Genomic DNA, 72,089 nt, shown 5'->3' on the forward strand with positions numbered 1-72,089 from the left:
TTTTTAGAACTGAAAAAAGCCTCCTCGGCTTACACTCGGGTGAGGGTCCTGGTGGGCTTATATTCAGGTCGGCTTATACTCAAGTATATATGGTCTATTTATTATTTTTCTCTATTATTATTGGTATTGTTACATTTATTATTTTACTCTATTATTATTGTTACTTTTACATTTATTTTACTCTATTTTTATTATTAATAATACATTTATTATTTTACTCTATTTATTATTACAATTATTATTTTACTGCATTTATTATTATTATTATTACATTTATTATTTCACTCTATTATTATTAAAAGGATACATAAGCACATTTACATTGAAGAAGATGAAAATAATGATTCAATCAAAGTTGAACAGTCATATCTTAAATTACAGTTTGATGTAAAGATTCAAAAAAATTTAAACTACTGATGCCTCAATGTAATTTTATCAGTATCTCGCCTTATACTGGAGTCAATGTTTTCCCAGTTTCTTTGTGGTAAAATTAGGTGCCTCGGCTTATATTTGGGTCAGCTTATATTCGAGTATATACGGTATATAATCCAGTTCAATATGGATTTTATACAGCCCTGTGGAAGTGGCCAAAAAGTAGTCAGATATTCCTGTACTATCTCTTTACTTATTCTGTGCTGCATCTCCCCATCCGAGTCAGCTGCTCATTACCCCCATTATTATTATTATTGACACAACAACGTTGTATGGCACAGCAAACAAGATAGATATGCTGGATTTCATTTCACAAAACCACAAGTCGAACACTTCCCAAGTGTCTAGGACTGTGTGATGTATTTTCAGATGATGCGCACAGATCCCAGTAGGGTGGCCTTTTGCAGTTGGCAGATTGTAATTTTGTCAATGTCTATTGTTTCCAAATGCCAGCTGAGATCTTTTGGCATGGCACCCAGTGTGCCCATCACCACCGGGACCACCTGCACTGGTTTCTGCCAGAGTCTTTGAAGTTCAAGCTTGAGGTCCTGGTAGCGGCTGAGTTTTTCCTGTTGTTTTTCATCAATGCGACTGTCACCTGGGATGGCAACATCAATGATCCAAACCTTTTTCTTTTCCACAACTGCGATGTCTGGTGTGTTGTGTTCCAGAACTTTGTCAGTCTGGATTCGGAAGTCCCACAGTATCTTTGCGTGCTCATTTCCCAATACTTTTGCAGGTTTGTGATCCCACCAGTTCTTTGCTGCTGGAAGGTAGTACTTGAGGCATAAGTTCCAACGAATCATTTGGGCCACATAGTTGTGCCTCTGTTTGTAGTCTGTCTGTGCAATTTTCTTACAGCAGCTGAGGATATGATCAATGGTTTCGTCGGTTTCCTTGCACAGTCTGCATTTTGGGTCATCAGCTGATTTTTCGATCTTGGCCTTAATTGCCTTTGTCCTGATGGCTTGCTCCTGGGCTGCAAGGATCAGGCCTTCTGTCTCCTTCTTCAGGGTCCCATTTGTGAGCCAGAGCCAGGTCTTCTCCTTATCAGCTTTTCCTTCAATTTTGTCAAGGAGCTTTCCATGCAATGTTTTGTTGTGCCAGCTGTCAGCTCTAGTTTGTAGTGTGACTTTCTTGTACTGGTTTTTTATCTGCTGTGCTTTGAGGAGACAAAAAACCAGTCCAAGAAATAATAATAATAATTTTTTATTATTATTATTATTATTATTATTATTATTATTATTATTATTATTAACTGCATTTCTATACCGCTTTTCTCACCCCTGGGGGGACTCAAAGCCCATGGTACCTGATATTCCTTGATAGTCTCCATCCAAGTCGTAACCGGGTCTGAGCCTGCTTAGCTTCCAAGATCAGATGGGATTTGTTGCCGTTAGAATATGATGTGTCATATAATGTTTTGCTAAATGGCAGAGCTCTGCACCGCAGGACAAAGATTCTCTATGAATCCCGCATGGCCTTGAAACTCCCCTGCCCTCCAATGCTGCATAATCTTTAATACAACGAATATAGCTCAACAAGGAGAAGTGGATCTGCATCCAAGGCCAACACAGAGATACCAGATACCAGAGTTTCAATAAAGCCCAATTATCTCTGGCCAATTAGCTTTGGTGCTTCCAGAACTCCAGCATTCAATGACCAGGCATCTGAAGGCCAGTCGTGCCCGTGTTCCATTTTCGTTCCACAATAATGCTCTGCAAATGGACTTCCTCCTGCAAGGTCTATTATAGGAGGCTCAGATGAGAGGTTCCCAATTTTGCTGGATGGAGGAATAACAGAATCAAAGTATATCTGAAGCAGAGATGGGTTTCAGTCAATCAATCCCTCTCCAACTTATGTATCTGGACAATAGAGGTGAGCCACTGCTTTATGATGCCAGTTTCCCCAGCATGGGCATTCAGCTTAAGCTGGGAGAAGGGAAGCTTGGATTGTTTTATTTGTATGTGTGCCTATCTATCTATTTAGCTAGCTAGCTATCTATCTCACAGGGGAAAGTTTATTGCGAGATTAGCAATAACGACAAAAATGCATACAGAAATGCAATCAAAGGTTTTGTCGCCCCTTGAAATGGGTTGCAAGGCTTTTTATCACTATTACGGAAAGTAGAAAACATATTCTTATTGGTTTTCAAAGATCAATCATTTATTTGGGTTAACAATTGATTACGTCATCAGCATCTTTACTAACAGCATTTTTTATTGGTTTTCTCTATTCTAAAAAGCAAAAGCGACATAACAATGGCCTTTTCATGTTTCCTGTCTCTGAGCTGCACCTGTAGGCCAGTCATACCTACTTGCTTGTTTCATTACTAGCGTAAGGGAAAGTTAGGGAGGGTTGGCTAGATTCATCCTTGAGAACACAGAGAATAATCACTTTCCTGTGGTAGCTTTTTTTCTAAGCATCTGCAGGTTTTGTTTTAACAGAAGCTCTAAATCAGGACATATATGACTTGCAATCATTAGAAAATTTGTATTTAAAATCACATGTCTCTCAGTCCCATTAATCTCTTGAACCTGTATAGCCTGTCTCTTTCTGTGTGTATCTCTCTTAGAGATGGGCTCTCAGGACTTGCCTTGTTCTGTTTTGTGTCCCAGCTTTTGTCGAGGCCCTGATTACTTTTTGTCTGACATCCCAAAATTGGGAGGGCAGACATTTGTTTTGTTTTTGTTTTGTTTTGTTTTGTTTGTTTGTTTGTTTTTTGGAGGGGTGGAGACGCCAGCCAAGGCCACAGCCAGTGCCGCTCAAATGCCCGGTAAGGAGCCAGGCAAAGGGAGGGCAGGCGGAGGTACAGGATGGCCCAGACACCTCCAATCTCCCTCCGCCCCCGCCACACCTGTGCACGTGCATAGACCCAAAGCTTGCACCCGTAAGCCTAGGAGCCTCCTTGGATTCCACAACATTGGAGTCAAAGTGCATTAATTCGACAGTGTGGATGCACCCTGGATGAGGCCATTGGTACAGCTAACCAAGAATCATAGAATCATAGAATAGGAGAGTTGGAGGAGACCTCATGGGCTATCTAGTCCAACCCCCCGCTAAGAAGCAGGAAATCACATTCAAAGCACCCCCGACAGATGGCCATCCAGCCTCTGCTTAAAAGCCCCCAAGGAAGGAGCGTCCACCACGGCCCCGGGGAGAGAGTTCCACTGTCGAACGGCCCTTCTCACAGTGAGGAAGTTCTTCCTGATGTTCAGGTGGAATCTCCTTTCCTGTAGTTTGAAGCCATTGTTCCGTGTCCTAGTCTGCAGGGCAGCAGAAAGGAAGCTTGCTCCCTCCTCCCTATGACTTCCCTTCACATATTTGTACATGGCTATCATGTCTCCTCTCAGCCTTCTCTTCTGCAGGCTAAACATGCCAAGCTCTTTAAGCCGCTCCTCATAGGGCTTGTTCTCCAGACCCTTAATCATTTTAGTTGCCCTCCTCTGGACGCTTTCCAGCTTGTCAACATCTCCCTTCAACTGTGGTGCCCAGAATTGGACGCAGTATTCCAGGTGTGGTCTGACCAAGGCAGAATAGAATAAGGGGGAGCAGGACTTCCCTGGATCTAGACGCTATTCCCCTCTTGATGCAGGCCAGAATCCCGTTGGCTTTCTTAGCAGCCGCATCACATTGTTGGCTCATGTTTAACTTGTTGTCCACGAGGACTCCAAGGTCTTTTTCGCACACACTGCTGTCAAGCCAGGCCTCGTCCCCCATTCTGTATCTTTGATTTCCATTTTTTCTGCCGAAGTGAAGTATCTTGCATTTGTCCCTGTTGAACTTCATTTTGTTAGTTTCGGCCCATCTCTCTAGTCTGTCAAGATCGTTTTGAATTCTGCTCCTGTCTTCTGGAGTGTTGGCTCTCCCTCCCAGTTTTGTGTCGTCTGCAAACTTGATGATCGTGCCTTCTAACCCTTCGTCTAAGTCGTTAATAAAGATGTTGAACAGAACCGGGCCCAGGACGGAGCCCTGCGGCACTCCACTTGTCACTTCTTTCCATGATGAAGACGACACATTGGTGAGAATCACCCTTTGGGTTCGTTCGCTTAGCCAATTACAGATCCACCTAACCGTAGTTTTGTCTAGCCCACATTTGACTAGTTTGTTTGCCAGAAGGTCGTGGGGGACTTTGTTGAAGGCCTTACTGAAATCTAGGTAGGCTACATAGAAAAAAGAGATCAGAAGAGTTCCTACTCCACTGCCAGCTTGGAGGACGGGGAACTTTGAATTCAGAATGCATCTTGCTTCACCCCTAAGCTACAACCATGTTCTTTGCATAGCATAGCATTTCTCAACTCCACTCACTCTGCTTAACAGCAAGTCACACAGGATTTTATCATTTACAACCCTTATCATTTACATCAAGGTGGACAAAATGTGACACCACCTCCCAAAAAAGCAGGATCTTCCACTCTTGAACACTTTCAGACATTGTGCACTATAAAACCAAACCAAACCAAAGCCCACTACAACTGAGCCTGTAAATACACTTTAGTTCCACTCCCACTGACTATATATTAAAGTTATGTATTCATGCTTGTTTGTTCCACAAAGGCTTTTACTTGGCTCGTTGGATCTGGATCGAACCCGGCACACAGACCCATCATTATCCAACTTAAAATTCTGGTTGGAGCTCAGCTCAAAAAATAAAAAGCATTTAGAGCCAGGGCCCAAAATTGGTCTCATATTGCAATGCTTGGATGCAACTACAAGAGGGCACTAGATAGACGGAAAGACTACCTAAGAGAGAAATATGAATTTAGATAAGGTTGGGACATCAGCAGAGAGACATTGTAAGATAGGCCTCCTCAGAGGCAATGGAAAGATCATTTAGAACAGACATGGGCAAACTTCAGCCCTCCTGGTGTTTTGGACTTCAACTCCCAGAATTCCTAACAGCTGTCAAGCTGTTAGGAATTGTGGGAGTTGAAGTCCAAAACACCTGGAGGGCCCAAGTTTGCCCATGCCTGATTTAGAAACTGGAGACGAGAGAAAGCAAGTGGTCAGTGCAACATAAAAATATCACTGAATGCAGTTTGACACCAGTTGGACTGCAATGGCTCCATGCTATGCAACCATCACCATTCGTTTTACTAGTTCTTTAGCCTTCATTGCCAATGACTATTGCTGACTCACCAAACTACAACTCCCAGGATGCCATAGTGCTAAGCCATGGCACTCCAATGTTGAAGATGGAATAGGTGCATGACTTATAGTTTTCTCCTGCCTCAATCACACCCTCCCTAAATAGGCTGCACACCGGACTGATTGTCTCAGGGGAAAGCTGGAAAAATAAACCCAAACACAGCAGAGTCCTTATCAGCTGTCAGCAGAGTTTTACTGCACTCACTGTTTAAGAAAACTCTTTGACTCAGTTATCATCCAAACTTACAGTGGAGGCTTGTAATCTTGACATGTTGCTTTATGCACAGCTATGTACACACACATCAGAATCCCCTGATCTCCTATCAGTCATACAGTCACTCAGATATGAGCAACTGATGTACGGTGAGAAGCGAGAGAATCATGGCAAAGAGAGAGTACACAAGATTCCTGATGTCTATTATTATTATTATTATTATTATTATTATTATTATTATTATTATTATTATTAATTTCCTTTCTATCCCGCTTTTCTCCCATGAGAGAAAGTTTAAAAACACCAATACATATACATTGACACACAAAATACATAATCAACTAAAACATCATTTTATACTCACCGTATAAACAGGGACAACAGTGAATGATGTAACTCTCATTATGACTGTCACATGTTCATGTCTCAGATTCTTTTGCATGTCCCTACAGTTATCCATCATCGTCCACTTAACCCTTCAGTAGGTGTGTGACCACATGTCCATTAGAACTGTATTTTCCATTAGTTTTGCACAGTAGGGTTACAGTCAATGCAAACTTGTCTAACAGTGCATTATCTATCTAACATAACCGTAGGGTCAAACTGCATTCTCTCCACAGTGTGCATGCACCCAGTGTGCAGAATTAACACAGTCTGACAACCACATTAATATTTAACAGCCATGCTTCAATGCCATATAAATCCAGGATCTTTAGTTTTGTGAGATACTCCCTCTTCTCTGTCGGAGAGCTTTGGTGCCATGACAAAATATGATTATCAGGGTAATATAGGGTAGAGCTATGGCAGTTAAAGTGGTGTCAAAGTGATATAATTCTGCAGTGTGGATGGCCTTAAAGAAAGGCGCTGTCCATTATTCCATCTGGCGTTGAATTCGTGCAAGGGTTTTTTCTCCTTTAAAACGATTCCGAGGTCTACTTAGCATTTTACGGAGGCCTTCCTTTTTCAACCAGGCAGCAACACCCTCTTCTTCTCTTTGCAAGAACAAGTGCTCTCTCCATCACCTGCTAATCATTTCCCTCGTCATCCAGGAATGGCATAAACACATCCTGCGGCTGCGGCTAAGAGGGGCTGAATGGCTCCGGAGTGACCTTTCCGCCCCACACTTTAATGTTCATTAGCAGTGTGGCCACGGACACCACGGGGAGGGAATCCCGTCTGCAAAGCCATTTCCCTCCTGGGCCTGAATGCCAAAACGTGGCAGAAAGGGGCCACTTGAAAAATGAGACCGAGATTGTGCCTGATTGCAGAAGGAAGAGCCAAGAGCTTTCAGGCCAAGAGAAAGGAAGGCATCACTCCTGCAACTGTCTGCAGTCGGATGGGCACTATGCAACACGATTATTGTTCCTGGGTTATTAAGGCCATTTCCTAATTGGTTCTGTCATTAGAATATGGAAAAAGTTCATTACACTGCAAAAGCTTTGTCTTTGTAGGACATCTCTCCACACATTTTGCTCTAGTTTTTCCATCGAGTCTCAACAAATTCAGCATCGTTTGTGTCAGCCACCAAAATAAAGTTTCTAGAGTAGAACAACTATTTTCAAAGTAAGGACCACACAATTAAACAGGAAATAACACTTTCAAACCAGGAACAGATCATTTTCCAAATTTTGTTACATAGTGTTATGGCTCAAGGCTAACTCGGTGGACTTTGAGGTGGCGAGGGAGAGCAGACTGCACTCCACGCTGCAGAATGAATGCAGATTGGCACCACTTCAATTCCCATAGCTCATTGCCATCGAGTTGTGCCACACTATTGGCTCATGTTCAGCTTCTGGTCTGCTAAGACATGAGCAAACGTTGTGAAGAGGCAGCTTAAAAAGCCAATGCAATTCTAGGCTGCATCCATAGGAGTCCAGCGTCAGCATCAGAGCTTTCCACACATTTCATGTTGGGCACATGCTTTTTAGACACACATCATTTCATGACTTTTTTTCTAGAAAACCAGGAGAAGTAAAACCCAAGAGATACGGACACATACATAAATTGTAATTATGAAATGTATGGGGATGAAACATATCTCACAAAAACCTTTCTCAGATATATGTGTGTGTGTGTGTGTTTCACATCAATTTAGAGGTTTCTCACAACAAGACCTACACACTGTTGCCAACACACTAATGTGATGCAGCACACAATTAGGATTCAGGGATGTCAAAATCTCACTATTTGGTTTTGCCCGAACCTCACCTGGAATAATATCCCTGTATCCAGTTCCGGGCAAAGCAATTCAAGAAGAAGATGGACAAGATGGAAGGGGTCCAAAGAAGGCCACCAAAATGGTCAAAGGTCTTGAAACCATGAGGAGCAGCTGAGGAGAGGATTAGGGAGATGGGAAGTTCAGCTTGGAGAGGAGAAGGTTGAGAAGACACGAGAGCCATGTTTCAATATTTGAAAGGATGTCCCATTGAGGAGGAAGAAAGCTTGCTTACTGCTGCTATAGATATTAAGACACATTGGAGCCATGGGTTCAAACATCAAAAAAGAGATTTCACCTGAACATTAGGAAGAACTTCCTGATGGTAAGAAGAGCTGTTTGACAGTAGAATATGCTGCCTGGGAGTCCAGTGGAGGGTCTGAAGCAGAGGTTGGATGTCCATCTGTCTGGAGCGTTTAGATTGTGTGTTCCTGCCTGGCAAAAAAGGGGGTGGACTGAGTGGCCCTTGGGGTGTCCTCCAACTAGGATTCTATAATCCAGTGGGATGGTACTAGGCCTGCTCAGCCTTTAATGATCATTCAAGAGACACTGAGATTGAAAACAAGATGCCAATGCCATTGTTCTTTGCAGATGCAGAGGACCCAAGACCAGCTCTAGGTAATTTTCAAGTGTAAGCGAACAGAATTTTGGTGTCCCCCCCCCCCCCCAAACCAATCATTGAAAAATAAAAGCATTGGATAAGTGAAAATGTTGGATAATAAAGAGGGATTAAGGAAAAGCCTATTAAACATCATATTACATTATGGTTTTACAAATTAAGCACCAAAACATCATGTTTTACAACAAATCAACAGAAAAAGCAGCTCAATACATGGCAATGTTATGTAGGAATTACTATATTTGCTAATTTAGCACCAAACGTTGAACTGGGATATAGGGCAGTGTGGACTCAGATAACCCAGATCAAGGCAGATATTGATATTCTGGGTTATATGGCTGTGTGGAAGAGTCCTGAGGGTCCTTCCACACAGCCATATAACCCAGAATATCAAGGCAGATAATCCACATTATCTGCTTTGAACTGGATTATATAGAAATGTGGACTCAGATAACCCAGATCAAGTCTCCTCCCCACCAAAGACACCTTCCCAAGGAGACCTCAACTGCACCCTCCAAACGATGGCACCTGAGGCAACTGCCTAAATTGCCTTGTGGTTGAACTGCCCCTGAGAGGACCCATCAAACTTGTGGAACTCACTGCTGCTAGATGCCATGGTAACTCACTGCTGGTAGATGCCTGGGAGAGCATGAAAAGCAGCTTTGCTAAAAGCATGGAAGGATAGAAAGCCATCAATGTCCACAAGACAAAACTGTTGCCTATATCTTTTCAGTCCATTGTGTTGCTTATGACTAATGTGGTTGTCCAACCTCTTTAGTCACAACTCAACAAGTGGTTGAATCGTTCTACTTGAACTAATATTAACTGAAATATTCACAGCAAAAGGATGGCTTGGGATTCTGGTCACACTAAGCTTGGCACATTTGATGTACTTAGGAAGAGCTGTCACCAACATGTCCAGGCCAGAGGGGGAAACCAAGAAGAAATGCCTTCAGAGAAATGACTGGAGGAAGAAAATGAATCTGTTTTTCTCTTCCTCCCGTCATACCAGGAGGTGCCGTCACAAAACGGCATTGATCAAGGAGAGAGGCAAGGCTGACACTCTCTGACTTCTTCGTGGAGAAAGGCCTTTCCCATTAATTTCTCTGCCAGGTGGAGATGGAGAATGGCCTGAAGAAGTCTCATGCATCTTTTATAGAAGCTCATTCAATATGGGACCAAAAGTAGGTCAAACTGTGCAGCAAGGTGAACCGGCAGAACTGCAAGACAGTTGAACGTCAGATCTTAGGCTGTAGCATTTCTTGAAAGCTGCTCTATAGCAAAGAAAAAAGGGAAAGGACCCCTCACCCCTTCCCACATTAAGCATTAAGCACTAGTTATCATGTATCACAACCCAAACTGGGTCAGTCTGGATCAAAGCTGGCTCTGGGTTTGAGCAGAATGCTCTTGGTTGGATGTCTTTTCCAGGCCATGAATTGTAATGGGCTTAGCTAACGGCAGCAAGAGTGGATTGCTGGTTCTTGTTGCAACTTTAAATGCCCCAAGGTGGGCATAACTCACAAGGTCATTGGAACATAGTCGCCTTCCTCTTTTCCTACTGCCTTCTATCTAGGGGGGTGCAGAGACTGTAAATTGGACTAGATGACTCTATCAAAGGGGATAACGCCAAATTTGTGTAGTAGTGTTCCCCTGCCACTTCGCAATTCGCTTTTCATGGACTCACTGTTTTGTAGGGAAACAGAGGTAAATTTAAACATTATTTTAATTGTTATGTGGTCTTTCTCCCCCTTGCAATCCTTCCCTACCAGCGCCAGCTGGGCCCTTGCTCCATGCCCGTCATGTTGCTCTGGCTGCTTCCCTGCAGCCAGGAAAGAAGGAACGCTACTCCAGCCGGATGAGTGAGCGAGGGAGAGAGACTGGGTGAAAGAGTGAAGGCTGCTAGTAGCAGCAAAAGCCTGGAAAAGGCAGCAAGGGCCCAGCAGGCACTGGTAGGGAAGGGTTCGCTAGCTCCCCAGGGCTTGCTGTCCTGTTTCGTCTTTCAAGAACAGCCTTAAAACACTGTGGTAAGTAAATGAAAACTGCTTTACTTCAGCAGAACATAAAGTACAGCACACGCAGTGGAATAACACAAAAGGAAGCAAAACTTCCAAATCAAATAACAGTCTTACTTCAGACAAAGAAACAGCAATACATCCAGATGCAGACTCGAAGCAGGCACAAGGGGAGCGAAGGCTTAGACATTAGAGTCAGTTTGTTACCAGCAAGAGCTGGCTGCACCTGCTTCTGCTTTATAGCCCTGAGTCCCCAGCTGCTATGGCAGTTCCCAGTCACTTAGCTGCATTTCTGGAAGCTAATTTAGCTGAACGACATCCCTGCTCTGTTTCCTTTAGCCTCCCCTGAAATGAGGGTACTTGCAAAGTCTCCTCAGATTCCAACTCACCCTCAGATTCATGAATGCTTTCCTGCTCTCCTTCCTTTTCTGAAGAAGAGGAATCCCTAACACTTGCAAGGGGGAGAAAGAGGAGAAATACCACATAACAATTAAAATAATGTATAAATATTAAAATTTTAATTAAAATTAAAATTTGCGGATTTCCACTTATCGTGGGAGGTCCTGGAACAGAACCCCCACGATAAGTGAAGGAACACTGTATTCTTTCAGAAATTTATTATTTGTTATTTTTAAAAATGCATCCCTATAGTAAGAGATAATAACACACCACACTTGGTATCAATATGCATCATTCTTGTTATTAATGGCTGTCGTATTATGTTAACTTACAGAGATCCTTCGATAAATATAGTCTATTTACCAGGAATGTGGGCTTCCCCTTTTCCTACTGCTTTGTATCTTACCAAGCATTATCTTCTGTTGGAAATAGCAACCTCCCAAGCCACTCACTATTTATTTGTTAATGTATATATTTGGTAACCTGTATTCTATGTGTATGTTGATTTGACTCTTTGGCTTGGGAGGAATTATAGACATGTGATTATACTGAGCATGTGCAGACTCAAGACTCCATTTTGTATTCAGTATCTATTTAGATCTCAGAGGAGGTGAATGCATACAGTTTGCTGTTTGGACTTCAGAGAGAAGTCAGTTTAGAGACTTCAGTATTTGCTTATGGACTTCAGTGAGCATGGCTATACTAGAGACTATGGACTATTGATCATGTAGATAAAGACTGATACCCTATGTTTCCAACACAGAGAGAAGAAGCTACATCCTATCTGTAACTGAACCTTATTAAGAAGTACGCCTGTATGGTGAATTAATACAAGTTATGTTATTTTTCAAAGGAGACTTATTTTTTATCTCTGAGTGCATATTTTAATTAAGAGGTTTAAAGGAGCGTATATCTTTCAGGGAATTACAACTTCAACTACAAAGAAACAACCATCCTCTGCTAACCAAATATATTTTTGTAATGGCGTGTCTTTACCATTGGCAGTCTAAAGACATAGTCCTTTAGTTTAACAGCTGAGTTCCCTGTGTGCCATTACATGAATGCTTGTGAATATCACTTGTTCAAAGAGCTGACTTCTAACAAGGTCATGCTTTTCTTGACTTGTGGTTTTTCAAAAGTGGTCTTCACATATTCATTGTCAAAAGGATATGTGCCCAGAGACTGGGTGGAGTTATGTTCCAATAGCCTATGTAATAAGTTATGTTTTGCAATAGGTTATGGAATGTCCAAATATCTTCTCTTCCAATGAGTGGTCACTCATGATATACCGAAAATACGACAGCTTCAGTTCAGCCATCTTGGCTCCTATGGAGAGTTCAGGCTTGATTTGCTTTGGGTCCCTTTTATGGACCTTTTTTCTTTTCACACTACCTGCAGAATTCTATAGTAATTTACCTTTTGAACCTTCCAATGCTGGTCAGAGATCTCATTACTATCCAATGACAATGATGCTTCGACCCGTGTGATTTTTCATTGCTACTTTTTTATAGTTGTTGATATTATGACCTTTCTGTTATTTTAGTGACAAGTTTGTTGTATGTTTTGGTATGGGAGGAGATCCATGGGGCTGACACCACGAGTGACAAACAGGCTTGTAAATTGTATACTGTGCATTTTCTAATTTCCCTGTGAAATGGGTTTGCCATTTCTGCCTGATTTGAAACACCCATGTTCAGTTCGTCATGGGTTTGTAGTTCCAGTGTGCACAGATGTGCATAATAAATGGATGCACATGTGCATTTGGCTCAGCTATTGGATTGTGCAATGTTTTCAGTCAACATGATCTTCCACTGGCTAGATAGAAAAATCAACATGTGACTCCACTTGCAGAGCTTTTGACAGGTATAGAATGCCTCTGCTTATCATTTGGTGGTGAACATAAGATGGAAGGTGCAATGGCCCATCTTATGTTCTGCTGATCCAATGGGCAACCGGTCAACCACTGCTTGGAAAGTATGCTGGACTAAAGGAGCCTTTGGTATGTGCTAGCTTAATGGCTCTTCTGTATTTGAACACCTCAAATGCTTAAAAAATATGATTCAATCATGACTCCAGACCAAAGTTTGAATCCCTATTCAGCCATGAAACCCACTGGTTAACCTTGGGCACATCATACTTTCTCCGCCTCAGAGAAAGGCCAAGGCGAACCCCCTCTGAAGAAATCTTGCTGTGAAAATCCTGTGATAGGGCCACCACTTCAAGGCACATAACAACAGCAGCATGCAAATCCCACATATCATTACAAATCATGAAATGTGGCATTTGGTGGGATAGGAGCTCCATCTCACCTTCTCTGGTTCCTTCACAAAGCACCTTCTTCTGGCTTGGGCCAATCTTGAATGAGAATCCTTTTTCTGGCGGCCAGGTCTGAACCAGATGGGGAGGAGGTTTGGCTCGGCCAGCCCTGCCTCCCTCATTCTTTAAAGACTTTTTATTAGAGATAATAGGTCATAGGGAACAGCTGATCTCATAACATTCCACTTTGTCACCACATAATGTCTTTTTAATTGACTGGAGACTGGATCAAGTACCCCTCAGTTGTTAATTAAAATAATGCCAAGTATTGATTCCGGCCTCGAAATGGCTTCAGCGGCAACTCAGGTTTTCTGCGGATGATGAAGAGGTCCATAATGTGCTCCCGGCGGAAGAAACACATCCAGAAAGCCTCCTTCCTGGCAAGAGGCACATGCTGGTGTTTTGCAAGTTCCCTTCCTTGTTGTTAATAGCCATTAAATCAACTTCAACTGATGGCAACTCAAAGATTGGTGAATCTGTGAATGGAAATCCTCCAAGTGTCCAGCTCAGGTCTTGCAGACTCAAGGCAACCTTGGCTTCGTTGAGTGTATCTCTCCATCTGGAGGTCTGAGTCTTCTTCTTTTCCTACTGCCTCCCACCTTTCCAAACATTATTATACTTTCTATTGAGCCCCACCTTCTCAGGATATGCCCATACTATGGCAGCCGCAGATTAATCATCTTGGCTTCTAGGAAGAGTTCAGGCCTGGTTTGCTCTTGGACCCACTCATTGGTATTTTTGGTAGGCCACAATGTCTGCAGGACTTTCCTTCATCAGAACCTTTTAAAGTGTCTCATTTTGCAGGAGGAGTCTTTGGAGTCACCAAGCAAGGAAGAGAGAGCATGGAACACAGTATTGTGGAAATCATGAGACACTGAAGATGATCTTGAAGGTCAGGTTTGAAATGAAAGAATGATGCATGAAACCAAATTGCATTTGTTGGGATTCATCCTGGACTACTCAAGTCTAAATGTAGTCAGATAGATGATAGAGTTAGATTGAGGGAATCCTTTTCCCATTTCCAAAACATGCCTAGATAGGATTCACCATTGATTCCTGCTTCCCGACCTATTTAGGTCAGCCCACCTTTTGATGTTCCTAGAAATGTAATCTCTCCTAGGGCTTTGACGTAACTTCCCCAATTTGGTCCTTTGGAATGTTTATGGCCCTAGAGAAGAAGCGACCAGATCCACGAGGCTGACTGTCATTTCAGCTTCCTGCTTTGTTCCAGAGAGGACGCACCTCTGTCCGCTATTAGTCAAGATGTAGTTATCTATAGAGCTTTGTTATTTTAATCCGTCTATGCGTATTAGATCAGGATAGACTAGCTAGATAGGTCCTAACCTTTTCTATCCTTCAATGGATTTCTTTTTACCTCAATAAATACTTTTAAACTTTAAAGCTAACTTTGCATCCCTTTTGCCTTCCTGATGACACAGAGGCCTTCCAAACTCACATCCGCGTTAAGTCTCACGCTGCTGAAATTCTTTACTCTGCTATTTTAATGGGAATTTACCTCATAAAGAGGGTGATTAGAGCTTAACGGCTCTTCCATTCCCAACAGCATTAACTCTCTCTGATGGGATTAAGACTAGCCCATTGGCTGTGTCTATGACTGCTCCCAAGTGTTGAAGGTGCTGAGATAGACAACGGTGGTCTTTCCATGATAGATCAGACCATGCTTGGATGAGGAAGAGACATTTCACAGATCTTGACTAAAGAAGGCAGATGGATCAGTATATCATCAATATATGGGGAGATGTGTATCCTTCTTTGCCTGAAATAAGTTGCTTATGCTGCCATTTATTTGGTGGACACCTTCTGGGGTCATGTGGGCCCATCGGCAGAGTCTTATCCTGGGAGCAGTGCCCTTGATAGATTGAAATATGAAAGTATGCCTCTAAAAGATCGAGAGATGCAAGAGAATCCTGAGAGCCAATCAGTTTTTTAGGACACACTTGAGTTCCCTTCTGTTTGTGATTGTATGTATTGGCCATGCTGTAATGTCTGCATTCACAAGCAGATTATGAACATGTGTGTCATTGCACACGCATACTGTCTGTGCATTGTGCATTTCTCATTGTTCAAACACTTAGTTGTGGAATCATCATGCTAGCTCCATGAGCGAGAGGTCGCACTCTGTCTCCTTGTTTTCTACTGTTCAGCTTTGACTTTGGGGATGAGCCAAAAGAGGTCTTCTTAGTGGGACATCTATCACTAGTATATAATTAATTCTCCTATTCTTTTGGCTGCTTTAATTACTTCTTCCTTACTGTCGACAACTTCTTCCCTCGCTTTCTCGAAGGCACATTCTGCCTGTTGCCATGGCAACCCCTGCTCACCCAACTGGGGACAGGCCTTGCCTGACAGATGCTCTTTTGTGATGGGAGGGACCACCCAACGCAACCTCTGTCCACAACTCATTTTGCAACCATAATGTTCCTGTCCACCTGATAATATATTGCCGGGAAGCAGAGATGTGCCGGAATAAATAATGTTGCAGCGGAAATTAGTTTCCGTCTCCCAATCCAGAGAAGGTGACATGAATCATAGAGTCCTAGAGTCGGAAGAGACCCCAAGGGCCATCCAGTCCAACCCCTTATGCCAGTCAGGAATACCCCATGTAAGTCCTCCCAACAGATGGCCAGCCAGACTCTGTTTAGAAACCTCTAGAGAAGGAGACTCCACTATACTTTCAGATAGCAGATTCTACCATCAAACAGCTCTAGTCTTCAGGACGTTCTTCCTAATTTTGAGGTGGAATCTCTTTTCCTGCGATTTGAATCCATGGCTCCATTGCTCTCCAGAGCAGCAGAAAACAAGCTTGTCTCTCTTCTCAATCTGACTTCCTTTTAGATATTCCAATATGGACACCATTTCCCCTTTTAACCTTATCTTCTCCCATTCTTAATCCCAAGTGGAGTAGACCAGTTGAATCAACAGCATTTCCTTATATGTTGGCTAACCAATCAGGAGTGAATTCAGTGGACATGGGGTCCATGTGTTTCTTCCCAAATGCTTTATCTGGCCCTCAGAAAAATAAGCCAATATGTGTGGCTCTCAAGGTAATGCTCTTTTCCTAAATGAAGGAATGCTGTGATGTCTAGCCAACAGTAGACTTTCTGGTTGAAATTTTCCTCTTTCTTGTCATCAAACTCTAGAAGAGCTTCCATTTCTGGATGCAACTTCTTCTGCAACAATGGAACCAGCAGAAGCAGCACCATGTCATGTGGAGCCCACAGAGATGTATGGATTCATTGCAACAACAGCTCTTCTGGACCAGAATTTTGCGGAATATTCTGCATGACTATCACTGAAGGTACCATAGGTTCCTATCATACGCCTTCTTGGTTACTTTCAGGAAACAGAAGGCCTTGTTACATTGAATAGTCAAAGCCAGGGTAGACCTGTTGACTATTGTCAAACAGTGAATCTACACATAGGACTGCTTGGATTCAATACATCCTCTCTTGTTGGGACCAATCAATAAATGGAATTTGAAATCTGCAACAGAATGGTCCCAATCCATCTCCTTTTCCTTGGACCACTGAGCTCAGGGGAAAAGGAATTGGCCCATATGGATTCCCTTCTCCTCTCTGTCTATATTGACCATTCAATTCAATTCAAAGTAAGCTTGAGGTGACCGGACAATAAATTGCCACAAAGGTACACAACAAAAGCAATTCATGCACATCAGTGCTTTGTGATTTGTGTCATCACCATCTGGACCTCAAAGTGGTTCCAGCATTTTCTTTGTAATCATCTGCACACTTTTTTCAATACCGGTTTGAAACTGACTTAAGCTATCAGTGTAGACGTGACTCAGATTATCTATCCATCCATCCATCCAGTCATCGGTCTATCTATCCATCCATCCATCTATCCATTCATCTACCTATCCATGAATTCATCTATCTATCTATCTATCTATCTATCTATCTATCTATCTATCTATCTATCTATCCATCCATTCATCCATCAATCACTATCTATCTATCTATCTATCTATCTATCCATCCATCAATTCATCTGTCTAACTATCTATCCACCAATCCATCCATCCACCAATCCATCCATTCATTGATCTATCTATCCATACATCCATCTATCCATTCAGAGGATGGCAGTGGTGACAAACCTCCTCTGAACATATCTTGCCAAGAAAATCCATTAGGATTCCCCGTAAATCAGAAAGGGACTTGAAGACACAACAAGAAGAAGAAGAAGAAACAAGAGATTGTCCTTTATATGCTTTCTGCTGATTGCAAAACCCATCATTCAATGGGGAGCAAATGGGACTGGCTCTGAAGAGTGATAAAGGGCAAGGGAATGGAGGCCACCCCATGGATGCCATACTGGCACCGGAGAGGATTGAGGCGGATTCCTTCTTCTTCTGCTTCACAGTCTTGAAACTAAAGGGAGTCGCACATCCCAATCGGCTTCATTTCTGCTGGTGTGTGCCAGGAATCCTGATGTGTTCCCATCTGTATGTTCAGCCCAGGAAATTAGCATATAAAACTGTTGAAAACGAAAGAGATAATCAACGTTGCGACCCCGCTGTTTGCAGCGCTAAAGGCTCAGGGCCAACGTCTTTTGTGTTGTTTGCTGTTCTTTGGCGCACATCAATAATACATATTCAAAAGGGAAAGAAAAGCTATTAATAAAAAAGCCCGGTAAGATCGGATCCTCCCCTCCAACACACATCCATGTGCGTGCAAGCACACGGGCGCATGCACATAGGCGCACACGGAGCGCATAATTTATTCCTCCTTGTTCCCTTTGGCACAAAAGACAACGAGGAGGAAGACAAAAACCCAACAAGAAAAGCGAAGGGAGGAGAGACGGAAAGGGTTCCAACATTTAGCTAATTACCCCGAGCGCACCACAAACAGAAACTCTGCAAATATTTGCATGACACTAATTTGATATATCTAATTAAATGCTATTTATTAAATTACGGCTGCTGTTTCAGACAGTACAATGAACCATTTCCGACAAGGCTGAGTAAAGGAGTGGGAAGAGGGTTGCAGAGAAGGAAGTGTCCTTTGTGCAACTGTTGTTTTAATTGGAGATGCTTCTTCACCGAACAGCTTTCGATGATGTCCTGGAAGAAGACACTCGGCGCATGAGCGACTCATTAACAAGACTGGGAGAGCGGCGAAGTCTGTGTCCCTGAGGATATGGAGTCATTGACTGCATTACCTTCATGTTGGTGCCAAGGATTCAGTCTTGTTTTCAGGCTCTCCAAAGGAATAAGAAAAGAGCCACAGTGAAAATCTGGATCGGGGATGGATAACTGCTGGGGGTTGTGTGCAACATTAGGTTCCGCATGGGATCCTGGGGACATAAAACCATTTTCATGTAATCTCAAGCTTCAGATTAGACTTTTCTGGTAAAATATTGTTCAGCACCCAGCTGTAGGTCCTGTAGGCCATTTTTCAGATTTGGAAGCATTGGGACGGAGGTGCTGTCATGGAATGCTGGTACTTGAAGTGCTTTATAGTTTCCAAATCATGACCTGCCTGAACTGCTGCAAGATGGATAATAAGTGTCCCAGAAGCAAGCAAAATACAGTAGAGTCCTTTCACAGCAAAATCATGTTTCAGCCCGTCTATCAGCAGAGTCCAACTGTCAGCATCTGACCATACTACACTCGCAGATTTAGGTTTTCATCCAACATATCTGTAGGCTTTAATCTTCACAGTTGCAATATTTACAAAATGTACAAACAGGATACACAGATCCATGGATTGGACATGTCGCGCACTTGCAAACAATCAGAGTCATCAGATAGTCACATACAACATAGGCAGATACTCACACTGAGTCACACAGGAGAGAGAAAGGTGGATTTTTTTCATTCTCCTTATATAGCCACCTGCTGATAGCTCATCAGTAAGGGACACTAGCTAATGCAATCCCTTTGCAATAACCTGGTTATGACTCAGCCATTACTACAACCTCTTAGGTACAGTAGAGTCTCACTTATCCAACATAAACGGGCCGGCAGAATGTTGGATAAGTGAAAATGTTGGATAATAAGAAGAGTTTAAGGAAAAACATATTAAACATCAAATTACAGTATGATTTTACAAATTAAGCACCAAAACATCATGCTTTACAACAAATCGACAGAAAAAGCAGTTCAATACATGGTAACATTGTGTGGCAATTTACTGTATTTACAAATTTAGCCCCAAAACAATGCAATGTATTGAAATAATTGGCTACAAAAACAGTGGCTACTAACAAATTGATTACAAATAAAGATAAAATTGCATAAAATGAACGTACAGTAACAACATTGTCGGAAGTTATATCCATAAAAAGTTCATTCCCTGCTGCCTAGAGAAACAGCTGTGGATCTGGGCGGGAGGCAAATTGTGTTGGATAATCCAGAATGCTGGATAAGCAAAGGTTGGATAAGTGAGACTCTACTGTATTGCATCATGATATTGAGTCATACACAGGTGCTATCAATATACCACATATTCATCAAACAGTATTTTTCTATTATTAGAAATGCTATGCTATTTCTATGTAACACAGTGGTTCTCAACCTGGGGTCCCCAGATGTTTTCGGCCTACAACTCCCAGAAATCCCAGCCAGTTTACCAGCTGTTAGGATTTCTGGGAGTTGGAAGCCAAAACATCTGGGGACCCCAGGTTGAAAACCACTGATCTAACAGGTTTCAACAGAGATTTGATCAGACCTCGTTTCAGCAATTTGAGGTTGCATCAATAGGAGTCTAATGACCAGATAGAGGGAGGTCGTAGCCCCACTCTCTTCTACTTTGATCAGATCCCCTTACCTATAATAATAGCTCTGTGTCCAGTTCTGTGTACCACAATTCAAGAAGGAAATGGATGTGATGGAAGATGCTCAGAGAAGGGTCACCGAAATGGCCAAAGATCTCGAATCCGTAAAGCCCTCTGAGGAGAGGGTTGGGGAGCCGGGCATGTTTAGTTTGGAGAAAAGAAGGCTCAGAGATGGGGACATGATAGCTCTGTTTAAAGGCCCAGGTATTGGATGGGTAACACGTGGCTCGTGAGCAGTCCATGTGAAAGGGATCTACGTGTCTCAATAGACCACAAGCTGAACATAGGTCAACAACAGTGTCATGCAGCAGCTATATAAGCCAATGGGATTCTAGGCTCCATCAATAGGAATGCATAATGTCCAGATTGCAGGAAGTCTTAGTCCCCTTCTATTCTTCTGCTTTGGTCAGACTTCACTTTGAATAATAACCCTGTGCCAAGTTCTGGGCAAAGCAATTCAAGAAGGAGATGGACAAGATGAAACGTGTCCAAAGAAGGGAGACCAAAACAATTAAAACTTGGTAAAGAAGATCACCAATGGGGTTGTTGTATGTCTTTCGGGCTGTGTGGCCATGTTCCAGAAGTATACTTCTGGAACATGCCCACACAGCCCGAAAGACATACAACAACCCTGTGATCCCAGCCATGAAAGCCTTCGACAACAAGATTACCTATATTTGCATTCACACAATGAATCTGATAATTATCTGGTTTGGGAAATAGCTAGAGGGATTTCACCAACATCCCTGTTCCCAGGGGACTAAGCAAACAGGAAGATGGCTGCCCTCAAAATATGTTTTATCCATACGATACAGTTTACACACTTCATATAAGAAATTGATACAGGACACAGTCTGAAAGATACAAGTTACACTGAAATCATCCAGTTGATACAATTTATTAAAGAGTTAGGCATGATAAAGTTTAATGGGTACAGCTGCTGCTAGGTCCGTTCCCAATATTTTAAAGTTTTGAACTCGCACCACTCTGGATTTCCAGAAAAAGTTTTTAATTAAAAGACATATATTTATTTGTGGTCTCTTAGTAGAATATAAATCTTTGTGGGGAGGGGGGTTACCATGGCTCGACAACAGTAGAGCAAATCAAGGCCAATTAAGCACATTAAACAGTCTTCTGTTAGCATTTTTTTTACAATGTGTTTGAACTGTTTTTCACCATGATTTAATTCTTCTTATAACTTTTGCAATACTTTTAAGTTCCTCACATTGAAAAGTACAAAGTCCCTTTGGATCCCACCCATGGCCAAGGGAAAGGCGGAGTAGAAATTAATGAACTGAATCAATCAATTAAAAATGATTGAGATTGCTGTGGCCGCCCAAGGTCTCCTGGGGTATCTCTGGGTGCATCTACACAGTAGAATGAATGTAGTTCAACACCACTTTAAATGACATAGCTCAATGCTATGAGATTGTGGGAGTTGTAGTTTTACAAGATCTTTAGCCTTCTGAGCCCCCCAAAAGCTGGTGTCTCGTCAAACTACAACTCCCGTGGTTCCAAAAATGTGAGCCAAGGCAATTAAAATGATATCAAACTGCATTCAATGGTGTAGACGCACCCCCAGCCTCTTCCTCCTGTCAGAATCCAACAGCCGGGTGAACCGATAATTCTATTTAAAGCAAATGCTAATGGCAAACCATTAGGTAAAAGCTCCAATAGGTAGCCTTTTATTCCACAAACTCCGACAGATTCAACAAAAGCACTCTTAAAGAAAAGCAGTGGTAATTGCTTCTTTTTTTCTCACCCCTAAATACATATTTTCTTGGTTAAGATACCAGAAAGCTGGTCCTACATGTACATTTCTCCCTCAAGGAATCCATTAGTCCCTTTATAGTGGTTTGCATAGCTAGGAATAATAGTTCACAATGGCAAGGAAATGATTGGAAAAAAGGATTTGAATGGAAGGGAAAAAGAGGGGGCAGGTTCCATTTGGAAGAAAGAACCGGTTCCCATTCTTTTCCGATGTGGGCTTTGTTCCGTCACACTTGTCGGCCCTTTCATGTTGCACTACGACGTGGTTCAAGCGCAAGAAGATCCCCGTGTTTCATAAAGTGAGCTCATGGTAATGAGGAGGCTTTCAAGGGGACTTTCAGGAGCTGCTTCTCGCAGAGCGGGAAGAAAGGTGGCCCATCCCTCCGTTCTTCAAAGACCTTCAAAGAGGCCAAATCTGTGCCCAAGCAGAGGTTTGTGAATGTGGGGGTGGAGGACACTCTTGGGCTGTCAAAATGACCAGTAAATGGGTCAGGGAGCAAAGCCAAAGAAGGAGTACAGTGTTGTGGTTCAGTTTGATGATGAAGGGGGATTTGGGTTTATGCAGGCTGACCTGCATAGAGGCCGCAGGCTAGCAGGGAAACAAAAAAACTAGTGATAAGGATGACCTTTCAAAGGATTTCAAACATCAACAGAGTTCAGAACATCAAGTCATAAGTTGTCTCTGGCAGCGAGTCAGAGGAGTCTTCCTTAGATAGACACACAAGGTTGCGGTTAAAGGTTCATCGTCTCAGACGTTCCCTTAAGATAGCGGGCAAACAAGTGGGAACTCAAGGTCAGAGAAATGCTTTTTTGGCTTGTAAGCATGGGTAAATAAGGGAAACATGGAAAGATTTCAGACGAAGCAACGATGATTTTGGAAGCACAGCTCCTGCCTTGTCTAAGCTCATGGAAAAGGATTCTTGCTTTTGTTCATGCCAGGAACCTGTGTGTTGGATTATACTTTGAAGTTCATGTTGTCTTGTTTTCAGGACTGATTTCCTATGTCAGAGACTTTGAAATATATTCTGCAAATTGCCTTTACCTTTGGAATATTGCTTTTTATTGACTGTCTTTGTATTTGGATTATTGCTTTCTTTACTTTTTATACAGACTTTGCTATCTTTTATCAATAAACTGTTTATACCTTGTCTGCTGTGGTGGAGTGTGTGTTAAGAGCAAGGTGAACCAGCGCTGAGGTGCAATATACAGTCCAAAACTGAGAATCAGCAATGGAAGAGAGCATAAGCACCATCCAGCCAACCCCATTCTGCATTGGAGAGATCCTAAAGACCACCTAGTCCAAGGCCCTACTGCCGGGCAGTAAACACAATCCTAGCCCTTCCGACCAATGGCCATCCGGACTCTGCTTAAAGTCCTCCAGAAATGGAAACTCCAATGGACTTCCAGGCAGCAGTGTATTCTTCAGTCCAACCGCTTCGGTCCAACCACTCTTACCAAGTTCTTCCTAATGGAATGCAGGAAAAAAGATGGAATCTTTTTTCCTGCAGTTCAAATCCGTTTCCCCATTGTGTCCTAGCACCCAGCGCAGCAGAAAACAAGCTTGCTCCCTCTTCAATGGGGCATCCTTTCCAATATTATGTCTATCATATCCTCCCTCAACCTTCTCTTCTCCAAGCTAAACATATCCATCTCTCTTGGGATTCATAGTCTTCAGACCTTTGGCCATCATGGCTGCCTTTCTCTGGACACCCTCCAGCTGGTCACTATTCTTCTTGAAGACATGGGTTATTCAAGGCAAAGCCTGACCAAACCAGATGAGTGTGGGATGTGACTTCCCTTGATCTGAGCACTAGTCTCCTATTGATGCAGTCTAGAAACACGTTGTCTTTTTTGCTGTCACACTGTTGACTCATGTTCAGCTTGTGATCTACAATGACTCTAAGATCCCTTTCTCATGCCCTGTCCTTGTGGACTGCCAAAATTATCAATAAATGGGATGGAGAGCAAAGCAAAATGAACATGACAGTCAATAAATGAGAATCATACAATATAAGAGGCCCTTTTTCAACATTGTAAATAATTTTTATCACACTTCTATTCATTTCATTACAGATAACCATTTCTACAATTCATGCAGTTACTTCTTCTCCTTTCCCCCATTGTGCTACCCGTTGTGTTCCCCATCTCCAGAGTCCTTTTCCTTATGATTCCACCAGAACCTCATTTCTTCTGGTGAGGACTGGGAACCAATATAAAAGGTCCTAAGAACTATCCTGGCCAACCCCATACTGCCAAGTAGGAAAACAACACCTTTCCTGGGCAGGTCAAGTCTGTCCACATCACGACCTGCATGTCATGAGTAGTGGATTGTCATCAGTTTCCTTGTTTTTCTGTCCAGATCATCTTGATCTGCTTGCACCCAGTTCACAATCCCTGCTGTGTATCTGATGACGGGGATGGCCCAGGGTTGATAGTCTTGATCGTATTTCTGCCACTTAATTTGCTCTCCAAAACTTTTCTGACCCTTTGGACATATTCTTTGGTGACCACATTTTTCATATGTCCAAGCTTGATATTGTCCAGCTATAGTGTGCCCAGATGTTTAAAGGCTTCATGCCATTATTATTATTATTATTATTATTATTATTATTATTATTATTATTTTATTTTATTATTATTATGACACAACAAACAAGATAGATATGCTGGATTTCGTATCTCAAAATCACAAGTCGAACACTTCCCAAGTGTCTAGGACTGTGTGATGTATTTTTGGATGATGCGTGAAGATCCCAGTAGGGTGGCCTTTTGCAGTTGGCAGATCGTGATTTTGTCGATGTCTATTGTTTCCAAATGCCGGCTGAGATCTTTTGGCACGGCACCCAGTGTGCCCATCACCACCGGGACCACCTGCACTGGTTTCTGCCAGAATCTTTGAAGTTCAATCTTGAGGTCCTGATAGCGGCTGAGTTTTTCCTGTTGTTTTTCGTCAATGCGACTGTCACCTGGGATGGCGACATCAATGATCCAAACCTTTTTCCTTTCCACAACTGTGATGTCTGGTGTGTTGTGTTCCAGAACTTTGTCAGTCTGGATTATTATTATTATTACTATTTGAAACACAACAAGATGAGTCCACAGCAGACACTCTGCTGGCTGTTGTACTGGATCACACAACGGACACTTCCCAAGTGTCTAGGACTGTGTGATGTATCGGCAAATAATGCATGCAGATCCCAGTCAGGTGGCCTTCTGCAGCTGGCAGGTGGGGATTTTGTCAGTGCCAATTGTATTTAAGTGCAGGCCAAGGTCTTTAGGCACTGTACCCAGTGTACCGATCACCACTGGGGCCACCTTGACTGGCTTGTGCCAGAGTCTTTGCAGTTCGATCTTTAAATCCTCATATTGTGTCAGCTTTTCCAGTTGTTTCTCCTCAATCCTGCCATCACCTGGGATTGCAACATCGACAATCCATACTGTGTTTTTTAACACAATCATGAGGTCAGGAGTCTTGTGCTCCAAAACCCTGTCTGTCTGAATTTGGAAGTCCCAGAGTAGCTTGACATTTTCATTCTCTGTCACTTTTTCCGGCTTATGATCCCACCATTTCTTTGTCACAGGCAGATGGTATTTGTGGCACAAGTTCCAATGAATCATCTGAGCAAGGGTGTTATGCCTCTGCTTGTAGTCTGTCTGTGCAATCTTCTTGCAGCAGCTGAGGATGGGATCTATTGTTTCATCTGCTTCCTTGCAGAGTCTACATTTGAGATCTGTCGTCAACTTTTCAGTTTTGGCTTTGATGGCATTGGTTCTAATGGCTTGTTCTTGGGCTGCCAGAATCAGGCCCTCTGTCTCCTTTTTCAAAGTCCCATTTGTGAGCCACAGCCATGTTTTTTCTTTGTCAATTTGGCTCTCGATTTTTCCCAGGAACTGCCCATGGAGAGCCTTCTTTCGCCAGTTTTCTCTTCTGCTCTGGATTGTGTCTTTACGGCATTGACTCTTGGTCTTCTGCACTTGAAGCAGTTTACTACTATTGACTTCCCTCAGTGTTGGTTCTTGAGGTATTTTTTTCTCTTTCCAAACAGAGAAAGTGCTGAAAAGGAGGTCTTGCTGGCTTGAATCCAGGCTCCCTTGGTGGCCACTCAGTACGAGGCTCAGCACAAGATTTGTACTATTGACTTTCTTTCTAAATAAGCCAGAAATCATCAAATCCTATTACGGAGGGGGAAATAATACATGGATCTCATTGTGCAATAAATCATAAGATTGGATTTACAATAGCCAAGTGGATCAATGGAGGGTTTTGTTTTTTTTTACAGTTTAGAACTGGGTTTTATGGGCAGCAAAGATCGCAGCCGGACTGACCTTTTCCAGGTTATAGACGTCATGGGACGGGAGGAGATGAGCAGCCATTATCTATATGAGTGTCATTTGGGGACCTCAAGGAGGGCTCTCTTCCTGTATGAGCCTTCTTTTACTTTGCAAAGATACACTCAGGCCACTAATTTGAAATTCAGAGATATTTCTGATTGTCGAGGCAAACATTTCCCAGAAATTAAGACAGGCTTCAGGGAAAGGACCAGAGGTTGGAGATAAATATAAACCAATTTATAGCGTTCGTCTGAAAGAACTAGAGAAGAAGAAGAAGAAGAAGAAGAAGAAGAAGAAGAAGAAGAAGAAGAAGAAGAAGAAGAAGAAGAAGAAGAAGAGGAAGAGGAGGAAGAAGAGGAGGAGGAGGAGGAAGAAGGAGGAGGAGGAGGAGGAGGAGGAGGAGGTGTGGACAGGAAGCATGAATAGGATTCTCAAGTGCAGTAAGAGGAAAGGCCTCTGGTTCCATAATGGCTTCATAGAATTCCCTAAAGGACAGGAGGCCTTCACCCAATTTCATTTGGCAACCTAAGCATACGAACACATGAAAGAAGGTAACATAATAATAGTTTGAACATTGGACTACAACTTTGGAGACCAGGGCTCAGTTCTTTGCTTGGCCATGAAAGCCCAATGGGCAACCTTGGGCAAGTCACACACTCTCAGCCACAGAAACCCCCATAATGGATTTTCCTTAGGGTCGCCAGAAGTCAGAAACAACTGGAAGGCAAGCAGCAGCAAGAGCTTGAAGGCCTCTCAAAGACCACTTAATCCAACCAATTCCAGCACATGAGGTCCATGGCTAAAGGACTTAAGAAGTTGGTCATCCTACCCAGTTCATCATGATCTGCTGCCTACCAAATGAACTTGTCAAGCAGCTCACCCCTTTGCCAGGAAGCTCTTTCCAATATTTAAGCAGCAACATCACACAATACATTCACCCAAAGGTTGTCATGTGTTGGCAGTGACTTGAAGGCATACAACAACATAAAAGCCATACTTCCGGTTTAAAAAATACAACCCAAATTATATTTTTTTAAATCAAGAGATGAAAACCCAGCCACAACCCAGCTGCTTTAAGGGTGCTATTAAGAAGAAGGAGATGGGCAAGATAGAAGGTGCCCAGATGTTGTCGCGCCAAAGCAACCCCCTCTACAAATGTTTTATGAACAAAAGAAGACTTCAAATAAGATTTTTTTTTCTTTTTAAAAAACATTCTCTGCAGTTTCAAAGTTTTATAATGTCGAACCCACAGGAGGTTCTGGTAGGACTCAGCAGCAGCTATACCCCAAACTCTATCAAATCTAAATCCTTTAATAAATGTATAAAATTGCTATTTTCGGTATAACTTGTATTGTTTGTGTACTGTATCCGTTTCTAAATGTATTAACTTGTATCAAATGTATCCTGAAGACAGCTATTTTCTCCCTGCCCTCTGTTTGCATAATCCCCTGGGAATGGAGATCGCGGTCAGGGTCCCTCCAGCCGTCTTCCGAGCCAGATAATATCAGGTACTTTGTGTGTGTGACACATATGATCCCTTTTGTCACCAAGATGAGCTTAAGATAGTTGTCCATTTAACTAAGGCTGGGGGCTTGCCATTCCCACAGAACAGAAGACTAAACAAATATATATATATATGGATATGCCTTAAACACATACAAAACATAATCTTAAAATAAATTGAATTAAAATGAATACATATTAAACATTTAAAAACATGACATTCGATATTAAAATCACATCATCCAGAAATCGTAGTCTAAGGCCGTTCCGTAGTCATTGCACATATTCCAAATCTATTACTGCACTGCGCTATTCTCCGAAATCCTAATCCCAAAGCCAGGTTTTTACTTTCCTTCTGAGGCTAGGAGGGAGGAGGGGGCCGATCTAATGTCACTAGGGAGGGAGTTCCACAGCCGAGGGGCCACCACTGAGAAGGCCCTGACTGTTGCACCCCAGCGAGGGTCCACCTTGCTCACAACACACACCACTGAGACAGACTTGACATAAACAGTTTATTGATAAAAAGATAGCAAAAAGTAAGGCAAAAAGCAATAAGGAAATGCAATAATCCAAACAGAATTCAATGTCCCAGAAAACAACAAGTAAATCCTTAAACGACAAAGCTTAAAACAGAAACATGATCTTCAAAGCAAAATCCAAAGTACATGATACAAACAGGAGCATGAAGGCAAGAACACTTTCCCAAAAGACGTATGCAAAACTTGAGGCTTGAAAACAGGAGAACAAAGCAAGAGATCTTGCTCTGAAAGCAAAATTGCTTGATCTGAAATGTGACTCCACATTTCCCCTTATTTACCCATTCTTACAAGACATGAAGGCATTCCTTTGACCTTGGGTTCCCAGCCTTTTGGCAGCAATCCTTAGTGAACATCTAGGGAGTTTGGTTCTCAGACTCAGCCTTGCTTCTCTGTCTAATTGGACTTCCTCATTATCACTTTCAGAACCACCTGGCTGTGTTGACATCCCCTGCCCTCCTCCCGTTCTGATAGCTGTGAAAGGTCACTCTGATCAGAAGCCTCTGTTATCTCATCCTGGGATGAGATGCTAGCTCATCTTGGCTGCCTGCCTGCGGCCTTTTCAGAATCTCTGGCTGCTCAGACTGTCTAATATTTTCAGTTTCAGACTGTTCAAACCCAAATCCCCCTTCATCATCAGACTGAATCACAACACTGACTCTCATCCCTGCCAGTCGTACTTGTGAAGCAGGTGGGACCAAAAGCAGGGCCTCCCTTGACAATCTTAATCTCTGAAGTGGTTCATAGGGGGAGATATCTTCAGACAGGTAAACTGGGCCAATCCAACACAGGCTGTAACCTTATATGCTGTTCGGCCTTGTGACTGACCAGGAGGACCTCTGTCTTGTCTGGATTCAGTTTCAATTTGTTCACCCTCATCGAGTCTGACACAGCTGCCAAGCACTGGTTCAGGACCTTAGTAAGAGGTGGGAAGGAGTTGGACATCATTGACATACAGATGACACTATACTCTGAAACTCCGGATGATCTCTCCCAATGGCTTCAAGTAGTTGTTCATCCATTCACCAATCCTTTTCTTGTGAAAGATCTCAGGTTTCTGGTGGGGTCTTCTACCTTCATGGGGGCTTCCTCTCTGATCCATTATTCTCATTTCAATCTTTTTATCTTACGCCATAAAAATCCTTTGTGTCAACAGAATCCTGTGGAAGGGTCTAATAGGATGTATCACCTTTTCTAAATGAGAGTTATGGGATAGTACCTGCTTCTCTTCCTTCTTGTTCCAGCCACTTCTGGAGATAGATGGCCCTTAATGACACCTTGTGGCGTCGCACATTTATTTATTTTAAGCCTGTCCGCCATGCAAAGCCCAGCGCCAGGACAAATGAGGTTCCAAAGGGGACCTCAGAGAGTTGAGAAGGAGATGGAGAAGAATGGAAATCTGCTCCGTTCCCTTTGGCTGCAGCCGCTGGACGTGCTTTTCCTGCAGCAATTAACGGCCTGACAAATGAGCTCCAGAAACTGACCGGCTTTTGAAAGACTTTTCCTTTTCATCTTCTGAAGCCGGCTCATTTCGCAAATGAAGGCCAATGGGCCATAGGACCGTGATGGAGATTAGTGAAGAGAAAGGGGGAGTAGATCGCAGGCAGAATGAATGGGAAGCCCAGCAACTGTTCTGCAAACTTTTAAAAAGAAATGGCCAAATGATGTTGCTAAGATATAACAGATCTCCTCATCCTCCTTCTCCTCCTCCTCCTTTTCTTCTTTTTCTTCTCTCTTTTCTCTCTCCTCCTCCATTTCTTCCTCCTCCTCTTCTTCCTCCTCCTCCTCCTTGAGTCAAAGCTGTTAAAGTGGTACCAAACTGCATTGATTCTATAGTTCCCAACCTTTCGGCCTCAAGGTGTTTTGGACTTCAGCTCCCACACTTCCTAACAGCTGGTAAACTGGCTGGTATTTCTGGGAGTTGGAGTCCAAAACACATGAAGGCCCAAAGGTTGGGAACCACTTGTGTAGGTGCACCCCAAGAAAGGATTTAAAACTGAAGTCCTAGTCCAGCATTCATGCTGTTATCAAAACCCCTGGACCCAATACCCACAGCCTAAAGAAATACCAAGGAGGGTTGCAGTGGTTGAGATTAGCTAGACTCGGAAGCTAGAAACTCAGTCTAGCTAACCTCCGCAGATGACCTCTGTTCTGGATCTAGCACATACACATACCAGGAGGGAAACACAAGGCAAATCCTGTCAGAGTAATTGCAGCGCAGCAGTAGTTGGATGGAATCAGTGGAACGCAGAACGAAGTGACATCAGAGACTTTGGTAAAACTATATACAAGTTTTACTGTAAGCAGTAATATTCAAGACAAACAGACTTGCAGACGAACACAGGACTTGACTCTCACTCTAGGCAGACAGAACTTCAACTCAACTCTGAACAGATGTAATCAGTAATGCACAAACACTTGTGTCTGGACACTCCCCAGTTCCAGCCACACATCAAGGACATCACAGCTTCTTAGTAATTAACTCTTTCCAGACTATAGTGCACTCTGGATGATGCAATCAGTATGCAATACAGGCAAGACACAAATTGCATTTAAACACTACCAATACACAAATCCCACATTAACAAATCCCATTCTCCCTTCAGGCAATGGGCATAATCACCTCACAATACATCCCTGCACTCAACAATGAACTAATCCCTAGGCAGACCGAAAGGGCACAGAATTGCCCTTGTATCTCCCTGAGAATCCATTCAGGTATGCCAACACCCATCGCCACCCATTATTTCACCAGACCCATTGTCTCACCTGGGCTGGTGGGAACACAGACATCGGTACCTATGAACCTTGACCCTGCCCACATTCTTTCCCCAAACATACCTACCAAAGGCAGACCCAAGAAACAGCCACATACTTCAAATTGAGCAATAGCAATGTATTAAAGTTCCCTCCAGACTCGGAATCCGATCAGCAGCAACAACAGATCAAAAAGTGAATTTTCCCCAAACCGGATTCGGTAGCCTCCCAAAAAACAGATCTGGAGATCCACCAAAATCCAGAATTGCACACCCTTTCCCTGAACCCTCGAAATTTCAGACGCTGAAATCACGTATCGCTGCCACACTGGTTCTCATAAAATTAATGGCTGTAATGCACAACACACCTCTGCCTGGCACACTAATGGGACTGCATGTAAAGCTCCACTTCCACAACTTTCCACTGAATATGGACTTCTGTGTTGGAGCAAATTCTCCAACCATTTCTCTAGGACAGGGGTCCCCAAACTAAGGCCCGGGGGCCAGATGCGGCCCATTGAAGCTATTTATCCGGCCCACACGGCACAAGGGCAGAAGTGGGTTGGGCTAAATGACCCAAGGGATCTCTTCTTCTCTTACAACCCTTATTATTATTATTATTATTATTATTATTATTATTATTATTATTATTATTATTATTATTATTAACATTGAGGCTGGGTGGCCAGCTGTCAGGGATGCTTTGCTTGTGCTTTCGGTGCACAGAGGCAGAAGGGGGTTGGACTCAATGGCCCAAAGGGTCTCTTCCAACCCTCTTTGTTGTTGTTGTTGTTGTTGTTGTTGTTAATTATTATTGCTTGGTGGCCAACTATAGTCTGGCCCTCCAACAGTCTGAAGGATTGTGAACTGGCCCCCTGTTTTAAAAGTTTGGGGACCCCTGCTCTAGGAGAACATCCACATAGTAAGTCTCTAAGAGGAGGCCATTCATGATATGTGAACCCAATTGACCTTTGCTTTCTAGCATTCCCAGGCCAATGAAGTTGTTTTTGAAGGAGTTTGGGGCTTCTTTTCCAGACTCTTTTGGGAGAACCTTTTTTGCTGCCTTTCATTCAAGCGTGCATCCAGCGCTTCTGGTCCGACCATGATATTGCATTCCACAGCCATTAAACATGTATTATCTTGGAAGGAAAAGCAGAGATTAATGACCCAGACCAGAATGATGAATTTACTATGAAAGGAGAGGTAGACTCACAAAGCAATCCTGCACAACAGAAGAGCAAGAAATGTTATTATGGAGAGATAAGGAACAGAACGGGAAGGTTATGGAAGGAGAAATGAACAACTTATTATAAATGATATTCTCTCCTGACTTGCTCTTAAAAAAAAAGTAGAAAGAAAGAGATGGTTTAGATGCCTGGCCGAGATGCCTAAAGTTAGGTTGGGCCTTTGTCAGGTCTTTTGGAATCATAGCCTTGAACTTTGTGTCCTTGTGGGTGAAGATGTGGAACTTGGATATATCCTTAAGGACGCATCAGAAATACAAAAAAAATGGAATATTTTCAGTCTCTGTTTGGCAAATACTTATTTTGCCAAACATAATTAGTGGATGCCTTCAAACTGACAAAATCCCCAAACTACAGATATCAATGGAATATTTGAATTCACTACCAAGGTTGTGCATGCATTATGATTACACATTGATGTGCATTGCATATGGATGTGTGTTGCATATTGTGCGTTGTGCATTTGGTTGTGATTCCATGTCTCGGAATCAGAGATTCATAGAATTAGAAGAGATTGTCAAATGTCATCCAGTCCAACCCCCTTCTTTTCAGCAGAGAAGACACCATCGAAGCCCTCCCGACAGATGGTCACTCGTCCTCTGTTTAAAGATCTCCTGAGAAGGAGACTCCAGGCAGAAGCACATTCCACTGCTAAACAGCTTTGACCATCAGGAAGTTTCTTCTAATGTTTAGGTGGAATCTCTTTTCCTGGAGTTTGAATGAGTTGCTCTATTGTGTCCTGGTTTGTAGAGCCACAGAAAACAGAGGGATTTATGGCTCCCAAACCTTTGTCATTGGGCCACTCTTCTAAAGCCCCGTCCAGACAGTACCCTTATCACAGGAGCTCCCATGTAATAATAATAATAATAATAATAATAATAATAATAATAATAATAATAATAATAACTTTATTTTTATACCTCACCCCATCTCCCTGGAGGGACTCAGAGCGTCTTACATGGGGCCATGCCCAACATAAAAATACAATAACAGCAATAAAACAATAAAACAATTTCTCATCAATAAAACTTTGTCCCATGTCAAAATATAGGGTGGCCAAATTCTGTCCCTTGAAAATGTGGGAGATAATCCCTACAAACGGCAAAAAACATGAGATTTTCAGATGCAGGAAAATCCAAATCAAGAGATGAAAACCCAGCCACAATCCAACTACTTAAAGGATGCTATAAAAAAAGAAGGAGACGGGCACGATAGAAGGTTCCCAGAAGTTGTCGAGCCACAGCAACCCCCTCCCCAAATGTTTTATGAACAAAAGAAGACTTCAAATAAGATTTTTTTTTCTTTAAAAAAAATTTTCTGCAGTTTCAAAGCTTTATAATGTAGAAGCCACATGAGGTTCTTGTAGGACCCAGGAGAGCTGTACCCCAAACTCTATCAAATCTAAATCCTTTAATAAATGTATAAAATTGATATTTTTTGCATAGCTTGTATTGTTTGTATACTGTATCCGTTTCTAAATGTATTAACTTGTGTCAAATGTATCCTGAAGACCAGGGGTCCTCAAACTTTTTAAGTGGAGGGCCGGTTCATGGTCCCTCAGATTGTTGAGGGGCCAAATTATAATTTGAAAAAAATATATTAACAAATTCCTATGCGCACTGCACATGTCTTATTTGTAGTGCAAAAAAAAAACCCCAACAACATTTGTTTATTTATTTATTTATTTGCTACATTGATACCCCACCCTCTCTCACGCCGAAGGGGACTTAGAGCAGCTTACAAGTTGTATGTACATACAATATATTATATTATTAGCATAGCACAATATTAGCATTATATATTATTACTATATTGTACTATACCACTATACCATAATAATATTATTAGTAATATTACATTTAATATATAATATATAATTAATATTATTATATTATACAATATTATTATATTGTATTATTATTAGCCGCCCTGAGTCCCCTATTGGGTGAGAAGGGTGGGGGTAGAAATACGGTAATAAATAAATAAATAAATAAGTTATTATCAATATTATATGTATACACAATATATTATATTATTAGCATAGCACAATATTAGCATTATATATTATTACTATATTGTACTATACCACTATACCATAATAATATTATTAGTAATATTACATTTAATATATAATATATAATTAATATTATTATATAATACAATATTATTTATACATCAGATAGATTTATAATGAGTAGTGTTCCTCTACACTGAATAAATTCTTTAAAGCCCGACCAGTCTGGTTTTTTTTTTGTTGCGTTTCTTAGTTTTTGTGTCAAACAGTCCATCTGTATTAAGTCAAACATTTTCAAGGTCCGATCATCTGGGGATGGTATTTTCTCCAGTTTCCACACTTTGGCTAAGACGGGTCTTGCCGCCGTGCACATAAGGAAAAATTTTTTGTCTTGATTTACATTTAGTTTTACATTTCTTAAGCTGAGCAGGTACATGTCTGGTGTTAAGACGAAATTGATTTTTAATATTTTTTTTGTGACATCTTGTGTATGTCTTTCCAGAACTTTTTAACTTTTTTACATGTCCACCATTGATGGAAGAAAGTGCCAATTTCCTTTTTGCATTTCCAACATTTATTGGACATTCTTTTGTTAAATTTTGCAATCTTGGCAGGTGTATGGTACCACCGAAATTGCATTTTGTACCAATTTTCACATATGTCAATTGCTGTGGAGAATTTTAGTTTTTTGGGGTTTTTTTTAGGTTTTTGTTCCAGATTTCTTCCCACTGATTTATTCTAATATTGTGTCCAAAATCCATAATTTTTTTATCTGGGTTTGTTTCTGGTTCCTGATGCCGGTTCCTGATTGGTCGCATGCTAAAAAGAAGTTGTCAGTTGAGTAGAAGGTGGAAACGTTCTCCTGACAAGAAGAACTTTGTCCTTCACCTGTATAATGAAGTTTGTGGCAGAAAAATGAAGTTCCTGGGGTTGAGCAAGTACTTTCAGAGTAAGGACTACACAATGAAACAAGAACAGACACTCTCAAACCAGGAACAGAATGGCATTATGACTCTGTTTTATAATCCTTCAAGGAATGAGCTTCTACCAGACTCTGAGGCAGAGAGTTCCACTGCTGAACAGCTCTCCTTACAGTCAGGAAGTTCATCCTCATGTTCAGGTGGAATCTCCTCTCCTGTCATTTGAACCCATAGCTCCACTGAGTCCTAGCAGGGACTCATGGGTAGTAGGAAACGAACCTGCTCTCTCTTCCTTATGACACCCGTTCACATACGTATACATGGCTCCTCTCATGTCTCCTCTCAGCCTTCTCTTCTGCAGGCTGAACAGACCCAGCTCTTTAAGGCGCTCCTCAGAGGGGTTATTCATGGTCTCCAGACCTTTGAACCTTTTATTCCTCCTCCTCTGTTCACCTTCCAGCTTAGAGTCAATATCTTTTTTGCACTGTGTGGCCTAGAATTAGACACAGGGTTATTATCTGAAGTGAGGTCTGACCAAAGCACAATACAAAGACAAAGGCACCAGGACTTCCCTCGATCTAGACACTAGACGCCTGAAATCACATTGGCTTTTTTAGCAGCTGCCTCACACTCTTGGCTCATGTTCAGCTTGGTCTCCACTGAGACTCCAAGATCTTTCTCACATGGACTGTTGTGAAGCCAGGAATCACCCATCCTGTCTCTTTGCATTTCATTTTTTTTTCTGCCCAAGTGTCATATCTTACATTTGTCCCTGTTGAAATTCATTTTGTTACTTTTAGCTGATCATCTCTCCAATCTGTTAAGGTAGTTTTGATTTATTTATTTATTTATTTATTTATTTATTTACAGCATTTATATTCCGCCCTTCTTTCTCACCCCGAAGGGGACTCAGGGTGGATCACATTACACATATAGACAAACATTCAATGCCTTTTAACATAGAACAAAGACAAGACAAACATAGGCTCTGAGCCGGGCCTCGAACTCATGACCTCCTGGTCAGAGTGATTCATTGCAGTGATTGATTGCAGCTGCTCTCCAGCCTGCGCCACAGCCTGAGCCCATTCTGATCCTGTCCTCTGGAATATTAGTTCTCCCTCCCAATTTGGTCCCATCTGCAAACATGGTAAGAAGCACGGCCTCTAAACCTTCATCCAATACATGAATAAAGACGTTGAACAGAACTGGGCTCAGGACTGAACCCGCTTCATGGCCCCCAAATAGTAACTTCTTTCCAGGATGAAGAGGACGATCCAATGGAGAAAAGCACCCTTTGGGTTCGGTCACTTCACCAATGACAGATCCACCTAAGAGTAGCCTTGCCTAGCTCACATTGGACGAGTTTGCTTGCCAGAAGGCAACTCGTGGGGGACTTCATCAAAGGCCTTCCTGGAAACAAGATGTGCCACATCCATAGCATTCCCTGCATCTACCAAGCTTGTAACCTGATTCCGACCAAAGCAGGTCTTTGCAGCTTCTGGCAAAGCTGAATGATTTCTTGCCAGAAGGAATAAAGGACAAGAAAAAGAGATGAAGGAATTGCTTGGAGAACATCCAAGTAGGCTCTTTACCAACTAAGAAGAGTCAAGGATGTCTGAAAGCACTCTCTGCCTAAGGTATTGTTTTCTGCACAAAATATGAAAATTGCAGATAGATGAGATAGATATCGAGACAGATTGGCTGAAAAAGACCAAAACGTAAGTGTGTGGGAGAAATAATTGAAAAATGCAAAGAAACATTTGTCACTTTGCTCACTGAGCTGAAAAGCTTTGGCATTTTTCATTCTCTCCGGTGGAGATGAAAGAAGGGGTGACTTTTATGTCTTTCTTATTAACTGCCATCAAGTTGGCTTTGACTTATGGTGACCTCCTCGTGAGCAAGAGGCCTCCAAGTGACCCTCTCCTTAATAGCCTGCTTAGATCTTCATAGTGATCGTACCCAACTTTCCATGGGCTTCACCTTTAAAAGAGTCAAGAGCCAAGGCCTTCACCTTGCAGGTAACATTCCCGAGAGGAGCTCCCAGTACAAGTCGACAAGGTGAGCTAGACTCTTTCCTTCCCTCCCTCCTGTACTTTCAAAGCCACAGGAAAAGAAGAAGTCTTTTACTCCCAATATTAACAACTTACAGTTTTCATAGAATCCTAGAGTTGGAAGAGACCTGGTGGGCCATCCAGTCCAACCCCATTCTGCCAAGAAACCCACATTCAGAGCACCCCAAGGCATGGGCACCCTAGTCTCCAAGACAGCAGAAAACAAGATTGCTCCCTCCTCCCTATGACTTCCCTTCACATATTTATACATTGACCATCGACTTAAAGAGCCATAAAACATAGAATAACACTACATAACACATTTTTGTTCCTGGGTTATAAATGTCATTTCCTAATTGCTTCTATCCTAAAACTTTTATTAAACTGCAAAGACTTTGCTTCTGCAGGACGAAGGGACATTCAGGCTGCACATCATTACAGAAACAGCAGAGATTGTCTTCATTCCAATCAGGAAGGCTTCTGATCTTTACAGTTGCATAAACCGCCATATATAAGCTAAGCTCCTCCAACTTGGTCTCCTAGCAACCCAAGAAAAATAATAAAAAACACTAAAAAATAATTAAAAACACTAAAAAATTAATACAATAAAATACTATAATAACAGAAAATAACTAAAAATAATACAAGAAAATAATAAAATATACTAAATAAAAAGATAACTTACAATAAAATTAATTAAAAAATACAAATAATGTCAAATAAAAATTACACAACAATTTTTAACCAATACCACCACCACTTTGCCACAGCAACGCATGGCCGGGCACAGCTAGTATATATATAGTTTTATGTACACAGTCTCTCCTCTTTCTGTTACTTGCAGTATAATCTTTACTGCATCTTCAGTCTTATTGCAGCATTTGATCCACAAGTTCGCAGAATCAACTCAAACACACCAAACTCTTTTCTATAGGGAAGCCAAAACCACAATCCTTGGGAAGCCCACATGTTGTGGTTGTTTGCTTAATTTATATTCCCCTTAACCAGTCACCTGCTGCATTACAATGGCCACAGTGGCGCAGTGGGTTAAACCCTTGTGTCATTGAACTGCTGACCTGAAGATTGAACTGCTGACCTGAAGGTTGGCAGTTTGAATCCACAAGACGGGGTGAGCTCCCATCTGTCAAGCATCCAAAGAAGGAGACTCCACCACAGTCCCGGGGCAGAGAGTTTGGGAGTGTGGTGGAGGCTCCTTCACTCCTTCATCGCCAGGGAGATAACAAACTGGTCCTCACGGGGCTGAGAGCTTGTTACGAGCATTTCCCTTTAATTGTATAACTTGCGACCGCTCTTTAAAGTAATCCAGTTATCATCTGAAGTTCATTAGGAAGGAAGACGCTGCTCCTTCTCTCTCTCTCTGCAAAGGCAGCCGGAGAGTTTTCCATACGATGGCCAACCCCCCCCCCCCCCATCCTCATTAGGGAGCCTTGAAGTATGCCTTGCAACACATCAAGGAAGCTTCCAAAATGAGTCAGAACGGATTAAGCCATTGGATGAAGACGATGTTGGCTTTTTCACCCAAAACGCATCCTGGGAGTTTATTAGTCCATAAACATCCGTTGCTTGCTGGCTAAATAATACCTGTTCTGCAGAATCTGGGCTCTGCTCTGTTGCTGGTTTTATATTGGATCGTATTGTTTTATTCATCCAAATATTTATATCCTGCCCTCGACCTAATGATGCCAAGGCAGGATGCGAGTAAATCACTGCCACCAATTTAAAACAATGCAAATCATAAAGGGTTGAATGAAAACTAATGCCTCTACCTTCATTACTTAGATTTCGATGGGAATATTTTGATAAATCAAATGCAGAAATAATCCTTAGAATGTGCTCTTTAACTACGTACCACTATTCACTTTTCCACACAATCACCAAACAATTGGATACATTTCTGCCAACGATGAACAAGTTTTCTGAAGTTGTCACGTAAGAAGTCGACACTCGGTTTCCGCAACCAGCGTCTCACAGGACCCATCATGCACAGATCTTCCGACAGCCAAGCAAAGCAATAATGTGAGCCACACGTTCTTGTGAAATGCCGATGATGCTTGAAATTTCTCTCTGAGTGATATGACGATCATCCTGAATCAATCTGTCAACCAGGGGCAGTTCAACCGTTAGGCGAAATAGGTGGTTGTGACAGCGCCATCGTCTGGGGGGCGCAGTTGAGGCGTATTCAGGCACCCAGACTCCAGCTGCAAAAAGAGGGAGGGAAATGCTGCTTCTCTCTTCCCCAAAGCACCGGCCCCCTTCCTTCTTGCAAGCAAGGAGCCTAGTGGTTTGGGGAGGAGAGAGATGCCGCTTCTTATTGCGCCAAATTGCTATGTGTGTGTGTAAAGAAATCCTTGCAAAGTTGCTTGCAAAAGATCTCTGCAAAAAGGGAGCTGACCTTTTGCAGAGGCAAGCCACGCCTCAAACAATGTATCGGTTTGCTGGCAGATGGCTGGGTTTGTCAGTTGGGAATCTGAGCTTGCAGGGAGAGCACAGAAAAGACAGGCTCTCTAGCTATGGTCAAGTAGCAGTTTAAATATGCTATGCTGGATATATTGAATGCTGATTGATTAGTTATTGATCCTATGCAACTACAAGGACATTGTACGATTGCTGAACTGTTTACTTAACTTCAACTCAACAAGTAAAGTTCCTTTGTTCTTTCAATTCCTCTACCTGGTCTGAGTCTTTTGCACATGGTGTTAACTGGACGCTGCTGGTTCCGCTATACACACTCGCTAACACTTCTTTCCTCCCCAAAGCAGCAGCCTCCTTCCTTCTTGCAAGGAGCCTGGTGCTTTGGAGAGGGAAACGCCGCTTCCCTCCTGGCCAAAGCCCCAAACCCCTTCCTTGAGGGAGGAAAGAGTTTGGGGCTTTGGGGGGAGAAAAATGCTGCTTCCCTCCTGGCCAAAGCCCCAAACTGCTTCCTTGCAGCGAGGAAGGAGACCAAGGAGAGAAGTGGCAAGTGACTGGTTTGGGGGCGGTGTGTGTGTGTGTGTGTGCCAGAAATACTACTTGCTTACACTTCGAAATTACCTGGCTCTGCTGTCAACCTTTTGCTTCTGAAACTCGGTTGTTGCTGTCACAGGACGTCCAACTCTTTGTTTGTCACACAAGTCAGATGTTCCCACCTCAACATCTTTAAACTTACTCGTCCAACGATGCACAGAACTCACATCAACACAGTCACCATAAACAGCTTGTATTCTCTGATGAATCTCCTTTGGGGTGATACCTTCTGCTGTCAAGAATTCAATGACTGCACATTGCTTAAATTGCATTGACCAACCATCTGCGCAGGGTTATTTATTTATTTATTTATTTATTTATTTACAGTATTTATATTCCGCCCTTCTTTCTCACCCCGAAGGGGACTCAGGGCGGATCACATTATACACACATAGGGCAAACATTCAATGCCCATAAACACATCAAACCGAGACTGAGAGACACACGCAGAGGCAAGTTAACCTTCTCCTGAGGGGATGTTCGATTCTGGCCACAGGGGGGAGCAGCTGCTTCATCATCCACACTGACGGCATTTCCTCATTCCAGGTCGTAAATTAGTTAATCTTGCCTCCCCACTTTTTATAAGTGGTACCTTATCTCCTACTTGATAGATGCAACTATCTTTCGGGTTGCTAGGTCAGCAACGAGCAGGGGCTATTTTTTATTTTTAATTGACGGGTGCTCACCCCGCCACGGGCTGGCCTCGAACTCATGACCTCATGGTCAGAGTGATTTAAGGCAGCTGCTCAACAGCTGCGCCACAGCCCGGCCCCCGGGTTCCATACTTCACACTTTAACAACACAACCGTTCAATGCTAAGGCTTCCTGCCAAATGGAACTGTAGAGGAGAGTCTACTGAACAAGCCAGTACTTGCCGCATACCAGGACTGCTTTCTGTTGAGGAGTTACGAAGGTGGAGGCATTACTTTTCATTCAACCCTTGTAATAAGACAGGTTAAAGTGGTTCAAATTGTTTTAAAAGGCATTGCATAATAGGTCCTTGGTATCTTGTTGGGGTTTGGTTCCAAGACATATCATGGGTAATGAGGTCCATGGATGCTCAAGTCCCATTATATCGAATGACAGGGAAAATGGCTGGGTCTCTTATATAAAATGACAAAAGCAAGGACTTCCTTGTAGAAGTTTTAAATATTTTCAAGCTGTGGGTGGTGAATCTGTGGATAAAGAGGGCCAGTAGTATTGCTAAAATAGCGTATTTCGCTGTTAGCGGGAGTCTTATAGCTACCTTGCGGCTGTATTAATGTTCCTCTTTAGAAGCAGTTGCTCGTGTGTTGCCAGGCGCATGGAGCTCTGCATGGCACACTGCACAAAATACATGTTGAGGCGTAATTTATTGCCAGCAAGACAGCATGCATTTTAACAGGGAGAAATGGGAGGTATGACACTTTGGCAATAAAAATGAATTGCATCGACATAGAATGGATTGCATTTGGCTTGAAAAAAGTCAACATGAAAGGCATCTAGGAGTCGCGGGGCGCTTCCAGACAGTGTCAAAATTTGGATTAAATAGGTGGGTTTAAAATCGCAAGACCTGCCAGTCCCAGGAAATGCTTCCCTGCCATCCTGACACCTTCCTTTGCAGAGGATTTGACAAGTCTCCAAGACGGACTGGGAACATCTGGCGGGTGGCTGTTTCTTTTGAATTGACTCTCCGAGATGCGCTGGGTTTTATATGTGCTCACGCAGGTATCTCAATGTGCATACAAGCAGATTTCTTACTCTCGCTCCTCACCCAAATGTAAATTCAAAGCTCTGTTTAATGTTATAAAGATCGGAACAAAGGAACAGCTGCAGAGAGTTCTCAATGTAATTGCTTTCCAACTCTGCTTCCGTTTAGCCACCTGTGTGTCCATGGCTCTATTGCCCACCCATCAATAAAATAACATGACTAAACAACTGTCGGGGTAAGTATGGGCAACTTTTATCAAATAGTTACTTATTTAAACTTTCTTTTGAAACTGTAACCAGGTAAAAGTGGGGTTTGAACTGGATGTTGTGTAAGCCAAAGCAGTGGCCATCTAATTCCCACTCCTCAACTGACTTGAGTGAGACAGGGTTGTTGTGTGTTTTCTGGGCTGTATGATCATGTCCTCTCCTGACATTTCACCCACATCTGTGGCAGGCATCCTCAGAGGTTGTGAGATATGTTGGAAAAAACTATTAAAATATATAGATAAATAAAACAGATTAAAAACAGATTAAAAACATACAAAGCCCCGAGTTATGATTTCCATACTTCTTGATTTCCTATGGCTATTATTCATTATTCAACTGCTGGGTTGAGGTCAATTTCCGAATTTCCCAACTCCCCAAACGCTTGTGTGCAAAGCCAGGTCTCCCCTTGGGGAAATAGGGTGGAATACAAATAAAGTTTTTATAATTTATTATTATTATTAATAACCTCTTCCTAAAGACCAGGAGGGAAGAGGCCAATCTGATGTCACTGGGGAGGGAGTTCCACAGCCGAGGGGCCACCACTGAGAAGGCCCTGTCTCTCGTCTTCGCCAATTGCACTTGCGAAGGGGGTGGGACTGAGAGCAGGGTCTCCCCAGATGATCTTAAAGATGTAAATCGTATCCCCCTATTCCGCATAGCAGCCTGTTTAATGGCTCCACCTAATGCCAATTATTACCCATTAGCCTCAACAGTGTAGGGCAGGTGAAATAACCCCTCTTAAAGGGGGGAAACATCCTACCCAGCCCCGAAGTAACCCTTTGGTACATTGCTGTAAGTTGGGAGAGTGGGCCAGCGTTTGCTGCTCCAATGCAAGTAGTTGAGAAGGGCGGGTGCCTGTATGTTGTGCTCCACTTTCAAACTTGGTCTCATTCATTGGGGTGGGCAAATAGCCCTCCCCATCCAGCGTGGCCGGAAGGGGAAACCCAATTTTGACAGCCCTGATCAGCTGTTTTGGGCTTTTAAATGTGCATGTGCCACTGGAGTAATCCACACCAGCGTATAGCAATGAAGCCGTGTGTTTTCCATGTCTGCAGGGATATACAGTCATGCAAATACAGTCAGGGGCTGGACTGTGGCACAGGCTGGTTAGCAGCCAGTTGCAATAAATCACTCTGACCAAGAGGCCAGCCCGTGTCAGGGTGAGCACCCGACAATTAAAAATAAAATATAGCCCCTGCTCGTTGTTGACCTAAGCAACCCGAAAGATAGTTGCATCTATCAAGTAGGAAATTTAGGTACCACTTATATGTGGGGAGGCTAATTTATGACACCATAAAAATCATCCAGCCGCTGTTGGAATGAGGAAGTTGCAGTCGTAGTGGATGATGAAGCAGCTGCTCCCCCTGTGGCCAAAATCAAGCATACCCTCAGGAAGCTGGAAGCTGTAGAAGGTTTAAATTTCCTCTGCGTCTGTCTCTGTCTCTGATCTATGTTATATGGCATTGAATGTTTGCCTTATATGTGTACAATGTGATCTGCTCTGAGTCCCCTTCGGGGTGAGAAGGGTGGAATATAAATACTGTAAATAAAAAAATAAAAAATATACACATTTTGAGAGCGGAATCAGGTTTCAAGCGTGCCTTTAAAACATACTTTTCAAGCTGTTCACCTGATTCTGTGCTCACTTTTGCAAAACGTCATTTAGCATTTTATCCTTTTATCCTCTTTTCTTCTGGGTTTTAGTGCATATGTAGAAGGGCCCTTGGGAGACCACAAGCCGAACATGAGCCTGGAAGGTGATGCTGTAGCTAAAAAAAAACCAATGCAATTCTAGGCCACATCAATAGGAGTCTAGAGTCCAGATTGAGTCAACTCATAGTCTCACTCTCCTCTGCTTTGGTCAGAACTCACCTGGAAAAACCTTGTTTCCATTTCTGGGCAAAGCAATTCAAGAAGGAGATGGACAACATGGAAAGTGTTCAGAGAAGGACCACCAAAATGTCCAAAGGTCTGGAAACCATGAATAATCCCTTTGAGGAGTGTCCTAAGGAGATGGGTGTGTTTCACCAGAAGAAGATAAGCTTGAGAGATGGAACATTATAGCCATGTTCACATATTTGGAAAGGATGTCCCGTTGAAGAGCAAGAAAGAGACCAAGGCCCCCTCTACACTGCCATATGAAATCCAGATTGTCTGCTTTGAACTGGTTTATATGGCAGTGTAGACTCATATAACCCAGACTCGTATAATCCATAGCAGGCCCAAGACACAAAGCAATTCATTCAAAGAGAAGGAAAAGAGATTCCACCCAAGCATGAGGGAGAAGGTGTCCATGGCCAGAGCAGTTCTGCAGTGGAATGTGCTGCTTTGGAGTCTGGAGATATTTCCTTCTTGGGAAGGTTGGATGGCCATCTCTTGAGCAGGTTTGAATTATGTCTTCCTTCATGACAAAGGAGGGTTGGACTGGATGACCCTCTTCTGTCTCTTCTATGATTCTAGGTGCAAATTGTCAGAGTATTTGCAACGCAGCAGTAGTTGGATGGAAGCAGTGGAACGCAGAACGAAGAGACACTCAGAGACGTTGGTAAAACTATTTACAAAGTTTTATTGTATGCAGCAATAATCAACACAAACAGACTTGCAGACAACAGACGAACACAGGACTGTTCTGTTCTCCAACAGAACTTGACTCGAACTCTAGGCAGACAGAATTCAACTGAACTGATGCAATCGTTATGCACAAACACTTGTGTCTGGATACTCCCTAGTTCCAGACACACATCAAGGTCATCATAGCTTCTTGGCAATTAACTCTTTCCACATTATGGTACAATCTGGAAGATGCAATCAGTTGTAATACAAGCATGGCACAAATTGCATTTAAACACTATCAATTCACAAATCCCACATTAACAATTAACAATGGTTGCATCAAATTCCTTGACACAAACTGCCAAGTGGAAGCCTGATTTCCTCCCAGATGCGCTCAGAGTTGTCCTGCAGGCACCGCTTGTTGCGCGCATGGCCCATTTGTCACTTGTGACAGCGGACAATGAAACCAGATGGACAAAGGTTTAACGGCCCGGGAATGTGCTTGGCGGAGCTGCCAAGTGCATAAAGGAGCATTAACAGTCGTTCTCCAACACGGAGCCGGTGTGTAAACTTTTGTCCACGTTTTATGGCCACCTCCATTTCCCACAATGGCTGTGGGGCCCGAGGTTAACAACCTGCCAGTGACTCTGATGGATTCTGTCAAGAGATGCAGGCGGGAAGGAACTCGCTAGAAGTAGGGCACTTAGCGACGGCGCATTCTGTCTTTTTCTAACAATGGGCCCATCTACGCGGAAGAATTGCTGTATTGACTTGAATCTAATGCTCGCCTCTTTTGGCTAGATTATTGTGGTATAGTCATCTTAGTTTTGAGCGAAAACCAGAGGGGAAGCCACTTCAGGAACTTCTCTTTGAGGGGCATCACCTCTAATTTAATGGCCTTGGCTCAATGCTATGCAATGCTGGGATTTGCAGTTTGGTGAGGAACCAGCATTCCTTGGCAGAGATGGCTCAAGCCCCCCATGATTCCAAGGCAATTAAAGTGGATTCATTCTACAGCAGAGATGCACCTCGAGGTTTTATTTTTCTATTGCTGGAAGCTTTGGTGTTCTAACACAATTGTTTACAATGAAAGAATTCTTAGTACTGTGCACTGTAATGCGCACCTTTTTGCAAAGAGTGCATTACATTCGGCAGCAAATACTTTCTTTCCATTTCAGGATTTTGAAAATTAAGGTGCACATTCGATTCAATGCTGCATTAGACTCAAGTAGTAAAGGTAAAGGTAAAGGTAAAAGTTTTCCCTTGACCTTAAGTCTAGTCGTGTCCAACTCTGGAGGTGGTCTCATCTCCATTCCTAAGCTGAAGAGCTGGCATTGTCCATAGACACCTCCAAGGTCATGTGGCCTGCAGAGCAGTACCTATTGATCTACTCTCATTTGCATGTTTTCAAACTGCTAGGTTGGCAGAAGCTGGGGCTAACAGCAGGAGCTTCCCCCTCTCCCCGGATTCAAACTGCCGACCTTTCGGTCAGCAAGTTCGGCAGCTCAGCAGTTTAACCCACTGCACCACCGGGGGCTCCACAATTAAAAGTATGACCACATAATTCAAAATATACAAATATGCTAACATTAAAACATAATTAAATGTAACATTATTAAAATTTGCAGTTAAAATCCATTAAATGGAAAGTATAATGGAATGATGACAATGTGTGCAGCATTAAGCTTCATTCAGCGCAAAATTTGTGCATTATTGTTACATGGAGAAAATTACTATTTCTTTAAAAAATACATTAGTTTCTCAGCTAACTGCCCTCCATGGGGATTAGTAGATGCTGGATAAATGTAATTTCTGGTTGCTTGAGGGTTGCCATTACAATAGTCCTAACTAACACAACACCCCATACTATGCCATACTAAAAAACTGAAATATTCATATTGAAATACAGTAATCAAAAGCAAATAAAGGCAAACCTAACTTAATATAACAGCAGTTCTACTGCATTATTAGACATTATTAGTCTGAAGGCGGAGTGTAATTTGAGTTAAATGGCAGTAAATAAACGTTTCAACTTAATGAACTTCACTAATATAATTTTTTGACTTTTGGTTAACTGAGAGTCTACTGTATTATGACATAGAAAATGCTGTAAACTAATCAATAGGATTCCTATATGTAAATGGTGGTAAGATTTAAATGAGTAAAAGTTCCAAATGACTTCAATCTGTATCCAAGGTCATGGGACCAATTCAATCAGCTGTTGTTCTTTTGCCAGGGTTCATCCACACCGTAGAATGAATGCAGTTTGAGACCACTTGGGAAGGAATCCTGGGAATTGTAGTTTTGCAGAGGCCTTAGCTTCCTCTGTCTCATCAAAACCATCAAATGGGGGTTAATGTGGTGCTGCACTGCATTGATTCCACAGTGTGGATGATGCTCCCCCTGGAGGACACAGCTGGTTGGTTGCAATTCCTTTATGTGCCACTAGAAGGAGCTACAGTTTCACACAATTCAGCCCAAAGAGGTGCCCAAGTTAACCTTTCCCAGCAAAAGCATTTGAGAATCCCAGGGCATCTCAAAGAGAAAGACCTTTCTTGTGGATGAGAAGCCAATCTGGATTCTCCCTTGGACGATACGTCTTTAGAGGCACAAACACCAAATGATGCAACGTATGGACATGTGCCAGAAGTGTCAAAATGACACCAGGGAAGGGCTCTAAATGGGGCACTCGAATGTGACAGCAAAGGGTATGTGTGATAGGAGTTTTGATCTCCTAACTAGCCTGGGTACCCAGCAATGCCCATGTTATTTAAAAGAGGACTTGTTTGTTTTTGGATCTTAGATAATATCAGTTTGGTCCTATGTTACGCTATGTCTTAGAAAAACACTCAGTCTTTGCTTTTGTTCTTTATGAATGCTCCCATCAGAAAATGCATAAGGATATGGGTGAACTACAATTCCAAATTTTTTTGGGTCAATCCTCCCAAAACAACTACAGTATTGACAGTTGGCCATGTTGGGTCTGTGTGCAATTTTGGTCCAGATCCGTCATCTGCTGGGTTCAGTGTTCTCTGGATAAGGGTGAACTACAAATCCCAGATTCCCAGGGCAATCACCCGCAAAGCCCGCCAGTATTGACAGTTGACCATGATGGGTCTGTGTGCCATGTTAGTTGCAGGTCCATCGTTGGTGGAGTTCAGGGTACTCTTAGACTGCAGATGAACTATACATCCCAATCCCTACAACTCACAGAAATCATGGTGAATTATCCCCAAACCTCTCTAATATGTTCAGTTGCTGATCAATTCCTTTGGTGTGTTTCATAAAGAAGCATAGGAAAGGGTTAAGGGAGAGGCAGTGGGCGGGGTCATGCAAATGGCCGGGCTGTGGTGCAGCTGGCTAGTAACCAGCTGCTATAAATCACTACTGACCGAGAGGTCATGGGTTCGAAGCCTGGGTCGGGTTAAGCCTCCGACCATTAATAGCCCCGGCTTGCTGTTGCCTATGCAGCCCTGAAAGACAGTTGCATCTGTCAATTAGGGAAATTTAGGGACGCTTTATGCGGGAGGCTAATTTACAACACCATAAAACTGCCAGCAAAACATGAGGAAAAGAATGAGGAAGAACAGCCACCAATGGACGGTGAAGCAACAGCTCCCCCTGTGGCCGGAATCGTGAAGCTGGAAAGATGTTAAAATGCCTCTGTGTCTGTCTAAACTGAATGTTGTTTTTCTGTTGGCATTGAATGTTTGCCATATATGTGTTCATTGTAATCCGCCCTGAGTCCCCTTCGGGGTGAGAAGGGCGGAATATAAATACTGTAAATAAATAAATAAATAAATAAACTACAATTCCCAAAAAATTTGGGTCACTCCTCCCAAGACAACTCCAGTATTCACAATTGGCCATGTTGGGTCTGTGTGCAATTTTGGTCCAGATCCGTCATCTGCTGGGTTCAGTGTTCTCTGGATAAGGGTGAACTACAAATCCTAGATTCCAAGGTCAATCACCCGCAAAGCCCACCAGTACTGACAGTTGACCATGATGGGTCTGTGTGCCATGTTAGTTGCAGGTCCATCGTTGGTGGAGTTCAGGGTACTCTTAGACTGCAGATGAACTATACATCCCAATCCCTACAACTCACAGAAATCATGGTGAATTATCCCCAAACCTCTCTAATATGTTCAGTTGCTGATCAATTCCTTTGGTGTGTGTCATAAAAAAGTGTAGGAAAGGGTTAAGGTAGAGGCAGTGGGCGGGGTCATGCAAATGGAGAGAGAAAGGAACTGGGATGTGCTCGCTGTAAGCTGCAATGTCCTGGGAGGGAGTGACTTGGTGGCTCCTCAGCAGTGTTCATGGACTCAATCCTGTTTTCATGTTCCTTTTTTCATGCCAAGCTCATGTAGCCTTGTATCTTGAGTTTTGTTCCAGTCTTTGTTCTTGCTCGTGGGGAATTTTGGATTATCCAGGCATTGTTCCTGGAAATTTTGCAGTTTGGATTCCTTGTTCCAGTCAAAAATCCTGCTCTTTGTTCCAGTTCCTTGGACTAATTTTGATACCTTGTTGAAGTTTATTCTTGTGTTTGATTCTCTTGGACCCTTGCTTCAATGCTCTCAAGTATCTTGTACCTGGTGAACTAAGACCTTGTTTCATTGACTTTGAACTTTGATTTGCTATTGCTTACATATATTCATCAATAAACAACTTTCTTTGCTCATCGTCTGGGGCTCCAGCGTGGCTTTGAGGTGTCCCTGCAGCCTAGGGGTGCAACATCAGCACTCTGACAGAAAAGGCTTTGCAATTGTCGACAGGTTTGATTTTAGCCCCAAGAGATGTAGACAGCAGAATGCCCAGTCCTGCTTTCGCCTGCCCTCTACCTTTTTCCATTTTAGCCAGGGAGTCAATTATAGTGTATCCATTGAAATCTAGGGGCTCTTTGTCTCTTGTAGCGAGATCACATCAAAATTCCTCAAGAATTTACCCACCCCTTCCTCTTTTCTTCTGGTTTGCCATCCTGCTATGTTCCAGGATAGGCAGTTCAGGGTAAGTGATTTTGTTTGCAAGGTCTTCACTTTTGGAAATATTGGAGGTTGCAAAGTAATGAATTGAGTGGAAGGTGTTTCGTTTTTTACTTTGTTCCTAAATACAGTAGAGTCTCACTTATTCAAGCCTTGCTTATCCAAGCTTCTGGATTATCCAAGCCATTTTTGTAGTCAATGTTTTCAATATATCGTGATATTTTGGTGCTAAAATCGTGAATACAGTTATTACAACATAACATTACTGCATATTGAACTACTTTTTCTGTCACATTTGTTGTCTAACATGATGTTTTGGTGCTTAATTTGTAAAATCATAACCTAATTTGATGTTTAATAGGCTTTTCCTGAATCCCTCCTTATTATCCAAGATATTCGCTTATCCAAGCTTCTGCCGGCCCATTTAGCTTGGATAAGTGAGACTCCACTGTAGTCAGTATTCTTCCTTAGGGTGGCTCGCTGGTTCTCTTTGTTGCCCTCCTATAGCCCTCCCGTAAGGCACATCCCTCTTCGCTAGGTCCCCTATGGAATGTTCTGGCTCAAGTTGAATTTTATGCCCCTTGGTCACCCTACTAAGGAGTTCTTCCCGTAGCAATGTCAGTCTGTCTATTATGTCCCTTTGGCTTGATTATGGGAGGCATTGGAATGATTCCAACAGGTCACTTTCCTCGCCTATGTATAGCTCACTAAAGGGTGTTTCGGTGATGAGCCAATTTCTGGGCGCTGATTTGAAGATTTAGGGGTGTTCTGTCATGCGCTGGGACTGTAGCTATTGTCTTTGTATAGGACGTATACTTTATGCCCAGTGGGAAGCCAGGGCACCTCAAAGAGAGGTTCTTGAGGATTTTCCTGAAAAGGATAGTCCTTTGAGTCTTTAATGAGATAACAAAGTCTTTATTATTGAACAAATAATAAATCTTCAAGGAGTCAAACAACACTTCAAGGTTTCCTTAATAAACTGTTGGCTTTCTTAGTCTTGTTCCAGGGGACAGACAATTGGCTTCGGATAACTGTGCTTTCTCTATAAGAAGAAAATCCCCTTATAACCTCTCCCAGGCTGTCTATTATATGGGCCTAGCTGATGTGGGACCCACTACCGATTCCAAATGCGTCTGGGTATCGAGTGGACCTACCAACCAAGGCTTGCAGATGTTTCAGCTGGGGTACCGTGGGTCTGTGGTGCTGTTCCCTCACCGAGGTTTCTTTGGAAACTTTAGGGCTGTTTCCCTCAGGAGCTGTGAGGCTGAGAGGCTTTGCGCTCTTAGCCAGAACCTTTGGGACCTTTCCCCTGGAATTTCTGTTTCTGATTCCTCGGATGTTTTATATCCTCAGATGTTCCTGAGATGTGAAGCTTTTCTATGGGACGAGCTGGTCTATGTCCTATAGCTTAGCTTCCTTAAGTGAGACTGACTTAAAAATGGCTCCTAATGATGATGGACAGGCGGCCTGCCCTATGACTGCAAACATTAGCAGAAAGAAAATAAAGTTGGAGCTTCTGGTACAGCTGTACCAGCACAAGGGGTGTCTGATAGATCTATGAGATTGGTTCCTTTAAAGTCCTTTGGTTGGCTGAGAAGAATCGTTTGGGTTCCTGTTTGAATAGTGGGATGGGGGGGGGGAGCTATTAATAAAATACCAGGAGATGGACATCCCAAGCTCCAGTACAGTTTGTTGGTTACTTGCTTGTTTGTACATGTTATAACTGCCCGTGCATGTGAGTAGTTATAAGAAAGGTATTTTATCTGGACTAATGGCATCACACTCCACAGCTTCTAACAACCTTAGAAGGTGGCCTTTCTGTTCTGCGGGTGAGAGGAGGTCCTGGGGCTTAGGATTGTTATTGATCACCAGTTTGTTTGGAACAAGTACCATCGCCCAATCTCCCACCTCTGAAGCATCAAAGTTCTTTACCCATTTCTTTTCATTACTGTCCTTATTTTCCTTTTTCTTAACAAAGACGCTTTCCCGGGGATCCTGTATGACTCATGGGTCTCCTAGTTCTGCCGGGTCACACAAGAGGGGTGAGAAGGCTTTGCAAAACAACAACTCCCATTCCTCCATAGCACTGAGCCTTGGCACTTAAAGTGGTATCAAACTGCATTGATTCTACAGTGTAGATGCACCCAAGGATGCTGTTCTTGTGGGTAGGGGATTGGACCGAATGAACCTTGGATTCCTTTCTGACTGTTTGAGTCTCCAATGCTCAAGGGATAAACTCCACTTCAACCAGTTTCAGGCATGCAAAGAGCTCAAAAAGAGTATATGCATATCGACTTAGAATTATTTAAAATGTAATGCTCTCCACTTTTAAATAGATGCAAAGCTTATGCAAGCTTTTGGCCTGGAACTTTGATCATTGAGGGATAAAGCTAATAGCAGGCGTTAGCCATGGCGCTGAGAAATCCTATTGCCAAAGCTCTGCATTCGAGTCAGTCCATGGAGTCTTGCAAAGATTTCCTACTTTGCGGCGTCCTTTCCTTCTCATTTTCTCAAGGGACAACATTCACGCATCAGAAGCTGAAACCCTCGAAAGATGACAAACAAGAGATTGCGTCCTTGATTGACAGAAATCCACATAGAAACACCATTTGCATAAAAATAGAGCACTAATTCGGGGCTGAGGAAGGTAAACGCTCGCCATGTTCTCATTCCGCGGCTCTAAATATATTTTGCAATCAGGGGACTCGCGTTTGCTGATTGATCCATTCAAGGGCTTCCATGGAAAGAGGAGCATTGTTTCAACTTCCCTGTTTACGTATCTGCGGTTGATACAGTTCTGCTGCCATCTTTCTTCCGTGACTCCTTCAAGCTGATCATTCTGACTTTTGCAGGAAGAGCATTCGTTTATTAACTTTATTTTTGTCCCACCTTTCTGCCAATATAGGGACTCAAGGCAACTAACAATACATTTGACATAATGCCAGTTAAACCCATGTAAATGCAAAGAGTGTTCATCATATCAGGGATGCAGGAATCAAAAGATCAATGATATTCTTCAATGATATTTCAGATTTGGAGATATTTTTAAACTAAAGAGTGCTACACATTTATTTGAAAGAAGGTCGAACTATTTGTCCAAATACTTAAATGATCTGGAACCCGTAGGTCCTTGTCAGGCACGGTGCCTCTCTTCTATCGTACATTGATCCTATATTCAAACAGTTGAAAGGGACTGAGGGGGGCATCTAGTCAATCCCCATTTGCTGTGCAGAAATGCACATCTAAGGGCAGTTCCACACAGAGTATAAAGTCCAGTTCCAAGCCATTTGGGTGTCAGGGTGTCCACAAAACCTCCCTCCACGTGTACACTGCAGGGCATGACCATCCAGGAATGGTACATTGAGTCACCAGAAAGTCCCAAATAAGCCAAAAAATCCTCTGCAGCCAATTCTGAGCCCCAAATGCAGAGTGTGTTAGATAGAAGTGGCGAAGCATTTCTAACCAGAAAAGGAAATACTGTTTGATGAATATGTGGTTGATTGATAGCACCTGAGAATGACAAGAAATGTCATGATGGGGTTGTGGTAGTGGCTGAGTCATAACCATGTGAGGTGTATTGCAAAGGGGTTACATCATGATCTATCAGCAGGAGGGTATATAAGGAGGGTGAAAGACTCCATCTTTCTCTCTCCTATGTGACTCTGTGTGAGTAGCTGCCTATGTTGTATGTGACTATCTGATTACTCCTTGCAAGTACAAGGAAACTGGATCTGCATAGCCTGTTTGTAAATTTTGTATATATTACAACTGTGAAGATTAAAGACTCCAGATATTTTGGATAAAAACTGAATCTTTGAGTTTACTAAACAATGTGTGAAGATAAGGTCAGATGCTGGCTGTAGGAAGCTGCTGATAGAAATACTGAACCACGTGTGTTTTCTGTGAATTGACTCTGCTGTGTATTTTTGCTTGCTTCTGGGACACTTGCTATTCAGCTTGCAGCAGTTTGGGAAGGTCATGATTTGGAAACTATAGGTCACTTCATGTACCAGCAAATCCCACAATAGGGTGCTTATGAGGACAGGATCATTTGGGAGAAGAAGCTGGAAAGGCAGGTCTCCAGAGAAAAGGGGGGAAATTCCTTGTGTCAGATTGAGCCACAACAGAAAGATTTTTGTGGTCACCATCCCCACCTCCAACCGGTTCCTGGGACGCATTCCATGTGTAGGCATTGCATAGCGAACTGGTTCTCTTCAATCCACATCCTGACTTGGATTAAACATATGTGTAGAAGCAGCCTACAGAACTCTTGAAAGATCAACCATCCAACTTCAAAGACCTCCAGGTCTTCTAACAGTAGTTGGATAGTGATATTTCTTTCTCACACCTTCCAAGGCAGCCTAATCAATGTAGGGCACCTCTTATAGTCTAATGTTTAGGTAGTATCTCTTTTGTTTCCATTTGCATTCTCTGTTGCATTATATCACCTTTTGCTGCATCAGAAAACCACTTCAGTCCCTGTTCTCTGGCATCCCTTCAGATATTTAAAGATGACTGTCATGTCATTCTCCAATCTTCTCTTTTCCAACCTGAACATACTCCATTCCATCTCTAGTAACTGTACCTTAAGATCCTCCACCATCTTGGTCATTGGATATGTCTCTCTGTGCATGCATTTGTGCATTTGTGTGATTCCAAAATATGTATTTCCTCTCAACGATGAACTGGAGCAGTGCTTTTTTCAGATAATTGCTAAAATACTTTGCTTTTTGCTAAAAAAAAAAAAGAGACGCTTCCCGCACCTCCTCCTTTCCCGTGGCCTTTTTACCCAGCTCAGCCTATTTTTGCAGCAACGCAAGCGGCAGGTTTCAAGGTGTTCTATTGTTTCAGGCTAAAAGGTATGTAAAATGCAACAAGATTATACTCTTTGCTAAACATTTATTCACTCCAGAAGTGAAATAATACCTTTGAGAATGAGCTCAGCAGGCCTCAAATCCTGCGTTCCACCATTGCCAACAGCAAAAGCAAAATCGGTTTGAGACGGGATCCTTGGATTATAGCAATTCGCAGCCGGGGAGGGGAGCGGGGAGGGAAAGGGAGGCCGGTTCCTCTGAAGATGAAGGGAAAGCTGGAGACGGAGGATATCAAAGGCCTCTTGTTCAATTTCCTTCATCTGAAGGGAAAGTGAAAATGACTTTCACTGTCATCCTGTTAGTGACTTCAGCACATGCGAGTTCTCTTAAAGAAGCGGTTGGGTGTTTTTATCTGCCATGGAGCGGTTGCATTCAATCAATGGAACCATTCCACAAATGGAACTTTGCATGGTGCACTGGACAAATACGGGGAAATGACAAAGAAGAATAACACCGTGCAGCATGATTTTTGTTCCTGGGTTATAAATGGCATTTCCTAATCGGTTCTATCCTAAAAACATGGAGAAAGATTATTAAACTGCCCAAACTCTGTCTTTGCAGGAGGGACATTATCCTGCAGCACCTGTTGCTATCATTTTTCAATGAATATCTCTTAGAGTCTCAACCAATTCAACATAGTTTGTGGCAAACATAAAAACAAAGTTTCTGGAGTACAACAACCACTTTCAAAGTAAGTGCCACACAATGAAATGGGAAATAAGAGGGTTGAGTGAAAAGTAATGCCTCCACCTTCGTAACTCCTCAACAGAAGGCAGTCCTGGTCTGCGGCAGGTCCTGGCTTGTTCAGGAGACTCCTCTACAGTTCCATTTGGCGGGAAGCCTTAGCATTGAACGGTTGTGTTGTTAAAGTGCAAAGTATGGAACCCTGTGCAGACGGTCGGTCAATGCGACTTAAGCAACGTGCAGTCATTGAAGGTGTCACCCCAAAGGAGATCCATCAGAGAATGCAAGCTGTTTATGGGGATTGTGTTGATGTGAGTACTGTGCGTTGTTGGGCGAGTAAGTGTAAAGATGTTCAGGTGGGAACATCTGACTTGCGGGACAAACAAAGTGTTGGACATCCTGTGACAGCAACCACTGAGTTTCACAAGCAAAAGGTTGACAGATTGATTCCGGACTATCGTCATCTCATTCAAAGAGAAATTTCAAGCATAATCGTCATTTCACAAGAATGTGTGGGTCACATTATTGCTTTGCTTGGCTATCGGAAGATCTGTGCACAATGGGTCCTGTGAGACATTGGTTGCGTAAACAGAGTATCGACTTCTTCCGTGACGGCTTCAGAAAACTTGTTCATCATTGGCAGAAATGTATCCAATTATCTGGTGATTATGTGGAAAAGTGAACAATGGTATTTAAAGAGCACATTCTAAAGATTATTTATGCGTTCACAGGACATCCAACTCTTTGTCACACAAGTCAAATGTTCCCACCTCAACATCTTTACACTTACTCACCCAATGAGGCACAGGACTCACATGAACACAATCCCCATAAACAGCTTGCATTCTCTGATGAATCTCCTTTGGGGTGACATCTGCTGTCACGAATTCAATGACTGCAAATTGCTTAACTCGCATTGACCGACTGTCTGCACAGGGTTCCATACTTCACACTTTAACAATACAACCATTCAATGCTAAGGTTTCCCGCCAAATGTAACCGTAGAGGAGAGTCTACTGAACAAGCTAGTACCTGCCGCATACCAGGACTGCCATCTGTTGAGGAGTTATGAAGGTGGAGGCATTACTTTTCATTCAACTCTCGTACACCCCTGCAACTGCAACAAGTCAATGAACTTTGAGCTTTTGCAAAGCTCCTTTGAAAACACTTTGTGGGATACAAAGAGGGGCTATGTGGGCACAATCCTGTCTCAGACAATATGATGATGATTACTGTTATTTCCCACTTTCCTCTCTTAAAAGAGACTCAAAGTGGCAAGATGGGTTTATCATGGCAGAAACAACTTGAAGGCAGGCAGAAACAAAAATATGTTCAGACAAACACAACGGCAGCTGAGAACAAGACTAGCTGTCATCACTCTGTCAGCAGGGTTTCCCCCCTTAATAGCCTTTTCCTCCTTTGTCATTGGGTTTCCTGCCCAGGTTCATGTAAGCAGACCGTGTTTTCCAGTTTTTCATCTCCTCGGCCTTCGGCGTGTTCATTGCTTCCCTGGAGCGCAGGAAAGGGCCGGAGCACCGCGTCTGGATGACTCTGGGCAAAACACGGGCAGACCCTGCTGGGTCCAGACAAGGAATTTACAATCTCATTTCTCTTCTCCTCGGCGTTCATGCCATCAAGGTAAGATTACTTCATTTTGCTTCCTTCTCCCCCAGAAAACGAGGAGGGAGTGGAGCAAGGTTCCTCCTTTGTGAGGATTAGTTGCCGTGAGCAGGCGACCTCTTTGCTGTCTCCAGCTGCACTCTCACCTGAGGCAGGTAATGTCCGTGCGGTGAACCTGCTGTCCTCTCCCTGGGTAGCTGAAGAGGCAAATGCGAAAGAGCCCGGCTCATGCAGATCTACAAGATAAAGAGCTGCCAGTTGCTATCCAGTGACAGAGCAATTTCTGTACAACTTTCTACCTGGAACCTTTTACCTGGAACCTGGAAGAGATTTTACAGGTGGTAAAGCGCAAGCCAGAAAGTCTCAAATCCGGCTATAAGATGTTGGATAGCATACTGTAGAGCAGCGGTTCTCAAAGTGTGCTCCAGGGAGCCCCTGGGGCTCCATGAAGTATCCTGAGGGGCTCCATGCTATTTTCCTCCTTCCCCTCCTCCCTTGTTGTTGTTGTTGTTGTTGTTGTTGTTGTTGTTGTTGTTGTTGTGTACCTGTAGGAGTGCTTTGATTGTGCTTTTTCTGCATGGCAGAAATTGTTTGGATTGGACGACCCTTGGAGTTAATCCTATTATTATTATTATTATTATTATTATTATTATTATTATTATTACAAAAGCTGGTTGGCCGTCTGTTGGGTTGCTATGATTGTGCTTTTCCTAAACAGCAGAAATTGGTTGGACTGGATGTCCTCTGGGGTCTTCCACTGAAATACTGTTAAGCTTATGTTGGTTAAAATTGTTCTGACAATCATAGAATCCTATAGCTGGAAGAGACCTCATGAGCCTTCCATCCATCCCATCTGCCAAGAAGCAGGAAAATTGCATTCAAAGCACCCCCGACAGATGGCCATCGAGCCAGTTTCAAAGTGTCCAAAGAACGAGCCTCCACCACACTTCGGGACAGAGAGTTCCAATGCCGAACAGCTCTCTCTCACAGTAAGGAACTTCTTCCTCATGTTCAGGTGAAATCTTCTTTCCTGTAGTTTGAAACCATTGTTCCATTACATCCTAGTCTCCAGAGCAGCAGAAAATAAGCTTGCTCCCTCCTCCCTAGGACTTGCGTTTCATTTTTTTCTGCCTAAGTGGAGTCTCTTGCATTTGTCCCTGCTGAACTTCATGGTGTTCGTTTTGACCAATCATCTCTCTGTTAAGGTCATTTTGAATTCTGCTCTTGTGTTCTGGAGTATTGGCTATCCCTCCCAATTTGGTCCCATCTGCAAACTTGATGATCATGCCTTCTAACCCTTCATCTAAGTCATGAATAAAGATCCTGGACAAAACCGGGTCCAGGACAGAACCCTGCTGATGGCACTCCACTTCTCACTTCTTTCCAGGATGAAGCGGAAGCATTGGTGAGCACCCTCTGGGTTCATTCACTTAACCAATTAGATCCACTTACAGATCCACCTGATTGGCCAAAACCAACAAAATTATCACGTAACTGGAAGCAAAAAATGGAGAAGCATCATTCTCTTTACAAAAATAAGACCAGGAGCGCATTGTGGCATTTACCAAGAGCTGCTACTATCAGAATAAGAGTAAAATAGAAGAAGAACATAAAATCACCGTAACAGTTTAGAGAGCTGGGCCAAAATTTAAAACATTAATTTCAACAGGGACAAATGTATGGTTAGGAATTGCTGTTTGACTATGGAATCAGATGCTGCCTGGGAGTCCAGTAGATTGTCCTTTTGTCAGGATTTCTGGTAAACCAACTGTTGTTTTTTTTAATGAAAAGTCTTCCCAAAAAAACTTTATTGTTAACAGACATCAGAATGCACCCGAACTAAAAATCCCTCCAGAATCATTCTTATAAGTCGCAGATGCCATTTTCTGAAATTCATGGTCCTTCGTAAGTCAAATGGCAACTTGAAAGCAAATACACACAAACACTTGGTTTAAAAATGAGTTGGAAGCAGAACCCACACTTTGAATGACACATTGATAGAGTGGCTATTGTACCCTGATTTGTACTCCACAACAGTATCACCATATTTAGCACATTATGATCTTGAGGTCTTTTGCTACCCACTCATTCCAGACCCAGAAACATTATGCTCAAATTTCTTGGAACATCAAAACATCTGCTTGAAATCCTCATGAATAAAGATCCTGGACAGAACCAGGTCCAGGACGGAACCCTGTTGATGGCACTCCACAGCCCGGGGCTGTGGCGCAGACGGGAGAGCAAGCCAGTGCAATTAACTGCTATGAATCACTGACCAGGAGGTCATAAGTTCGAGGCCCGCTCGGAGCTATGTTGTTGTTTGTCTTTGTCCTATGTTAAAAGGCATTGAATGTTTGCCTAATATGTGTAATGTGATCCGCCCTGAGTCCCCTTCGGGGTGAGAAGGGCGGAATATAAATGCTGTAAATAAATATAAATAAATAAATAAAACAGAAGGCTATGCATTGCACATTAGAAGGCATTCCATTTAGAAAAGCAAGGAGAGGAAAGAACGACTCTGTGTGTGGAGAATGAGATCATTGTTCCTGGTAGTTACAAAAAAGGGGAAAGATAATTGACAGGTGATGTTTCGTGCAAAATGCCTGAGCATATGAATAGCCATCAGAATGATGAAAGGAGAAGTCAAAGAAGAATATTAGCCAAGCATGGAATTGGTGCTCCGAAGTCATCCGACTCCAGAGGACATTATTGGGGCAATTTAGCCAGTCTGTGCTAAGTGCCGGGAGATTGGGAAATGATGGATGATGACGTCCCGGAGACACCTTTGGCATACTCAAGATTCCCTTATCGTTGCTGAGAAAGCAATGAGGAGCAAGAGCCAAGATGACCACAGAAGCTGCCCAAGAGTCAATGCGGTGCAGTGGCTTTAGCACCGGAATGGGTGTGCACCTGCACCATGGAATCAATGCACTTTGACACCATTTGAACATGGCACAATGCTATGGCATCCTGGGAGTTGGAGTTTTGCAAGGTGCTTCGCTTTCTCTCCCCAAGTGCTGGTGCCTCACTGAACTACAGCTCCCAGGATCTCATATCATTGAGCCCTGGTATCATAAATATGATGAGTGCATTGAATGAAATTGTATGCTTGGTGTATGACTGGGGTCTGGCAAAGACTGAAGACACCATCTTAAGAAGAACAAATTATGGAAAACTGCAAATGAGTGATGAAGGAAAACTATTAAACTGCTGACATTGCTAACGTGTTGAACTGTGGTTGCAAACAATACATTTACATAGTCAAAGACCATGCTTTTTTAAGGTAAGGAAGTCAACACAATGGTTAAGGGAAACCAACATCAGTTAAGAAGGAAAGTCAACGTCTGCCTGGTACTGATGGAGAGTCATCATGTTTTAGCTGGAAAAACAACCTGTAAGTCATTTACAACTTCTTGGTACAACAGTAGCAGGAAATATGCTGTATAAGAGACCTTTTTATTATCCAATAGTGTGTCAGACAGCAGGGTCTGTGACCAACATCTTTCTCCTAGGACAGAGGAAGATGGTGTAGTAGCAGAATGGCAGACTTTCAGGGAACGCAATCTGGCCTATGTTTGGTTCTCTTGTATTTGTCCCTGTTTAACTTCATTGTATTAGTTTTGGCCAATAATCTCTCTCATCTGTGAAGATCGTTTGGAATTCTGCTCCTGTCTTCTGGCCATAGACACCCACTTGGGCAAGTCAAGGATGTCAACTTGAAGGATGTCATACAGAAGTTGGAGCAGCTTTGTTTTCTGCTGCTCCAAGATTCCCAGATACTGTTGCCATTTTATTTTAATTTGGCCCAGTCTCTTTTGTTCTCGGCATCATAATTCAGAAAGCGTTGAGAGGGCCTTCTTTGATGGCATCTTCCTGCGGGACGGAAGGGGCTTGGGCTGCGTGACTTCGGCGTTCTCTTCCAACTCTTCCACCTCACAATGCCTTTTAAGTAATTTCTTTCTATTTCGAAGGAGTGACAGTCTTCTTTCGTGCCTCTATGCTGCAGAGGTTTTGCCCCCAAGATGCCAGCTTCTGCCTATAACCATGAAGAACTACTTTCCCCGTCCGCTCTAGGTCTCTTCCTTTCCTTTCCACCACCTTTTCTGCTCTGTCTCCTGTATGAACCGTGTGCACACTGCTTGGCATCCAGCTAAGATTTAGCATTCCCTTCGTATTAATGAGTGAGACAGCTTTGTGGCCGCTTCACAATTCACGAAGATGCTCAGCTTATGAGCGAGTAAATTAAGCTCCGAAGGAGGCGCATCCCCTTGCATTTTATGGGGCCTGAATCTTCCTTTTGCCCTGAATCTCAATTAGAAGGAGTGACTTCTAAATAGTCCGGTGGTGGCACAGTCCTCCAATGTGGGCAACAAGAGTGTTGTAAATCCACTGAAAGCCTCAAGTGAATATGCCGTGACTCACTGCTGAAGAGCCACGCTGGACGCACCTGTAATTAGCAATGAATTGTTGAGCCTTTTCCCCATGCTACTCAGAAAAGGGTTGGCAGAGCAAGGGAGGAGGGAAGCAGCCTCTCACTGAACATCGAGAAAACCAAAGTGCTCTTCCAACAGGCACCAGCTAATCCCTCTGCAAAGCCAGGAATACAGCTTAACCGTGTAACATTAGAAAATGTTGACCATTTCCGCTACCTTGGCAGCCATCTCTCCACAAAAGTCAACATCGACACTGAAATACAACACCGCCTGAGCTCTGCGAGTGCAGCATTTTTCCGTATGAAGCAGAGAGTGTTTGATGACTGGGACATCCATAGAGAGACCAAGGTGCTCGTTTATAAAGCCATTGTCCTCCCAACCCTGCTCTACGCCTGCGAAACGTGGACTGTCTACAGACGTCACACCAAACTCCTGGAGCGTTTCCATCAGCGTTGCCTCAGGAAAATCCTGCAAATCTCTTGGGAAGACAGGCGGACAAATGTCAGCGTGCTTGAGGAAGCAAAGACCACCAGCATTGAAGCCATGCTCCTACGCCATCAACTCCGCTGGACTGGCCACGTTGTCCGAATGCCCAATCACCGGCTCCCAAAGCAGCTCCTCTACTCCGAACTCAAGAACAGGAAACGGAATGTTGTTGGGCAGGAAAAGAGATTTAAAGATGGGCTCAAAGCCAACCTTAAAAAACTGTGGCATAGACACTGAGAACTGGGAAGCCCTGGCCCTTGTGCACTCCAATTGGAGGTCAGCTGTAACCAGCAGTGCTGCGGAGTTCGAAGAGGCACAAACGGAGGGCTTAAGGGAGAAACGTGCCAAGAGGAAGGCCCATCAAGCCAACCCCGACCGGGACCGCCTTCCATCTGGAAACCGATGTCCTCACTGCGGGAGAATATGCGGGTCAAGAATAAATCTCTTCAGCCACCTAAGAACACACGCCCAAGGTACCAAGGATGGAAGACTATCATCCTCGAATTACGAGGGATCGCATAAGTAAAGATCGCCGAAGGGGCTGGGTGAATAATTCCACAGTGCTGTGTGGGTTCTTCTTGGTGCACCAGGGACCGTGTTTATGGCCAGGCCAGGAAGCTTGGAAGGCCATTTAATGCAAATCAAGGTGATTAATTACACCATTCACACTTTCCTCCAACAGACAAGAGTTCTTTCCCGCACCCTGGACCTTCCACAGATATATAAACCTTCCTTGCTTCGTTTATCCATACCTCACAACCTCTGCGGATGCCTGCCATAGATGTGGGCAAAACGTCAAGAGAGAATACTTCTGGAATATCGCCAGACAGCCTGGAAAACAAACAACAACCCTGTGATTCCGGCCATGTCCCCAAACTAAGGCCCGGGGGCCGGATGCGGCCCACCAAGGTCATTTACCTGGCCCCCGCCCTCATTTATAATATAATATTTTTATATCAGTTTTAATAATATAATATACAGTAGAGTCTCACTTATCCAACACTCGTTTATCCAACATTCTGGCTTATCCAACGCATTTTTGTAGTCAATGTTTTCAATACATCGTGATTTTTGGTGCTAAATTTGTAAATACAGTAATTAAAACATAACATTACTGCGTATTGAACTACTTTTTCTGTCAAATTTGTTGTAAAACATGATGTTTTGGTGCTTAATTTGTAAAATCATAACCTAATTTGATGTTTAATAGGCTTTTCCTTAATCCCTCCTTATTACCCAACATATTCGCTTATCCAACGATCTGCCGGCCCGTTTAAGTTGGATAAGTGCGACTCTACTGTATTGTATATACATATAATATTGATAATAATATTATCATTTTGTACAATATAATATTAATAATAATACCATATAATAATATTAATTATATGTTATATATTACATATAATATTACAGTATAGTGGTATAGTTCAATCTATATATATAAAATGATAAAGTTGTTTGCGCAGTGACTATAACAACAAAACTAAACATCCCAGAAATACGAAATTTGGCAACACAATGCAAAAGGCTTGCCTCCAGGTTACAACAACACAACCACACCACAAAACCACAATCCAGACCCACAAAACTCACAACAACGCATCATGCAATAACAACACAACTAAACGCCCCAGAAATACAAAACTTGGCAACACAATGCAAAAGCCTTGCTTCCCAGTTGTAACAACACAACCACACCACAAAACCACACAGGACCCACAAAACTCACAACAACGCATCGTGACTATAACAACACAACTAAACGCCCCGTAAATACAAAACTTGGCAACACAACGCAAAAGCCTTCCCTCCAGGTTGTAACAACACAACCACACCACAAAACCACAATCCAGACCCATAAAACTCACAACAACGCATCGTGACTATAACAACACAACTAAACGCCCCAGAAATACGAAACTTGGCACACAACTAAACGCCCCAGAAATTTAAAACTTCGCAACACAACACAAAAGCCTTGCCTCTCAGTTGTAACAACACAACCACACCACAAAACCACAATCCAGACCCACAAAACTCACAACAATGCATCATGACTATAACAACACAACTAAACGCCCCAGAAATACAAAACTTGGCAACACAACGCAAAAACCTTGCCTCCCGGTTGTAACAACACAACCATACCACAAAACCACAATCCGGACCCACAAAACTCACAACAATGCGTCGTGACTATAACAACACAACTAAACGCCCCAGAAATACAAAACTTGGCACACAACTAAACGCCCCAGAAATACAAAACTTCACAACACAACACAAAAGCCTTGCCTCTCAGTTGTAACAACACAACCACACCACAAAACCACAATCCAGACCCACAAAACTCACAACAATGCATCATGACTATAACAACACAACTAAACGCCCCAGAAATACAAAACTTGGCACACAACTAAACGCCCCAGAAATACAAAACTTGGCAACACAACGCAAAAACCTTGCCTCCCGGTTGTAACAACACAACCATACCACAAAACCACAATCCGGACCGACAAAACTCACAACAATGCATCGTGACTATAACAACACAACTAAACGCCCCAGAAATACAAAACTTGGCACACAACTAAACGCCCCAGAAATACAAAACTTCACAACACAACACAAAAGCCTTGCCTCTCAGTTGTAACAACACAACCACACCACAAAACCACAATCCGGACCCACAAAACTCACAACAATGCATCGTGACTATAACAACACAACTAAACGCCCCAGAAATACAAAACTTGGCACACAACTAAACGCCCCAGAAATACAAAACTTGGCAACACAACGCAAAAACCTTGCCTCCCGGTTGTAACAACACAGCCATACCACAAAACCACAATCCGGACCGACAAAACTCACAACAATGCATCGTGACTATAACAACACAACTAAACGCCCCAGAAATACAAAACTTGGCACACAACTAAACGCCCCAGAAATACAAAACTTCACAACACAACACAAAAGCCTTGCCTCTCAGTTGTAACAACACAACCACACCACAAAACCACAATCCAGACCCACAAAACTCACAACAACGCATTGTGACTATAACAAATACAACATTTGACAACACAACTCATCCACCTCCCCAATCCCTACATTCACACTTGGCCTCCAAAAAACAATTACAATAATAACAATGACAACAACAACAACAACAAGAATCAACACCATCACAGGCAAGAAACAGCCAGGCACTGAGGCTGAGAGGCCAGTCAGTGTGTCACGACCCAGGCGGCAGAGGCACCAATAACCATACACAGAGGCCAGAATCTATCTAATATCTTTATTGAAGGAATATATAAAGTTAATAAAAACAAGTATAGAAAATAGTCCAGAATTAGACCCTTCAGGAAAGGTCAGAATTAGTCCAAAAAAGCAATGTCCAATAAGAAATATTAAGGTCCAAAGTTGTAATCCAATAACCGAAACACTCACTTTGCCAGGCAAAGTGAGGGGAGATGACAAGGTCCTTTAGTCCATAAAACTTGAGCGTGGCTAGGAAATAACTTGATACTTGAAACAAGGCTTGAACGTGGAACAAGGTAACTAAGAACAAGAACAAGGTCCGTGGAATAACTTGGTAAAATCCGTGAAACAAGGCAAGGATTAGTCCTGGGAAACAAGGCAAAGTCCGTAGGTAAACAAAGGCTGGGAAGCAAGGCGAAGGCTGGATAGCAAGGCAAGGCTTGAGCTGAAGCGAGGCTTGAATCGGAGCGCGCTGTCCAGACACGACTCGCTCCGTAGGCTGACGAATTGACTCCGCGAAGTTGCTACGCGGGCAAAACACCTATATAGAGTCCAACTTTCTCACCAAAGCGGTTCTCTGGGAATCAGAAACGAAAGCTAAACTCTGAGACCAGATGTTAAACTCCTCAAAGATTCTCACGAGAACCAGTGTTAATTGGCAACATTCTTAGCTGCTATCCTCGCACTCCTGCGCGAAGCTGAATCCAAACTTCTCTGTTGTTTACAAAACTCCCGGCGCAAGAACACGGGAGAAGAAGGCTCTGGGGTTGTTTGACATACTTCTGGGGCACAACTTTCTTGCAGGTGCAAGGTTCCCAGATCTGCCTGGGAAAGATCAGGCTGAGAGGAATCCAGTTCAGACTGGGAAGGTAAAAAACCCAAGTTTTCATCTTCATCAGGAATTGCAATGTCCTGAGCAGGACTACAAGGCCCATGGTTCATCACACAGTGCTACACTGGGCCTCCAAAAAACAATTCAGTAGCATCTAACTTATCCAACCTTCATGACCACTACAACAACAATAATAATAAACACCTACACAGGCAAAACAAAAAAAGGACTATTGTACCACAATAAAAATATAAACCGCACTCAGCAGAATCAGACATTACAATTAACAACAAACCAAAGACAACAGGGATCTCAAGCAATTATCAATCAACACAAAAATTGAAGAAGGTAACAGACTTCAAATACTACTACTAATGTGAGTATAAAGAAGGTGGAGGTCACAGCATAAATACAACCTAATGTAGACTGACCAACACAACCAGACTAAGCCACAGCAACGCGTGGCTGGGCACAGCTAGTCTATATATATAAAAGGGTAATGAAATTTCGGCCTAGGACAAAACAACAAAACTACACATCCCAGAAACACTAAACTTGGCAGCACAACCTCTCATCCATGCCCCTACGTTCATACAACAAAAAGAAAAGAAAAAAAAGTCCTAATTAGAGGGAGAGGAAGAATTGTTTTTATCCAATTGCTGCCAGTTAGAAGGCTAAGCTCCGCCCACTTGGTCTCCTAGTAACTCAATCAGCCCAGGGGACAGGCAGAATTAGGCCTCACTTAGGCCTCTTCCACACTGCCTGTAAAATACAGATTATCTGATTTGAACTGGATTATATGGCAGTGTAGACTCAAGGCCCTTCCACACAGCTATATAACCCATTTAGAATCTTATATTATCTGCTTTGAACTGGATTATTTTGACTCAACACTGCCATATAATCCACTTCAGTGTGCATTTTATCCAGCTGTGTAGTAGGGGCCTCATACTTTGCCACAGCAACGCGTGGCCGGGCACAGCTAGTATAGTAATATATAATGCTAATATTGTGCTATACTAATAATATAATATATTGTATGTACATTCAGCTGCTCTGAGTTCCCTTTGGGGTGAGAAGGGTGGGATATAAATGTAGTAAATAAATGTAGTAAATGAATAAATAAATAATTTTGGACTTAGGCTCGCCCAAAGTCTGAAATGACTTGAAGACACACAACAACAACAACAACAACAACAACAACCCTAATTAACCTGACTATCTCATTGGCCAGAAGCAGGCCCACACTTCCCATTGAAATCCTGAAACGTTTATGTTGGTTAAAATTGTTTTCATTTTTAAATATTGTATTGTTCTTTCATTGTTATTGTTGTTTTTTTGCACTACAAATAAGATATGTGCAGTGTGCATAGGAATTTGTTCGTTTTCCCCCCCCCCCAAATGATAATTTGGCCCCTGAACAGTCTGAAGGATTGTGGACCGGCTCTCTGCTTTAAAAGTTTGAGGACCCCTGGCCTTTGACAACACAGTTTCTTGTCCCCTTAAAAATGCTAGGTGGGGTGTGGTTGGTATCTTATCTGGGCTAAATTCCTCTACATCTGGGATTTCAAGTCCTTTCCAATGTATGGCATCTCTGGCCGGTTAGGAGCCCAGAAAGTATCCTGGTGCCCATTTACAAAGAGCCTGCCAAGTACCAAAAGCGAGATAGAGATACAAAGAACACCAATCCTTTCTTCCCACTTGTGACCTTTCAATGACGGGGAAAGCATTTTTCTCTGGAATCAAAACATCGGTTGGGCGGCTGGCAGAAATGGCTATTTTGGGAGCACGAAATGGCTTGGAAGAAGGAAGGGAGAGATGACAGTGCGAAGGAATGGCTCAGTCTCAACCCAGTGTGGGTGATATTTCAAAATTGCAGCAAAGCAGAAAGGGCAAAGAGCGCAGTGCATATTTCCCTGCACAAGAATTCAACCACTTGGTCCTCCGAGGTTGTCCGAAATAAAGCTGGCTGCCAATCTTGTCCAGCTGCCCAAGATGCAGCAGCTTAAAAAGCCAATGCAATTCCAGGCTGTATCAACAGGAGTCTGGAATCAAGATGGAGAGAAGCCAGAGTCTCATCTGGTTTAGTCAGATCTCACCTGGAATAATATCCCAGTATCCAGTTCTGGGCAAATCAATTCAAGAAGGAGATGGAGAAGCTGGAAGGGGCCCAGAGAAAGTCAGCGAAGATGGTCAAAGGTGTGGGAACTAGATGATGATGATGATGATGATGTGTTTGTTTGTCCCACAAAGGCTCCTTCTCCGTAGCTTGATGGATCTGGACCAAACCTGGCACGCAGTCCCGTCATGATCAAAGTTAAAGGAATTGAGGGGTTTGAACTAAAAACACCCAGAGCAGAGAAGGAGGAAAGAAACAGAAGAGAGCTAGGTGAAGTGGCCCTCTGTGATGTCACCAAGAAGAAAGGGAGTGAAGCAGATTGGCTCTTGCTAGGTGGCAGGTGTATGAAGGGAGGGCAGGAGATAAGGTGTGAGGGAAGGAAGGAAAGAAAGACAAAAGAAAGGAAAGGAAGGGAAGAAAGAAGGGAGGATGAAGGAGAGAAGAGAGAAAAAGAAGGGAGAGAAAGGAAAGAAGAGAAGGGAAGATGTTTGAGGGAAGCAAAAGAAGAAGAAAAGAAGAAAGAGAGAGAGAAAGGAAGAAAGGGAGGGAGGGAGGGATTTACTTTTTGGATTTCTAAAAATATTTTCAAGCCAGGGATTGTAGGGACCATAAGCCGGAAAAATAGTAAACTTTTGCCTATGTAGCTTTGCCTCTACATATGCCCCTCCCTTCCTGGGAGCTGGTGCCTTTCTCCAGAATGTTCCAAGACAAAAAATTAGCATCAAATCAACAAGTGAGGTCACAGGTATCATTTATGCCAAGTGGGTGTGGAAGGTGAGGAAGACCCTCAGCCATTGGTCAATTTTAGATAAGCCGAGATATAAATTCTTTGCGACGCACATGTTGCGATGGCTATTTTCATAGTACGGACCCACTAAAGTGGGAACCTACGGTTATTTTGCTTTATCATCAGCTGTGATAATAATAAAAGGCTTGTTTTATTGTTCTCTTGGAATTCTCTCCTTTACTTCCCCTCCGGGCAAGTCTCCAACAGGATGGCTAAATCCACGGAGGTAGATTCCCAGTATATGGAGGGCCATCTGTATAGATAAAAATTACTCGAGGTGGGAAGGAAGAATTGAATCCAACTTCACTTCCAGTTCTCTCCACTGTCTGCATGTTGAATTTGTTTTGCTGCAATACAATACTAAAATGACCATGACTAATCCCGCTGACAGGTGCAGCATATGTACTGGGTTTTATAATGTACGGTTCAGCCAAAATCAGCCTCAGTTGTGAAGATGACATTTTGCACGACCCGCTGTTCTCTCTGCCTGCGTCTGGTCTGACCGCCTGAGGGGCCTGATCTGGACTTTCTCGACCCTAATTCGCAGGGCTTTCACGGTCAGCAAATAACAAGCAAAGACCTTTGTGTCACATTTTCTGGGTGCTGTAGGCTAATTGACTCCTGCTTGGTCAGCAGGCAGTCGGAGCTGCTTTTCCCATTGGGCTGAAAGACACCTTTCAAGTAAACATCACATCCGGGCCATGGATGGCATGGGGAGAAGCAGCAGCCCACATCACAGGCATCATGCTCATTTAGTATAACACTTGGAACTCTAAACAGTAGGCCTTAAATGCTTTGCACACCTGAAATGTGAGAGTAATTCAAAATATATAAGAAGACAGCTGGCTGGAGTTGGTCGGGGCGTTCTAATTTGTGATCACCTGTGATTAATGAAGACCTAAATCAAAATACAAGAGAGATACAAATGTCATGAAAACTTTTTGAACCTTAACAATGCTCTTTAATTTATTCTCAGTGGTAGAGCGCATCAGGAACTTCCAGAGAAAGAAGTAGACACACAGACTCCAGTGTTGGTTTTATAATATTTTATATTTTAGTAATATATTGCACAGACAGGTTTGTATGTGACACAGACAGAGGAGTTAACATCACATTTACTCAGCATTACTCACATACATACTTCATTCAGTCCGTCTTGGAAGGAGACGGGTGTTCAGGTCCTGCATTCCTCACAAATCTGACACACTTTTTGAAGAGAAAAGGGTCTCCTTATGTAGAACTTTTGTCTGTTGTTGTTCTGAATTGTTTTTACAACGTGTCATTCAGCTAAGACATGTTGAAGCTCCATCAGTTCCAGAACAAATGCTGTTTTTCTTCCTTAACATAAGGAGCCATTGTTTCTGACTTCCTTAACTTAAAGAGCCATTGTCTCAGACCATGTAGAATCATAGAATAGGATGATAGAGTCACAGAGTTGGAAGAAACCTCATAGGCCATCCAGTCCAACCCCATTCTGCCAAGAATCAGGAAATCCCATTCAAAGCACCCCCGACAGATGGCCATCCAGCCACTTCTTAAAAGCCTCCAAAGAAGGAGCCTCCACCACATATATGTTGTTTCTACCAGAAGTTCCCAGGTCAGTTCTGTCAGTTCAGCAGTTTTCTCATCAGCACTTTTCATGCCAAAGTTAATCCAATCTTCACCTTCCCCATAATACTATTGGTTTCAATTATAGGATGGTGTCTTCAGTCTTGCCAGGCTTTAATAGACCCTTAGCCAGACCCTAATCATATAACTTCATTCAATCCACTCATTACACAATCATTTAAAGTCATTACAAGTAACTTGCCTTTCTATTTCCTTCCATGTCCACCTACTAAAACCCAACTCCTTCGTTCAAAATGAAAATAAGCAAGTTCTTCTGTGTGTCAATTGTTGACTTATGGGGACTCTATGAATGTTATAGGCTTCCTCAGAGGTGATTTTGCTCATTCCTTCCTCCAAAATAGAGACTGCAACACCTGGTTTTCATTGGTGGTCCTTTTGGGCTTGGATAAGGCTTTTCATTTTGAATTGTCACTTCCAAAATCCCTTATCCAACAGATCGTGTGTGCTATGTGCCCTCAAGTCATCTACTTACTTATGGTGAACCCATCAATTTTTCATAAGGGTTCCCTTCTCTTCTGTTTCCTGCTCATATACATGTTACGGTTTTATGGTGTCATAATTTAAGTTAAATTAGTCTCCCCACATTAAGCGGTACTTAGAATTTTCTACTTACAGACACATCTGTTTTTGAGTTGCTTAGGTTGACAGCAAGCTAGGCTATTAACAGTCAGGAGCTTTGACCCAACCTGGGCTTCAAACCAATGGCCTAACAGTCAGTGGTGATTTATTGCTGCTGGCTACTAACTAGTTGCACCACAGCCCGGCCCTGTGCTATACTCTGCTATAGATACAAAATATTTCTACAACTGCAAGATTATTCTAGAGTTTCCAGCAAACTCTCAGCTTTTCATCAAATCAGCGAGAAATCACACCAAAGAGAAAATAATACACAAAACCCTGCAATACTCATTGAAAGTCGCTGTGCATCATGAGGACTGACAGCCTTCAGTTTGGGGTGAGTTCAGGGTTTTTTGATAATTCAAATGTCAAGATAATTGAACTGTAGCTCTATAACTGTGTGGTGTGAACACAGAGCTGCCAAGGTTGGAAGAAATCAACGATTCATTCACTGAGTTCCCATTCCCAAACCTTGTCCTTGCTTTCGCCGTTGGATATCAAGTTGGCCCTTCTGCGCAGCATCACAGCTTCAAGCGTAGCACATCCAGGCAAGATCTGCAAACATCTGAATGTTTGTTTGAAAACATGTGACACAGAGTTAAAAAGAAAAGGGAAAGGATATATATATATATATATATATATATATATATATATATATATACACCCTCTTCTTCTTGCTTCACGCAGAAACATAGTCCCAGTTCCTAGTAGCAGCTCGGTTGCTTCCAAGCATATAAAAAGCCAGCTGTAATCACACACTTTTCCTCTGTCTCCAGCTCTTCTCAGCCCCACTGATGGCCAATTTATCCTCCACAGCGTATTTACAAGCCCTTTGCTTGCATTGAAATTCCAGACCAAGCCTGGTCCTCCATCACCTCGGAGCGCGATAGAATTTAATTGAAGCCGAACAAGGAAGCGCTGA

Source organism: Anolis carolinensis, chromosome 1 (assembly GCF_035594765.1).
Source record: "Anolis carolinensis isolate JA03-04 chromosome 1, rAnoCar3.1.pri, whole genome shotgun sequence".
Lineage (NCBI taxonomy): Eukaryota > Metazoa > Chordata > Lepidosauria > Squamata > Dactyloidae > Anolis > Anolis carolinensis.